This window comes from Pieris rapae, chromosome 5 (assembly GCF_905147795.1).
Source record: "Pieris rapae chromosome 5, ilPieRapa1.1, whole genome shotgun sequence".
Classification (NCBI taxonomy): Eukaryota; Metazoa; Arthropoda; class Insecta; order Lepidoptera; family Pieridae; genus Pieris; species Pieris rapae.
Window position 1 is genome coordinate 10,183,546 of NC_059513.1, and position 70,888 is coordinate 10,254,433.

At 33.0% G+C, this 70,888-nt stretch overlaps 8 protein-coding genes and 1 non-coding gene across 10 annotated transcripts; 5 read left to right on the forward strand and 4 right to left on the reverse strand.

Annotated features, from left to right (window-relative positions):
* Positions 1-8,782: 8,782 nt before the first annotated feature.
* On the forward strand, positions 8,783-12,588 carry LOC111003548 (phenoloxidase-activating enzyme 1-like). The gene is made up of 4 exons (XM_045628337.1): positions 8,783-8,791; positions 8,885-9,013; positions 10,695-10,864; positions 12,558-12,588. Exons 1-4 carry the CDS (start codon positions 8,783-8,785, stop codon positions 12,586-12,588), a joined length of 339 nt encoding a protein of 112 aa, XP_045484293.1.
* A 633-nt stretch (positions 12,589-13,221) lies between these two features.
* Positions 13,222-19,699, forward strand: LOC111003547 (tryptase-2-like). Its single transcript, XM_022274126.2, has 8 exons — positions 13,222-13,348; positions 14,152-14,361; positions 14,738-14,800; positions 15,409-15,500; positions 16,246-16,416; positions 18,013-18,223; positions 18,650-18,816; positions 19,439-19,699. The coding sequence occupies exons 1-8, from the start codon at positions 13,282-13,284 to the stop codon at positions 19,622-19,624; spliced, it is 1,167 nt and encodes a 388-aa protein (XP_022129818.2). The 5' UTR covers positions 13,222-13,281; the 3' UTR covers positions 19,625-19,699.
* Positions 19,700-20,469: 770 nt separating this feature from the next.
* On the forward strand, positions 20,470-26,861 carry LOC111003592 (putative serine protease 45). 2 transcript variants are annotated; one of them, XM_022274194.2, is made up of 8 exons: positions 20,470-20,579; positions 21,956-22,114; positions 22,648-22,710; positions 23,384-23,442; positions 24,101-24,268; positions 24,925-25,126; positions 26,041-26,198; positions 26,470-26,860. In XM_022274194.2, exons 1-8 carry the CDS (start codon positions 20,525-20,527, stop codon positions 26,665-26,667), a joined length of 1,062 nt encoding a protein of 353 aa, XP_022129886.2. In that variant the 5' UTR covers positions 20,470-20,524; the 3' UTR covers positions 26,668-26,860. The 2 variants fall into 2 exon arrangements, with proteins under 2 accessions (XP_022129886.2, XP_022129884.2); XM_022274192.2 differs by having other exon boundaries at positions 20,476-20,579; positions 21,953-22,114; positions 26,470-26,861.
* Positions 26,862-28,906: 2,045 nt separating this feature from the next.
* Positions 28,907-33,923, forward strand: LOC111003597 (serine protease snake). Its single transcript, XM_022274201.2, has 9 exons — positions 28,907-29,034; positions 30,090-30,151; positions 30,216-30,327; positions 30,812-30,874; positions 31,333-31,451; positions 32,262-32,450; positions 32,787-33,006; positions 33,104-33,261; positions 33,508-33,923. The coding sequence occupies exons 1-9, from the start codon at positions 28,977-28,979 to the stop codon at positions 33,769-33,771; spliced, it is 1,245 nt and encodes a 414-aa protein (XP_022129893.1). The 5' UTR covers positions 28,907-28,976; the 3' UTR covers positions 33,772-33,923.
* Positions 33,924-33,935: 12 nt separating this feature from the next.
* LOC111003598 (serine protease snake-like) lies at positions 33,936-38,787 on the reverse strand. The gene is made up of 9 exons (XM_022274203.2): positions 38,631-38,787; positions 38,515-38,564; positions 37,720-37,822; positions 37,101-37,163; positions 36,813-36,907; positions 35,623-35,802; positions 35,188-35,407; positions 34,874-35,037; positions 33,936-34,121 (listed from the first exon to the last, which is right to left on the reverse strand). The coding sequence occupies exons 1-9, from the start codon at positions 38,665-38,667 to the stop codon at positions 33,936-33,938; spliced, it is 1,098 nt and encodes a 365-aa protein (XP_022129895.2). The 5' UTR covers positions 38,668-38,787.
* A 432-nt stretch (positions 38,788-39,219) lies between these two features.
* On the forward strand, positions 39,220-39,338 carry LOC123689249. The gene has a single exon (XR_006750272.1). It is a non-coding gene; the product is annotated as a 5S ribosomal RNA (ribosomal RNA).
* Positions 39,339-39,702: 364 nt separating this feature from the next.
* Positions 39,703-45,563, reverse strand: LOC111003599 (serine protease snake-like). Its single transcript, XM_022274204.2, has 9 exons — positions 45,431-45,563; positions 45,313-45,365; positions 44,851-44,953; positions 44,243-44,305; positions 43,634-43,728; positions 42,300-42,479; positions 41,846-42,065; positions 41,517-41,680; positions 39,703-40,677 (listed from the first exon to the last, which is right to left on the reverse strand). Exons 1-9 carry the CDS (start codon positions 45,462-45,464, stop codon positions 40,492-40,494), a joined length of 1,098 nt encoding a protein of 365 aa, XP_022129896.2. The 5' UTR covers positions 45,465-45,563; the 3' UTR covers positions 39,703-40,491.
* A 2,069-nt stretch (positions 45,564-47,632) lies between these two features.
* LOC111003544 (serine protease snake) lies at positions 47,633-52,111 on the reverse strand. Its single transcript, XM_022274124.2, has 9 exons — positions 51,968-52,111; positions 51,852-51,901; positions 51,213-51,312; positions 50,777-50,839; positions 50,457-50,530; positions 49,823-50,002; positions 49,371-49,590; positions 49,104-49,267; positions 47,633-48,864 (listed from the first exon to the last, which is right to left on the reverse strand). The coding sequence occupies exons 1-9, from the start codon at positions 51,999-52,001 to the stop codon at positions 48,679-48,681; spliced, it is 1,071 nt and encodes a 356-aa protein (XP_022129816.2). The 5' UTR covers positions 52,002-52,111; the 3' UTR covers positions 47,633-48,678.
* Positions 52,112-60,051: 7,940 nt separating this feature from the next.
* Positions 60,052-65,481, reverse strand: LOC111003585 (serine protease snake). Its single transcript, XM_022274186.2, has 9 exons — positions 65,384-65,481; positions 65,281-65,317; positions 64,342-64,460; positions 63,672-63,734; positions 63,245-63,333; positions 62,780-62,959; positions 62,331-62,550; positions 60,809-60,972; positions 60,052-60,255 (listed from the first exon to the last, which is right to left on the reverse strand). The coding sequence occupies exons 1-9, from the start codon at positions 65,415-65,417 to the stop codon at positions 60,061-60,063; spliced, it is 1,101 nt and encodes a 366-aa protein (XP_022129878.2). The 5' UTR covers positions 65,418-65,481; the 3' UTR covers positions 60,052-60,060.
* Between the last annotated feature and the right edge of the window lie 5,407 nt (positions 65,482-70,888).

Below are 70,888 nucleotides of genomic sequence, written 5' to 3' on the forward strand. Positions count from 1 at the left end.
AGACAGTACGTTTAGAATATAAATCTGAACCATATATATCTTAATCTGACGCGCTCGAGTATTTCAAAATGGCGATTTTTTTTTGCACATTATAATAATGGCTGCGAGTTTGCGTCAGCTCGAAATCGTCAGATTATTGAATGAGAGCTTTTTTTTTGGTGCACTTAACACCCCCTTGACGCGCTCGATTAAATTTTTTTTTTTTTTCATTTTTAACCCTTACGTACAACCACCCCCATCATGCAAATGATCAGATTAACATACGTACATTATTAAAAATACGTAGGACATTGATGCTATCAATATCTGACGCGCTCGAGTATGTCCATGCAACAGTTTTTTTTTACATATTTAAACATCTATAGCCGCTTTCCCCACCGATGAAAAGGTATATATCAAATAACATTTTTTTCTTCTTATCATCTAAGCTTTGCAACCCAATAGGTCTCCACGACGCTCGAGTAAATCCCCATTTAGCATCGTGGGCTCCCCTACCACTAGAAACATATTTTTTTTATAACTAATTATAAATAATGCAATTTCTGTGAATTCAGCCGGTGTAGAACCTAATATATCCGTCTCATGTTGTGTTTGTACGAGCTCAAACCACTGCAAGAAATTGCGACTGCTTAACACGCCGAGTGTGATAAAATGCACATGCAGGCTTCAAAATTTCCGCATTATATATTCTACTTCTAAGGATCTTATAAGAGATACATAGTACAACTACACATAGATCCCAATATGACATATGTTCGTGGCATTTGCTGTAATAAATACCAGTTAATGGTATTTTATATAGAAAAATATGACTAGGTATCAAAAGCCATACATACACAGTGCACGTACAATTCGTCTCAAACCTGAGAAAGGAAAAAAATATGTTTTATATTCCAAAACACGGGCAAACACCTTGCTGGCCCACACGTCTTATTTATTCAATTTTTCTAGCTCGTAGCGTCGGCTTTTTAATATAAGATAAAATTTTATCAAGAGTTTTAGATTTGCCGCCAATTCACAAAAACAAATGACAAATGAATGCAATATACTACATTAGGTTTCCAAAGAGTTCTAAATTTGAAATTCAAAAAATGTTTCATAACCAATGTTTCTAGCTGACCAGTTCTAAAGATTTTCAGTATTACGCATATGGTTCATATAGATCAGCAATTTATAACATAACTCGACACGGTCTCGTCCATAGCAAGTTAATGAAGGGACCCAAATTATGCCTGAACTGATTCCGAACAATAGAGGCAAGTCGTTAATTTACCAAGTTCGTATAATAGCGTACAAGTGTATAAGATTGATGTGCGCTGACCCCAAACTTAATATTCATCAAGTCACATACGGATTGCAAACAATGCTTGTAATAGAGGGATAAGCCTATTTGGTGCGGCAAACAACGGTATATTGAGATGTGACTATAAATCGAAAACTGATTGTCTATGTGCAATGTTGGCCAAGTGGCTTTAGCGTACGACTCTCATCCGTAAAGTTGAAAGTTTGACCCGCGGCTGTGCACCAATTGGACTTTCTTGCTATGCGCACAACAGTTGTTTGAACTGTGAAGAGAGACCTGCCTGCCTTAGACCCAAACAGTCGACGGTGTGTCTCAGTCACTACGTAGCGCCACTGATTGAATAGAGAGAGAGGACGATATTCTATTATTCAGTATGTTATAAATTGGAATTAGTTATGAAACTTGAATATAATTGAGAGAAGCTGGGGTGGCTACCTATTCGACTCAGACGTGACGCTCATATTCTTCAGCTTCTATGTTCAATTCTTTTCAATCCCAAAACCCCTTCTTATCTCAAAAATAATTTCAAATTCTTAGGTCCTTCTAACTATACGCTACGCTCGTCCAATAGATGTCTATTGGAAATTCCATCCCACAGCTCTTCCTTCATAGGCAATTCATTTAGGATTTTCGCCATTAGGCTGTGGAATAAGCTGCCTGAGTCTATACGATTGGCTTCCTCCCTATCGTCTTTTAAAACTCTTCTATATAAATATTTCCTAACCTTATTATATCCTGATCAATCGTGACCTGTGTAATTCTTGTATCTCCTGTTCTTTTTGTAAATGTAATTCACTATTTGCTATTCTTGAATCTGTAAGATTAGCTTTTTAGTTTTAGTTAGTTATTAATATTGTTTTTTTGTTTATTTTCTCTAGATTAAGGTTCTATAGATTAATATAAATATATTTTGTTTTTTATATAACTTCTGGTTATGCACTTCTTTCACTCATCATTTTTTTATTTATTGTTTTCTTTTCTTACTAGGGTTGCCTGGAAGAGATCGCTTGTTAGCGATAAGGCCGCCCGTTGCATCCCTTGTAATTTATATATATATTGTGTTATTTGTGTTTCTTTCTAGCAACGAAGTGTGAATAAATAAATAAATAAATAATTTATATACTTTACGTAGGTTGCTGAAATACGTCATAGCGTTTGACGAAAGCATAATATATACCTTTAACATAAAGACGCGCGAAACGTACTACTTTGCTCGTGTCAGGTTTTTATTCTTGCACGTCAACGTTAAATTCACTAAAAGCAACGACCGGCACAGGACTCTGTGCTTAAAACGGGCATGGTTAGATTGAAACTATTTTAAATTATTATTATATCTCTTAATAGTTAAAGTTTTCCATAATATTTGGTCTTCTTAATATATTCCTTTTGTTTTCTTTTCTTACTGGGGTTGCCTGGAAGAGATCGCTTGATAGCGATAAGGCCGCCCGTTGCATCCCTTGTAATTTTTATGTACTGTGTTATTTGTGATTCTTTTCAACGAAGTGTGAATAAATAAAATAAATATTTTACTAGTTATTTATAATAAATAACATTAAATATTATGTGAGAGAGAAAATTGGAGCAAAAAAGTATTTAACTGATACAAGGCAACCGTAAAATAGGATGACAATTTAGAAGGAAGATAGAACTAAATAAGGAAGCAGTAGGTGCACAGTGAGATAGGAATGGCTGGATTTCAAGGAGGCCTTGGCCACAGAACGGCACACAGATAATTAATAATAAATATTATTATGTTTGGTATTAGTTTACCTTAGCTCAGGATGATAATCGTCGTCAATGATCATCATCCATGATGATGATCAGATTTATAATCCTAGTACACTGTAATACATGGGCCTAACCTTGCTATAATTATTATTATAATAGTGCGAGTATTATTTGCCTATTAAGTTATTTCATATTAATATATGCAAATGTCGTAATTATAGAATAACTTTGTTCTTGTACTCATTGAGAGGCTAGAAGGTAGTTTCACTACAAGTGAAACCTACATTTTTAATGTTGTAATAGGCTAACCTATAGGCAAATATAGTTGTAAGCGCAGGACATAGGACTTAGCATTATATTAACTAGACTGTGATAAAATTATTAAACAAAAATTTAAGAATATTTAAAAACGTTTAAGTGCTTAATCGTAGGGATTATGAATAAAAAGTTTGTTAGTCGCTAAAACTTGTCGGGTTCGCTACGCCTAAAGTTTTCTTGTTAGGTCTGACAACACTTGGAAGTTTTAACAGGGCCCTTCGCGTTTATGTGCGCCTGTTACTTTAGTAAGGGTGTATCTATGTATTGTTTGCCGATATAATTATATTTAGGGGTGACAAGTACACTAGTTACTTTCTTTTATTTTTCAAAAATATAAAGATCAAATTTATTTTATAAAATCTACATATCGTAAAATAGGTACTTAATATATTACTTCAGAATTATTAGCTATTGACGATATACTAAGTACGCGTACTATCAATAATGTACTAAAAATACAGTTTGTATTTCTACACTTATGTTAGAAATAAAACAATACTTTTCACATGTAACACAAGCATGTAAAGTGATTAGACTCAGTATTAATTCAAAATAAAGTAATAATATGCTCACCACTTTGTTATGTAACATTATTGTTGAATTTATTTAAATTAAAACATTCAATATCAAATTTATTTAAAAAAGCGGGTCTAGCTTAAACAAAGTGGTGGCTGAAAATCGACGCATGTGTCAAAATAAAAAATATCTACAGTCATATTATATATAGCTGTTTACATTTAACCATAATGTATTCGTAGATTCATGTGTAAGACGCCAACACTTAACTCGAAGTAGTAGTTTAAAGCTTCACACCGCCTCTGCAGTTTCAAGCTATTTCTCCCTATTAGCCAAAACTGCAACTACCTTTATCTTAAATATACCAACATATAATAGTTTATAAGTACAATATTGTTTATAATAAAGGAATCACTATTAGTTTCACTCTATTTACATCACAAATACAAAAACCCGATGTGCGTATTTTAATTTTACTTACAATTAACTAAGAGCAGTTTTCCAGACAGCAAACATATTAAGGATACTTATGGATAGGGTTTATAATCTAGATATGATAGAGAGACTGGGTCTACTAAAACCTGGGGCGGGAGTCTCAACTTTTGGATGTACCGCGCCCGCTCTTTAACTTCGTTAGCGAAGCCACTCACGCGAACAATACAAATAATAAATATAATTTCTATCGATGTAGATCTATTTATTTGTACAATGCCCAGTTCCCAAGACATGCTTGCTATTTTGTTAGTTATAAGATCTAGGCACATATATACAGATGCAGAACATATTGCGACTGCACCTTATATGTAACGAATTATTGTTTTGCCCTCACGGCCGGTACAGTAGTCGTCAACGAAACAGACGTATATATATAGCCGTTTACTGTATGGAAATTCATATAAGACGTAAATTATTACGCAACGGGTAATATAACAATAACAATGAAAAGTTCTGCAAAAAGTGTAGTTATTATGGCATGCCAATGTTTTTCATTACGTTCTACATATTTCCGTTAAAAGTCAGAAAGCTCCAATTGGCTTTGTTTAATGAGTAAATATGGTTTTATAAAAGTGGGTATACACAGTACTATGTATACATTGAAATTAATTGCATCAAGTTCGTATATAGATAATTTTTAGGTTACGACCGCCACGCATGATTAAACTTTTTGTATACTGAAAGAGTATGTTTATAATCAGAATAACCTTTCCCATTATTCCTGTATTAACTGTTCCCTTTGTAGCCACCAACCCATTCTTTATGGCGCAGAGATAATTATTAAGAGTTGAAATGTATGCTATTTACGGAATGATATTCTATTGTGCTTATACGACATCCTATTTTTGACCTACGTCACGAAACCAGTGATTTCATTCATATTACGATGTAAGCCTAGCACGGTTCGGTAGAAAAACGAACGGCAAAATAGATTGACAATGTACCTTCACTGAATCTGCGCTTTCAGATTACTGCGATGACTTTATATCCAGAAACGGACTAAAGAAATTAGAAATTAAAACCGCTAAAGCCATATGACTTCTCTAACACGCTGCGGCCGTCAGGTCGGCCAGGTTAGGTAGGCCTTAGGTTAAAAGGACAGTACACCATTCTCCCTCCATGATGTTATAAAAGAAATAGCAAGTGAACTCCAAACACTTCCTTCCCTGTAGATAAAAAGGGGATTCCCCGAAAAGACAATAAATATAGATTCGGTGGAAGATCAATATTCGCTACGAAAATCGACACGATAAGAAGCTTGAGCTTCGTTAGTTTAGAGTCAACTCAACATAGCGTTGTAAAAGCTCTTTATCCACATATAGGGGATACAGAGCTTGATTTTCCTTTTAAATATCCTCATACGTCATAAGTTTTCGTTGCTCTCTCGGATAAGGATACTTTGAACAAAATCCTTATATAGCGAGCAAGTTCCTGTGTCGATTTAGTTCCTAACGAACCACCAAAATATACGTTTTCTAATTGTTTTTTAGAAATGAAAGTTATGGGGGATTTTAGTTTGTGCGTTATATGGATTTTATTATTGACTAGTTGTACAGGTGAATCTTGAGTATTTTATACTTTTAAGTTAATAAATAGACAACAAAATTTTGAATAATTAATCTTAACAAAATAATTTAATGTCTTATTGCGTTTATGATATATTTTTTCAATCGTCATATGGTATATCTCAAATTATTAATATTGAATACACCAAAAGCGGGTACACGATTCATGTCCCAGAGAATAAAACGCTAAAGTGTTTAATCAGTTCTACTTATTTACTTTAAAATTTTACTTACTATTTTTAACAAATTACAGGGTCTATTGCTGTCTTTAATAAACACCGGAACTCTACTACTAAATATACCTATAATCCTTTTAAAAATTTTGCAAGTCGATATATGATCCCTTCATTAGATCAAAGCGAAGTTCAGGGACCAGAAAATGATGATCCCTGCGACAGTCTCAACCCGCCACGACCAAGTTGGTATTTTGGTCCACGTATCAGTGATAAGAGTAAGATTGTTTAAAAATCAAATTAAGTATCTATATAGCGATTCTCGATTGGTTCCTAAGATATTTATATATTTTTGTAATCTAGTTTGATTTTACGTTTAACTTATTTTCTTTTTTTATTGTAATGTTCCCCTATAAATGTTGTGCACGTGATGCACATATACTTGCATGTGCATCAATAACAAGCGTGCGTGCGTGCGAGGACGTTTTTTTGTATATCATGTATTTTCTGTTTATGTTCGTATGTGCTTCGTGAGTGCGCCTTTTGTAAAAAATAAATATATATGAAACTAATTAAATATTATTGGAAACATACTCTCTTATAAGTCCAGTTGGTAATCCCCCTTTTAATAATGTTCTTAGATAAGTCACATTAGGATATTAGTCATATTAGGATATTTGGATGACCCAAACATCATAGTTATCTTAATATATATATTTCTTGTGTGCGTGTGTATGTGACTGAACTCCTCCTAAACGACTGGACCAATTTTGATGAAATTTTTTGTGTGTGTTCGTGGAGATTCGAGAATGGTTTAGATTCACAATTTTGTCCGCTGGACAATGTTTTTTTTAATTAATTAGTAGTTGTTGATTTTGGAATGTTTTACATTGGATCCGACAGACGGCGCTACCATCGCACTGTCAAATTTTAAATAATATTCGAATTTTAATTTTAGTCTGTCCCGACAGTTAGCGCTGCGATCAAATTAAAAAAAAGTTTTGTTATCATTGTGTTATTGTAGACCATGTGCTGGATCGTTAGATATTGTCATAACATTTGAATAATAATTTTCATCAAAATGGTCCAGAATGTTTTAGCTAATTAAAAATGTTTGAAATTTTCAAATTAAAGACGTATAGACAGGACAACGTCTGTCGGATCCGCTAGTAGTCATATATTATTTATGTTAGGTGTAGCATGACGAAATAAATAAATGAATCTTGGTTAGATTCTCTCAATTTTATTATTTTATTAGTAAATAGTTAAATAACTTGTTAATCAAAAAAGCTTAGTTATTCTAAGAATTTTATATTTATTTTGTGATAAGGCTTAATTAATTAATAATTAACATAGATGATAGACTTTTTTACCCATCTGCAATCAGCTCTTGCCCATTATAAGATTTTTTTATGAATATGATATTTTTATGATATTCATAAAAAATTCATCGTTGTTATGTTTACTTTTTTAATTTTATTTTTTTAACTTACAGAATGCACTGAATACATGATTGACATGATATACCGAAATAAAATAAAAGAAAGGAAAGTGGAGTGTAAGTTCCGTATGAAAAATGTATTTATAACAAATAAATTCTTCTTCTTATTCGGTACGCTCTTGACAGAGCGGTCGTGATCGCTATGTAGTAGAAGTAGAAGGCGCAGATGTAATGCGTTTCACGACGTTCCGCCATCGTTGCCTATTGGAGGTCATCCTGCTGCACTGATTCAGTGATTCTCCTACGACAGATTTAATCTGAACAGTCCAACGTGTAGGTGACCTACAACACCAACAAATAAATAATTGCAACATTTCAATTAAAGTACTTAAATCTCTTTTCATCACTGTTATACATACCTTACCTTACTTAACACTGCAATTAGACCTAAAAATAATCGGGAAAGGTTCTGGACTATGAGAATATATATTATAGTTGGTTTATGACATCCGTTTTATTACAGGTCTGAAAAAACATGGCAAGATACCTGGACAAACATACATACAAAAAAAGAACAAAGATTCAACCAAAGTAAGAGAATATCCGCACATGGTAAGAACAAAGAATTGTACTCGCATTTCCAATGTTTTGAAATTTAGTCCTAGTTAAAATTGTATTATGAATTACTAATATAATACAAACACATTTGCAATATTGCCGTTTATTTAGTAGATATACAAAATGTAAATGTAGACGCCCAATTTTAAGTTAGCCAAATATGTTATAAAATTTTACTTCTGAAGTTTTCTTCTGGTTGAAGGAATTGTTTTAAAGGAGTTTGATCTATTTAATACATCAAACTACTTTCAAACCAACAACAACTTAAAACATTAAATCAAAAACTTTATAAATAATAATATAATCCTTCACAATCACCTTATGTTTTGTAATATAGGCAGCCTTTGGTTGGGGGCTACGAAGGCTAAGAAACAGCTGGGCATTTCTCTGCGGAGGCAGTCTCATCAGCCCGTACTTCGTCCTGACAGCTTCCCATTGTGGCTCAGTAGTAAATAGGAAATACTTGTGGAAAGCAAATCCAGACATCGTCCGATTAGGATCTAGATATATCGAGGTCAGTAGAAAGATATTTACATAACAACTTCAATTATTACAAAATATATATTATGTATGTTAGCAAGAAATAAAAAAATATAAAGGAACCTATGAAAATATTTTTTATACTATGAATCTAGTTAGTTAGTTTGTAGTTTTCTTTCCACTGATTTTAAAGATCGGTAGATAGGTTTTGTCGTACATGTTGTTTTGACTTTTGATTGTATTACAGAGTCGTTATAATCCAAACACTGATATAAAAATCAAAAAGTTCATACAACATCCAGATTGGGATCCGCCCGAACGTTATAACGACATAGCGCTGGTGGAGTTGGCCAAACCAGTGTCATTTTCAAGAACTGTTCGACCAGCATGTCTGCCAGGATTATTTGCATCGAAATATGCCTATATTACTGGTTGGGGTGTTACTGATGGTACGTAGTATATTGAAGTCATATAATCATAAGAGAATGAGTTATTAATTTTCTTATTAACAGACTACTTATAAACATAATAAATAATTTCAATATGAAATCGTTATAATCATCTGATACTACATGTATAAGTTAGAAGTAAATTAATCAAGAGAGCTTTTTATAAATTTGACGAATATTTAAATGATCCAATCCTTGGGATTGATTTGCTCAATTACGTAATACCTTGTATGACACAAAACTAAGCGATTAAAAAGAGTGGCAGAGGGTTTATTCCCAATTCTTCTTGCCCACTCCACGCCCTTGTGTAAATTGAGAATTAATTTAACTTCTTATCTGACGTTCATAAGTGTACTTGTTTACCTATAACTAAACCACCATGCCTCCTGCTGATAGAGGACAAATCTTTGTTTTTAATTTAATTTATTATTATTTATTACTCAAATTGTCATATGGAACATGTTGTAATGGTTGCAGCTCCTTACAAACATTGTGTAAAAAAATTTGGCGATTAAAAAGAGTGGCAGAGAATTTATTGCCAGTTCTACGCCCTTGATTTGAGAACTGGCAGTAAATGTAAAATTAGATTCATTTAATATTTATTTTTTCGACGTTCATAAGTGATCATTATGTTACCTATATGAATAAATGAATTTTGACTTTTACTTTGACTTTAAGTTATTTTGACTTTGACTTTATATTACATTTTAGAAACAGCTAGAAACCTATCATTAGTACTTCGAGACGCTCAAGTCGACATAATAGATTCAAGTAAATGCAACACACTGCTTCATCCATTTTTCAATAGAAATTGGTGGGGTGTAAAGCACCAGATATGCGCCGGGAAACTCGAAGGCGGCGTTGATACTTGCCAAGTAAGCATAATCTGTAAATGGCAGGGTACTAAAGATAAGCAAATTTATAGGTGGCGATTAAATAGAGTAGCGGAGAGTTTATTGCCAGTTCTTCTTTTCCGTTTTACGCTCTTTTTTAGGCTATGAGGAAATTCTATTTCCACATTCCTTGCAATTCAAAAAACTAGACTCACACAAGGCACTCTGCTTTTCTTGGATGCATTCCGCCTTACCGCAAATGGATTTCCCCTTGAGCCTCTACCAGAGTCTGTTGGCGTAAACCAAAACATCTTCCTTTAAATCCTCTGTCCTTTTTGTGAGAGGAATTCCCAAGAGAATATTCACTTGGGATTGGACCAGAGTAGCAAGTCGAGATTTGTTTTACATTCTTAACCCTGGGCGAACTTTATAAAGAATACGAGGCAAAATACGAAATTCCACCCGTATCACCTAGACGTCCACCGTTCCACAACTGCGCGTTTTCTAGGCAGTTTTTGCCGCGCACCACCACTTTGTGGAACCAGCTACCGACTGAAGTATTTCCGAACCAATTCGACTTAGGGTCCTAGAAAAGAGCGTACCAATTCTTAAAAGGCCGGCAACGCACTCGCGAGCCCTCTGGCATTGAGAGTGTCCATGGGCGGCGGTATCACTTAACATCAGGTGGGCCTCCTGCACGTTTGCCCCCTGTTCTATAAAAAAAAATGCGACGGTATCAAAAAAAAACACAAAGCTAATTTATTCAAATTTTTAGGGAGATTCTGGTGGACCTTTACAACTGAAGCTTCACGATACGAAGTATGAAGGAAGTATGCACAGGGTGATTGGGGTGACAGCATTCGGGTTCAAATGTGGAGCCAAAGATCAGCCCGGCATATACACTAGGGTTTTTAGCTATATGGATTGGATAGAAAGTATAGTTTGGCCACTAGACCACGACCACGACCACCTAGACGACCACTTTTTTTATATGTATAATATCATCCATTAAATAGTGGAAAAGTACTGTTATTTTTAAGGTTTCTAATGTGATGTCGTAAATAATTAAATTTTTTCCGCTTACATTGCAAACGCAGGCTGAACCCTACGAGTTTTATCAAAATAATGTGCTAAGTGTTGTACACATTGAAAAGGTCTACAGAAAAGTCCATGTTGGTATATGTCTATCTCTTATGGATAACCCACATTTTTATATACAACGTTCACAGGTTTTCTGTAGTGTATTTAGTATCAGCATTGCACCCGTGCGAAGCCGGGGCGGGTCGCTAGTGATAAAGTAAAATGAAGTTACTGGTTAGTTTACACTCAATAAGCTGAGCACTTGACACTTTGTTTATTGATCGTGAATTGATCCCTAAGTGAAGCGAGGTCATTAGATTTTTTGCTGCCCTTTTTCCGAATATGGTCACGATTTTTTGGAACATGTAGTACAAACACTCAGTGTGGTAATGTTACCGCTTTCCGCTAAAATAAACAGACTTTGTCGCTAGTCCTCTTTTCGAAAACACTCTTCTTAAAGCCACAGCCAGCATTGAAATACTTGGCGTTGAAATTCTTCAAACGCTGGCAACGCACTAGCGAGCCGTCTTTCTTTGAGAGTGTCCATGGGCGGCGGTATCACTTAACATCAGGTGAACCTCCTGACCGTTTGCCCCATGTTCTATAAAAAAAAATTGTCATTAGTCTTAAGGTAATATTAAAAGTATATTATGTAAATAGTTTTTTTCATGTAAATAAACCAAACAAATATATAGTATTTACATGTTGTTTTAACCTACATAGTAATAATAAAAATAATTAAAAATTAATACAAATCTAAAAAGTAAAAATTTATTAAAATATTTATATTCTCAATTACTTATATAAAATATAAGTAATTGAGAATTTTCAGTAAATGTAAAATTAGAAGCATTTAATGTATATTTCTATTTTTTTGACGTTCATATGAGTACACTAAGTTACCTACATGAATAAATGATTTTGAATTGAATTGAATATCATCATTCCATACATCTCTTAATTGTCGTGAATATGTAACCAGTCGCTACAACTTTCCGTGAGACTAAGACTGTATTCTAGTAATGTTGTAATTGTTTAATGTTTGTTTGATCTCTTCGTGTATGTCATGTTTACCTATAAGTGATTGTCACATTTAAAATTGTATTTTGTGATTATTTTATTTTATTATGTAACAGTGTGCCAAGCGTTGGCAAGCTTTTATCAATAAAAAATATTCTAGACCAATTCTCAAAATTCGTGTTTTTTTCACCTGTCAGTTATTTATATGCCCACTATATTTACCACTACTAATAATGTCCACAAATACAAATTGATATGGATGGTATTTTATATTCTGCCTAAGTAAATAAGATATCACGTATGACATCTGAGATAGATTTTTAATACTAGAATATAATTGATAAACAATTCGATCGATCGAATCATATACAGTTTTGGATCAGTTATAAATGTTATTGTTGAGTTCAGGACTTACAACCTTAATATATAATAAACTAGCTGCCCCCGCGAACTTTGTTTCTCCTTCGTTTCACAAAATAAATTTCATTTTTATACTTTAGCCGCAATAACACGTGGTAATCATGATATTGAATTTTAGCTTATATGACACGTTTGTCGGCTTACCATAGCAGTGCCATCTATTGATTACTTACTCAATCCAGTTGAAAAGTATCGACATCTGTTAGAATCTTTTGGAGTTAACAGATAATTGTGACTGTCAATTAATTGTAGACAAATAATAATTTGCAATAAAATAAATTTGCGACTATAATTAAACATCTAAGCTATCCTATCTCTGAAGTTGGACCAGACTGCTCACGGTGTGCCAATTAATTTAAAATCAGTTAAGTAGTTAGGAGAATATCGTGACAGGAGGAAGAATATTATATTATATTATTTAAATAAATTTTCCCAAACATTATATGGTACTTGAAATGGGAATGTTCCGAATTTTATTCGCAAACTCGTATATTTACCATATTACTTCTGTAATTCTAAACTATTAATAATACATAAAATTATCAAAAGAATTGAGGTAGGTATCATGAATAATTAAATTTACTTATATTTATTTATTCTTAACTTTCTGTTTGATATGTGGCTGACAAATTGAAATTATCAAATTTAGAAATAGCATCATAAATCCAACTATACCTTCACTAAAGAATGGAGATATGGAAATACGGAACTAAGAGGTCAAACGAGTATTATTATAATTAGTCAGGCGTTTATTACTAAAATGTCAGAAGAGATTCTGATGTTCAAACGACATTACGTATTAGAGCCATTTTCCTTAAACGGATCGATTTTTTGTAAACGGAATGTTTTCGTGTTTTAGTTTAAATATCATTTTTTGGATTTTGGTGGGTGTTATAATATATAGTAGTGGTAAGCATTGGATACATAACTTACTTACAAATTATGTTTTTATATATTTTTAATTATTGTTTCTTTGTTATGTATTTGTACATGTTAACGGTTAGTCTTAGACGCGCGCATTTAAAGTGCTAAAATGTTTACTATTTTTTTATAGCAGCATGAGGCTCACCTAATCTTAAGTGATACCGCCGCTCATGGGCACACTAAATTGCCAGAGGGCTCGCGAGTGCGTTGCCGGCCTTTTAAGAATTGGTACGCTCTTTCTTGGAGCAGTAACATTTTGTCAATGTTATTAATAAAAGCATGCAGTTGGTATTTATATCATAATTTGTATTAGAATACTTATTAATGCAAACTCAAATAAGACTCATAATAACCGGATTCTATAATATTGACACAGTTGAACTGTCGTTTTTATACAAAGGTATAAAAATGCACATACACTGATCCGACCTACCATGGATTGCTTGTATCGACAGATGGCTATCCGTCAATTGATTATTGGCACACTTTTATCAATATTTGGATTAAGATGTCTATCTCAGCTGATGGTCAAAAATGAAATGAGATAGGTTATTGGGTTCGGGCGTAATGGAACTTATTATTGTAAAATTATTGTAAAAATATTAAAAAATAATATTGCTTTTTTATTTAAAGTGCAGTAAAGCCGCGTAGCTAATAAGGTCAGGTATATAGTTCTTATGTTATTAAAATTCCTGGTAAAACAGAAATCGTTATGGCCCAAACACACAAGAGGGTTATGAAACATAAATACTCTGGCATCCAAATTTTAATATATTTTACCTACACAGAATCATTTGCCGTTCTCCACGAATACAAGCCATTTCGGAAGAGATATTCAAATGGTACATTATCCGAGGAAGTTCCAATTACCTTCAGAGTGAATACAACTGATACCACTGATAGAAATATCAGTAAACCAGTTAATATAGACCCATGTACCAGTTTCACCCCGACTAAACCACGGTTCTCAATCAATGGTGCCAGAATCAGTGATTTGAGTAGGTTTGCAATATTTAAATATATGTAAGAAAATAATAGATTCATATTAAGCACAAGTATGAACTATTGCTATAAAAGATGCATTATTGTATTGAGGCATGGTACAGATATTCTGTTGATATTATAGAAGTCACTTTTCTGTACTAAAAAAACACTTACTACCGGGAATCAAACCAAGGCACCCTTAGGTCGGTTCATTGGTCCGAGTGAAACTAGGACTAAGATAATATAATAACACACTACATTAGTATACATGCATATACACTGTCTAATAGAGATAATTAGATTTCAGTTAAAACTGCTTAAACTGATGTAGATTGCATTTTTTCTTTAACTTTTTAGATGATCTATTTACAATTTAAAATTATTTAACAGAATGCGCACAATACATGGTGGATTTGGTTAATCGTGAAACGATTAGGGACCGAGAAGAAAGATGTAAGTATATCAAACATTTTTGTTTTACCCAATATCTGCATTGTTTATTGATCACATTTGTGCTGATTACTATTAACTTTTTATTACCTTTTTTTTAAGAGGTAATCATTTTGCCCTGTATCACATTTAGTTGTTTGAATATATATTTGAGTACAACCTTTCTCATCAACCTAGCGTGTTTTACATTTCGTCAGTGTTATTAAATAAGTTTTTCCACAAATTTCTAGGAAGGTAGCTTTATAACGTGTATCCGGTATAGCATTCTAGGTACTGAAAGGTTGGATTTAGATAATCACACGTAAACACGTCCATCTCGTATGATATCTCGTGTACTTACATCTTAATAATTGGAGTACATTTCTCTTATAGACTAAATCGTTACTTATACATACGTATGTTATAGTTATCTTATTCTATACTTACACCATAGTAGCTGTTTAATTTTATAAATTAAAAGTTATTGATGAAACCATTATCATAGTAAAAGTAGTCAAAATAGTGAATTCATTCATGGCAATCCAAATAAATTGCTATATTCTTTGAGCTGATGAACGAAGTTTTCCCTCTCACAATTTTTATTTTGTACGAAATATCTTGTCTCACTCCAGGCAAGAAGAAGCGAGGTCAGAAACCTTCCGAAGTACCAACTCGAGTAATAATAAGCAAGTATTCAACCAAGCAGGGTGATTATCCACATATGGTACGTACTATTCTCTTAACTGGAAACATTTAGTTAACTATAATAATTGACACGATATTTGTTTTTTTTAATTCAGCACTTCAAAGGGTAACAAAACCACTTTGAAGTGTAGCCAACTATAATAATAATAATAATAAGTCTTTATTCATTTAAGTTGGTACATCTTTCTTTTCATAGTGTAAGATTTGAGAACCCTTTTAAGTAAATATACCTGTGTTAGGGTTCCCAGCTCTTCCATAACAAACTTAATTACTTAAAATAATTGTAGCCAGGGATTCGGTTCCGTACTGAAATATAAATATAGATGATGGTTCTCGACCTCTGTGGGCTACGAGGAACCGATCCTCTCACATGTTACAGTACAGTTACTGTGAAACTGTACATTTTAGTAGAAGACAAACATATGTCTGAGGGGCCCACGCCCCGCAGGGGGTCATTTGGGTTGCTATTCGAAAATGTATTATTTTAATACCAGTTTTTCATTATGTTTTAAAATCATACTTCCTGTGCTTCGCTAACAATTTCCAAGTACATAATTTCATCCTAATACCTATCATTACAGTTTCTTTAGTGAACAATTAAATTTTAGATAAAAAAATTTATGTATGTTACATAGGGGCACAACATGATATGTTAGGAAACACTGCTTTAGATTGAATAAAAAAAATAACATGTAGATGGTTGAAGCAACAGAACTTATACCAGAAAATGTCATCATCTAAACCGACAATTGATGGTTTTTCAGGCAGCAATTGGGTGGAAAATAAAACAGATGAACAAATGGTCTTTCCTCTGTGGAGGCTCGTTGATAAGCCCTAGTTTTGTATTAACTGCCGCACATTGCTCTATAGCTATCAACAGGGAACTGGAGAGACCAAGACCAGTCATGGTTAGACTGGGTACAAGGGATGTAGAGGTAGTGTAAGTTATTTTTGAATAGTTGATTTTTTTTCTAAAACGCACATAAAAAAACATATGTGCTATTCACACGTGGTAGAAGTGAAACCGTCGAAAACAAAGTTTTTATAATTAATCATATATAAATTAAACATTTTTTACTATCTAAATGTATTAATTAAACTTTTCTTTAAAAACAGTATATTTTATTGATAAATTTTAATTTATAAGTTAAGTTTAAGTAATAATAATTATTAATATAATAAATAATTAATAATAATATTTAAGTAATATAAATGTTTAATTTGGCAAAGTAAAACAACGTAAGTTTGAAATTCGTTAAAATGAAAAAGCGGCTGTAAGAGACTTATAATGCCTCTAAATCTCATTTTCTCCCACGTCAAATCTTATGAATGTACGTTTCTGTCTCTTTTTACTGTCGCTTTTTCCGTTGCATACAGTTTGAAATCACAACGATTCTAAAGATGTTTCCCTTCAATAAATATCTAATGGTAAATACATTAATACTTATTGTATTTGCCACAATCCTAAATGCCTGAGATATCGCAGGATATTCTAAAGTTTTTTATCAATTTTGTTGAGGGTAGTACATATTTAGACGTGACCAACTCTTGCTTTGTCGTATCGCTTAACTTAACATTTGTAATTGTTACCATATAAGGCAATGTAAATTACATTATTAATAACGCCCTGAATATTTTATTATCGTGAGTGTTTTGAGCAGGCTGTGAACTGTATGTTTCTGTTGTACTAAAAGTGAACATATAATCAGTATAACTTTAACCAATGCTCCTGTATTAATCTTATCCCTACTGACAATTTTTTTGCTCTTTTTCTACAATTATAAGGACTAATATTAAATGATTTAAATGATTAACACAAATTGTGTCACTAATAATAATAAAACATTTATGTTCTATATAAATCTTGACCTTGATGATCATGAGGGGTCTATGCCCTCACGGTCTCTTCCACTTCGCATGGTACTGAATGTGCAATTAACTGGCCCGGGATTTCTTTCCCGGCTTATTTGAAAGAAAAAGAAATTTTCTATGCAACAAAACGCGTTTTCAACCCTCTCTACCCTTCATGGATTTCATTTTGTGTGATTTATTTGTTTAACGGTTTAAACGCATAGTTCTAAATTACTCAGATCACTGTTGAATGGTTCAGCTAGCACCTCTCAATCAGATCTAGTGAATAGGCTATCTCGCTCTTACAACTTTATTACAAACGCTGATGAAAATATTGATGTGTTTTACAACAGTCTACCAACATTCCGTAACTTTGTTTTGCAGGCTCTTAAATCTTAATGTGATTTAAGTTTTGAATTTTTGTTTGTTTATTTTGTGGCCGTTTCTTTAGTCTTTCTTTTGATTTGTTTAAGTTTTAATGTAATTGATGTGTATGTGTAAGTGTGTTAAATTTGTGATGTCATATTTCCTTGTATTTTTTAGTCATACACATTGTTTTAGAATGTATATATAAATAAATAAAGATGTCAATTATTTATAATTTAGAGTTCTTCGTGTAGCCTAAATTGTTTTATTCTAGCACTTGTCTCCAATGTTGCTACGTGACAGTATTTTTTCAGAATTCAAAATTCGAATCACCCGTGGATATAAATATCAAGGAATTTATTACACACCCTTATTGGAAGCCTCCTGCGAAATATTTTGATATAGCATTAGTGCAGCTCGTTGCTGAAGTGGAGTTCTCTAAACTCATCCAACCTGCCTGTCTTGAGGGAAAATACTTTACGTCGCGGCATCAAGTTACCGTTTCCGGTTGGGGTATTACGAACGGTGAGGAAAATGGTTCATTGATAAAAATATTGTTTAGACTCTATCTACCATGTCCGGAAAGATTAAATACTGATTTATATATTATTTAATAATTTTGTTTTCACTAAAGTATTCCATCTCCTTTGAACAAAGCACTCTATCTCACAATTTGTGAGAAAGAGCGTTTAAATATTTCAGGAAATTCAAGAATAGTTACAGATGAACCGAACTAAATTAATTTATCATATTTGAATAACTCAAAGCGGGAGGTTAAATTAACTTTCTTATTTTTCATGAATTTGAAAACTACAACGCTAATTAATGAAGTGACTATCATTGGTCCGAAACGATTGAGAGCTAATCAAAGTCAATTAAAATCATCAAATTTTGGGACTAACTTAAATTGAGTAAACAATCTTTATTCATTCATATTTAATTTAATTTCAGAAAACATCTTAAAACCATCTTCAGAAGTACAGGCCGGCAATGTAGATATCATAGAGTCAAAGTACTGTGATTTCCTACTGCTGATGTATCGGGATAGAAACTGGGGTGGTCTGGCGAGCAACCAGATATGTGCAGGAAATATTAATGGAGGTGTTGACACATGCCAAGTGAGAATTTAAAAATAATGTTTTAGTAATTACAGCCTTGAGGCCCCGATAGCATGCGAGAGCGATCCGGAGCCTCTGAAGTGTGGCTTTGTAGAAACTGCAAGGAACTGCAAATTCAGCCCCACATGGAGAACTGTTCTCACTTCGGCGGGGGCTCCCCAGTACCAGCTCCTTCTACTTGACCGTATTCAACGAAGAATCGTTCGATTCGTCGGCAACCAATCCCTCTCCGAGCGGCTTGATCCTTTGGCGTTGCGTGGAGATGTGGGGTCACTCTGCATCTTCTACCGCATTTAACATGGAGAGTGTTCAGAGAAGTTGTTGTAATTAATACCTGCAGCTGAGTTTCACCATCGGACGTCGAGACAGAATACGAAATTCCGCCCGTATCACCTCCACGTCCGCCGTTCCACAACTAAGCGTATTTCAAGGCATTTTTTATTTTTCATTAAAGTATTTCCGAACTTGATATTGCTTACTCAGTATTCCAGTATTCTCGTGTGGGTTAAGTCCTATATACACCTTTCGAGCCATAGACTACAGGCGTTTTATAAAAGTAGATGATGAGATTTTAGAAAAGTAGTGAATATTTCATAGAGTGAATATAAAATATTTATTACAGGGAGATTCGGGCGGACCGCTCCAAGTAAAAATAAAAGATACTAAATACGAAGGCTCTATGCATATGATAATTGGTGTGACGTCATTTGGGCATAAGTGTGGAAGGAAAGACCTACCTGGAGTATATACGAAAATCTCTCCGTTCCTTGATTGGATTGAAAGTGTTGTATGGCCAATGGTGCAATGATTGTTCGTGTTATAATTACCATGTCTTATAATGGATATGTTTACAGCTCGCATCTATAATTATCCAACTGTGTGATAAAATACTATGTTGTATAATGTATGGTGTTGCATTAATATTTTTTGCTAATAAAAATTGTATGAATAATGATTTTTTAAATATCACGAATTCATATCCACGAGAATAATGATAAAAACTTATATTCCCTGTTTAAAAAAAACATTGTCGCTACAGTCTTTTTAGATCTAGGCCTCAGATTTCTGTATGTGTTTTATTATCGTTAGTCAATCTTATAGGCAAGTAGACATTTTGTTATTGCATGAAACAAAATTATGTCACTCAAGGAATTCAAATAATCTATAATTAATATTCGGTTATGTTACAATTTCAAAATATTTCATAATAGTGCAGCTATATTTAAACTAATACCTATAGGCAAAACGCAATAGAAGGAAACAATTGAAATGTAATTTTGTTTTAGTGTTAAGGTTTTCCTTAATTTATGCCTTTTATTTTGTACTAATTGTTTTTATTTAACATTTTATTTCTTCACAGTAAGTTTTAATAAAAGAAACAAAACGAATGCCTATAACACGAATGAGATTTAAAAACCGAATAGATTTTTGCTCTCTAGAAAACTCTAGACTAAATATATGTTTATCTTGTTATATAGTGTTCTATCAAGTGTGTGTAAAAAAATCAGATACTCGTGTCAATTATTGTGTTAAATAATTTTGTTATTATTATTATTAGTGTGTTATTTTTTATCGAGATGTAAAAATATCCAATCATCGTACAACTATTTTCGTTAAAATAGGTCGTATAACAAGTAATGACTCAGTAATCATCCGAAACTATAACAATTGGACGTGCTGTGAAAATTAACTTTGGATTATAATAAAGATGAAGATTTTGTTACAATTGTCTTTGCTGACTTTAATACTGTGTAAATGTTCAGGTAAATATGAAACCAAATTCTAACATTTTGTATTCTCTTTGTATTACAATTATTTTTATGTTTCGGCTGTGTTTTAAATTTAATTTAGTTATTTAATATTTATTCTACTTCGGTATGTGGGGATCACCTATATAAAATGCTACAATGTAATTAACAATGAATTAATTTCGTATCTCATAACTAAATAAATCAAATTGAAGTTATAGCAGAGCTGAAATTCAGGTGTCAATAATTCATTTAATATAATATAATAAGTCTGTAAAACTTAAATACTTAATTTGTCTTCAGATTTCTGTATTTGTATCATGATCATTAGTCAATCAAGACAAGTAGGTGATAAGCCTTCTAGTCTAAGATCCGACATACATGTAACTAACATGAGAAAGTAAAAATTAAAAGTAAATTAGTTGTTAGTTAATTAATTACTATTAATTGGAGCAGGCTTATGATGGCGAAGGTTGGTTTTATGAGTTCATGATATTGAAATCAGCTTATAAAAAATTGTTTCATCTAAATAACAGATGAGGGTATATTTTTCTAATCCCGGATCTTAGACTATTCTGTGCCTGCCACACACCGTCCACTTCTGAGACTCAAGAAGAGTCGGTTTCTTCACGGTGTTTTCCTTCATCATATTCGTGAGTGTAAGCGCACATAGACAAAAAGTCCATTGAAATCGAACCTACGACCCAGGGTTATTTAAACTTAGGCAGTGTTTGCCGCGCACCATTATGTAGAACCAGCTACCCGCTGAAGTATTTCCTTACCAATTCGAGTTAGGGTCCTTCAAGAAAAGAGCATACCAATTCTTGTAAGACCAGCAACGCACTTGCGAGCCTTCTGGCAATGTAAGTGTCTATGGGCGGCGGTATCAATTAACATCAGGTGAGCCTCCGTTTGCCTCCTATTTCATAAAAACAAGGGCTGAATGTCGCACGCTCTAGCCACTAGTCCAACGCTGCCTTTTTGTATTTAAAAACCTTTTTTTTATACCACGTACGTGATATATTCATACTAAATTACAATGAATTAATTACAAGTACCTGGATGTCCGAGCCTTGCTCGGTATTTTTTTTTTAAATAAATTGTGTCTTTTGGAAATTATATTTAAGTACGAATTGCATCCTAATAAAATGATGAAATATGAATAATAATATTTTTCGATAATCCGATAGAATAATAAAAAATAAAATGACTCTAGAAATGATTCCTAGTTAGATCGATTTATCGCCCCCGAAACCCCCCGTATACTAAATTTCATGAAAATCGTTGGAGCCGATTCCGAGATTCCAATTATATATAAGCATTGCTCGTTTAAAATAAAAGATATACATTATTTATTAAATGGATTATTTGTTTTATTCACTGAAAAGCAGATGTCAAGGAGCCTAAATGGAACGTACCCAGTAGTTCTGAATCTGTGGAATACAATGAAGAAATATCTGATGAAATGTTTAATAAAATGGATATATGCAAATATGGAATTCCATCAAAAATAAATTTTATCGACCACAACCATTCAATAAGTATTCTAAGTAAGTATCATCTAATTTCAAATTCTCATCTTTATAATTAATAAAACTACAGTATCGGTTCGCGTGCCTGGGCGTCGGAGTATCCATTTAAATATCACTTCACATCAGGTACGGCCGATTGCTTCTGGTAGATCATGACCAAAATTTAATAATTTTGAAACCGTAACATTAGTTATACTAATGTATAATCTGCCTGTAAAAAAAACAGTGGCGCTACCTCTTTAGGTCTTGGCCTCATATTTCTGAATATGTTACATGATCATTTTTAAATCTAATAGCCAAGTAGGTGATCAGCCTCCAGTGCCTGACACACGTCATCGACTTTTTGACTCTAAGACATGTCGGTTTCCTCACGCTGTTGTCCTTCACCGTTCGAGCAAATGTTAAATGCGCACATAGAAAGAAAATCCATTGGTGAACAATCGGGGATCGAACCTACGACCTCAGGTAAGAGAGCCGCACGGTGAAGCCACTAGGCCAACACTGCTCCTGCCTGTAAAGCCGCTTTTATTGTGGATTACATTTATTTGTAGAGTGTGGAGAATATTTAGCAGAGATTGAGCTGCGTGAGCGACGCCGAGAATTCAATGAGAAATGTAAGTGTTTTCAAAATGAAGTTTATATGTCAGTGAAATATCGTCACTCCATCGATATGTACATCGTCATTAGCAAGAACAAGAAACGAAGAATTATTGTACAATATTTAATTGAGAATTCCTTCTAACACTTCAAATAACAATTTCATCATCAATCATGGTTATACATTCCCTTGTGGGCCTTGGCCTCCTCCGATGATGCGTCTACTGATCTCTCGGCTGGGATTGTTATCACTAGTCACCATTGAGCCCAAGTATACAAACTCCTCACACAAAAAATAACAATTTAGCTTAAATTATATCGAGAAGCAGGCAGTCATTTTTATTCCCAATATCTTAGACCCAACTCGGTCCAACCTCTCATTATCACCCACAATGCTACATTGAATACTCAATCAGAACTAGCCTGCGTTTCCTGAACGCACCCGCCAAAGTAAAGATGGCTCGAACCCAATCGGCAGGCCTTTATGCTCTGCTCTGATTGATCGTAACAATAATCGTACTTTTATTCGTTTCCAAACAGCGAAACAAGTAAATAATAACAAACAAATTGAATCTAATCAAATTATGATCCTTAAAAGTGATAGAAAGAATCCAATGATTAACTGAAGTAATAATAAGCATTCCCTGACATATATTTGATACTTATATATGTTTCATTATTTATTTAAAGGTCACAACAATGTTAAAAAACAGTCGACAATTGAATCTACGCCGGAATATTCTCATATGGTAAGTCTAGTTTATTTTCAATTATATTCTTTAGCTGTTTATAACAGGGGTGAGTGAATGAGTGAGTGTGTGGGTGGATGTAAGTGAGAGTCAGTGTAATATGTAACTGGACCTCCCACTATCTCAATCTGAAACTCAAATCTTAATTGCATTTCTTATGTTTATATTTTACACGTTTATTACAATAAGGACCCTGATTAGGCACAATCAAAGTTGTAAAAGTCCCCACATACATACAACATTTCTTATATAATAATTTCTTTTAAGCTTTGGTAAACTTTAAGTTATTTGCTTCGCTCTTTAAACTTTTCGGTAATTTGTTATATATTTTTATTGAGGAGGTGGTCAATAAAAATATATATAATCAATGGTCCTGATTGATGCAATCCCAATCTGATCATTGGTAGAATCGGTTGGACTTTACGAGAAGGTCTCAGGGAGTAAAGGGCTTTTGTATCTTCTCTTTTTTTGAATCTCTTCTATTGATGTTTTTTTTGGGCAGTGGTATCAAACTTCTATACCGTCACCACTAATTTTTTCGTATAATACATTCATCACTCGTTACAAACATACCATCCACTTGCACACAGTCTGATTAAGAAAACCTACCTACCTAGCAAACACTTCTTTTTTACTTTAGTATATAAAATTATTACAGGCAGCAGTTGGTTCAGAAATTAAGAGCGGCAAGTTCATATTGCAATGTGCTGGAGCCCTTATCAGCCCCAATTTTGTATTGACAGCTTACACCTGCTACATCCACCCAAACAAAAATCTAACTAATGTCTCAGCAAATATTGTCAGACTTGGGACTGCTAATATTATGGTAATATACGTACTCAACTAGTATACGGGTGAAATTATTATATATTCACTATAATTAAAATTGTTATGCTAAAAATATAAGTAGAATAACTTCATAGGAATTATGAAACATCGATATAATTTCTAATTTAATTTTGCTACTTTAATCTAAAATAGCTATCCGTGAGCCTTTTGTTCACCTGGTGCTAAGTGACACCGCCGCCCACGGACACTGTCATTGCCAGAAGGTTCGCAAGTATGTTGCCCGCCTTTCAAAAATTGGTACACTCTTTTCTTGAAGGACCTTAAGCCTTTACTGAATTGATTCAAGAATACTTGAATAGCTTCTATACTTTTTCAGTTTCATAGTTATTAGTAATTCCAAAAATAATATTCGTTTGGGATTGGTAGGCAAAGATCCTTTTTTATAGGGATATAGTTATACTGCCGCCCATAGACGCTCTTAAAGCCAGAAGGCTCGTGAGTGCGTTTACGGCCTTTGAATCACTGGTAAGAATGCTGATTACCTATTAATCACCTTTGAAATAATCGAAATGGGTCTGTTTGATGTTCATTTTTGCAAATTAATGTAAGTTGATATCCTCATACCAAATGCATAAATGGGATAATAAAACAATTTAGTCTATATATTACGTCATGTATATGTAAACATTTCAGAACCGATACAAACCCGCTGTAAATATAGGAATTAAACGCATTATAAAACATCCAAAGCAGAATGGCATTTATAATAATCTGGCTCTTGTTGAACTGAACAATGCTGTGGAATTCTCAAAGTACATCCAACCGGTATGCTTATCAACTGTTGGGTTGAATTTCAACCGACCTATAACTGTAACAGGGTGGCATTTTAGGAATAGTAAGTTATTATAAATAATTGTTACAAATCACTGTGGCGTGGGATAGTTAGTGTAAATATTTTGTATGTGCTCTAAATGAATGTCATGTTTGCCTCTAATTGCTCATCACATTCAAAATTGTATTTTGTGTTTGTTTTTACCAATATATTAGTGTGCCGAGCGTTGGCAATCTTTATCAATAAAAAAAAAAATCCAAAGACAACACAGAATCCACTAAAATATGTTTTTTTTTTAATTATAGAACAGGGAAACGGGCAGGAGGCTCATCTGATGTTAAGTGATACCGCCGCCCATGGACACTCAATGCCAGAGGGCTCGCAAGTACGTTGCCGACCTTTTAAGAATTGGTGCGCTCTTTTCTTGAAGGACCCTAAGACGAATTGGTTTAATGTTCAGCTTTTAAGCAATATGTTGTTGTTTGCTGAATAAAATATAAACAAAAGCACACGCTTTTTATTATATAACATTGTTGCGCTCTGTATGTCTGTTTTGATGAGAATGTAAAACAAAAAACCAATCGGGAATGGCTTTGTGTGGATTTGACAGTGATACAATAAAACGAAACACGTGTGGCAAATTGTTTCTCCTTCTAATTAGGACATTATCAATGTGTATAATATACAAGAAATACATAAGAAATATGAATATGTATCTGCCCCATAGCTGGCCTAATACTGAATCGTGTTGTGAGTTATATCTGTGATCACATTCAAAACTCGAAGTATAAATTTAACCGTTATTAGTTAAGCTTAGTTTAAAGCCCATTCTAAATGTTGTATAATTATATTCAAGCCTAGATATTTACTTTCATTCGAAAGAAGTAGAACTAGGTAATTGAACATTGAAGTTTTAAAGATGATTGTCGTAATTTAATTCAAGATATTAAGAAAGGTATCTTTTTTTTAATTTTCAGGTAAACATATAGACAAAGCACTTGTCCACACATTGCAGTCGGGCAACATGAGTATGAGTAAAATTTGTTCCACAAATAAAATGCATTCTAAAAGTTACTTTAATCGGCAAATGTTTTGCTCTGAAAATATAAATATACATGGGATCGCATCTTGTCCGGTAAGTGATCAATTTAACAATATCCAATAGTATTGATTATAATTAGTAGCTATCATCTGTCTGATGTTAAATTCTTTTTTTTTTAAATTTATTTATTAGCCGGATACAAAGTCCATTGGCAATGTCAAATTCAGAATTCCATTTGTTGCCCGTACAATAAGTTTTATAAAGTATTGTACGCTGTAAATCCGTGTTAATTATTTTTTTAAGAAATATTAGTTTTGTGTAAAACAAACAGTAATTTTTGATACAAATATCTTATTTTTTACAGAGCAAAAGCGGCGGTACTGTACAAATGATTTTAAATGTTAGTAAAAATGAGGGTTCTTTTTATAAACTATTGGCGATTATGTCTCGACCAAGTCAAAATTTACCAAATTTATGTGAATCTAATAAGGTCAACTATATTGACATAAAGCCTTATATAAAATGGATTGAAAGATACGTGTGGCCCGAACACTTTAAGTGAAACATTAGACCATCGCATTGTTAATTTCTTCCCCAATGTACGTAGTAATAAACGAAGAACGTGACTGTTATAAAAGACCATTAATAAATAATATAAAAGTACAAAATCTATGTAATGGTTCTGAACAAGTGTTTGAACAAATCAATATATCTGACTCTAAAATAAATATATTGAAGATGATAAAATATATTTATCGTAGTTTTTAATACATTATAGTAACAACTAATCCGAAACTATTTAAGTAATAATTAGTAAATGATGTGTATAAACTTTAAATACTAGCTGTAATTGTAAATATTGACGTAGGTACCTTTAGAATATATTTTTATTCTACATTATATTGTATTTTATTTAAATAAATATCGAAATCACCGAGAAAGTCCAAAACAAAAAAAATCCAGCGCAAAACACCTGCCTTATGAGCATTCATTCCATCTCTGGCTATATTTTTAGTGAAATTGTTTGTTATTATAACTTTTACTAGCTGTGGGATCACGAAATAAATAAATTAATTAATTGTTTTAGCTTTCTAGAAATGTGTGGCAGTATACCTTAGCATCTGGTGGGCCTATGGCATACCGTTGTATATAGCCGTTAAAAAATAAAATAAAATGTGTTTTTTTTAAGATAAGATACAAGTATCGCTTATTCATTAAATTTGAATCGGTAGGCACCCTTCGTCCTAGACACTGATACTAGTGATATCACATATTATGTACCAATTCGATACTGAGGAATATAAAGCTTGCTTGAGCAAATCTAATGCATAATATGTGAATTGTAACCTGTTTACAAGGTCAACGTAAAACGTTAAGACGATTCTAATTGCTCAAAGAATAATACAACTAACGCCAATAATATTGTAATAAAATAATATGAATACTTTAAATACGTGTATATTTGTGCTTATTAAGTATACATTGTAAAGTATCTGTAATTAACATTTAACAGTATAAATATATATGTTTTATTGGCGACCTTAGCTTCAAACCACTAAAGAACACTCTGTCTGGTTTTGTTTATTAACTTAACATTACGAGACTAAATGAAAACGTAATAGTCCATTTAAAAAATTCAACTTCAAAATCATCCTGGAATGGAGGCCTAGTACCAGTCAGCGTACGATTGGATGGCTTTTTGGACAGATCTGGTTGGGTGGAAGGCGTTGGATGCGCGGGAACCAGTCATTCCGGAGATTTAGCGGACAGGCCTGTATACAAAAGTGGACGACAACAGACTGAAACTACGATATCTATGAAAGTTATGTTATGTTAAATACATATTTACGACGCTCATAACATTACACACAAACAGGAAATGTCCTTTATTAATTGGGATAATATTTGTAGAATAGTGTCATCCATATAAGGAAGAACGCAATTTATGAGCTAATAATTATGAGCTACTAGATAATATAATATACAACGCAAAAATGTGTTATTTTTATTATATTTTAATATATCAATACTATAGCCCCCGAGAACTTCGTTTCTCTTTAATCCGATTTTACTTAATCTACTTTTTTAGTACATACCAACATGGAACGCTTCATAAGGTGTTGATTTTTGTCTATATAAAACTCAGAGTTCAAATTATAAGTTCTTCACTAACAAATAAAGTAGTAAGTAGTAGATGAAAATTATGGGTGGTATGTATTTGTATGCTGTATCATAATTTTTTTTTTGTGTGGACATTCCTATTCACGTTTTGTTCACGGTCACGGTTTGAAAGATATAGTAGCTAGTAGATTCTCAGACTTAATGAATATGAATAAAAATTGTCATAAGAATCGGTCGAGCCGTTTTGGAGGAGTATGAGACGGACATTGAGACACGATAATTTTATATGTGCATTTAGATATTATATTTGCATAAACGTTGAGCGCCTTTGTACTTCTGTATGTGTTTGACGGATCGCGCCTTTCGTTGAGGTGTGATTGGTTAAGCGATAATAGCTTGTGTTGCGATTGTGTCATTGGACTAGATAATCATAACGTATTTGATATAGTTTAATGTTTGTTAATTTAACTCATTCGTTTACCAGCAAAATAATAATAAGTATTGGTAATCAAAGATTGCTGATTATCTACCGGTCTAAAAAATATAACCTTCGTATTTGAAGATCACAGTCGTAAAAATATATTGTTTAAAAAATTAACAAAGCTAACATGGATCTCTAAATAAAAACTCTTTATTTATTAGCTACTTAAGTATCTAAGTAAACTTAAGATTTTCCTTATAACAAATGTGCGGTCACCGACAATGGCCGCTTGTGGTTAATTAAATTAAATAAATAATAAGTATTCAATCATGTTTTATAAACTGTTTTTACTTTGTTTAGTATGTTTAATTAGTGTGTGTAATGGAGGTAGGTTATCATAATAAATTACAGTTTAGATTCCATTTTTCTCAAAATATGTATAAAAAATAGCCTTTATTCGTGTAATACTTACTACATAATCAGGACTACATAACAGTCCATGTCATTATCTTTCAAAGTCAAGTCAAAATAACTTTATTAATATAGGTAAACAAGTAACGTCAGAAAATTAGTTTATTAGTTAATTTTACAAGTTCGCAAGTCAAAGGCGTAGAGTGGGCAACAAGAACTGGCAAGGAACTTTCCGCCACGCTTTTAAATCACTAAGTTTAGAGTCATACACATTGTTTAAAGTGGAGTAAATCAATCCAAAGGATTAGGACCATTTAAATATTCGTCAAATTTATAAAAAGCTTTATTGATTTATTTACTTTTATCGAGAGCTGTAAATTTATTTAGTGCTAATTCTCTACTTTCGCTTGGGAAATTGTTGTAAAAACGAATACAATTTCCATATAAGGAGTGGTTTATCTTCTGGAGCCTGGTTGGTATTACGCTTAAATTAGTTCTTTCTCGAGCACTATACTGGTGAAAGTCACCATTTGTTCTTTTAAGTCTCCTCCTAATTCGTCAATTTGTCTCTCATCCTCGCGCCATTTTGCAATCCTCCCCTGCATAATCCATCTCCTCAGGTTTGTAGCGTTTCCTTCTTTTTTTAATTATACATGCACAAAATACTGCCTTTCCTAGTGCAAACTCTCTTGTTTCGGAGGCCAAAATACAAAGTGTATTTTGGCCTCCGAAACAAGAGAACATTATCAAGCTATCTTGGTATCTTCCGATAGATACAGCAACACAAATCTCTACATTTTTCTATGCAGTTTTAGGGCTCTATTAGTCAATTGAATTTTTTATGTATTTTTTTGTAAAACATGCTTCATAGCCCCGGGGTTTTAGAATGTACATCTTTAACTGTTTTGCTATAATTCATATCTGATAAACCATAATTTAGAAATATCGTACAGACGTATATATCTGCTTACTTATATATGTCTAATTTATGTCTAATCTAGTTTAATACTACCAACATGTTTCTTTTTCAGAAGTTGATACCCTTGATTTTTCAAATAGTGATTTGGAGAGTATCATTTTGGAAGCATTAAAGGTAATAGTTTTATTAGACCCTATATTTGTTATTTGTATAATATATTTTATTATTTTATAATCAGAACAATGCAACTGTATCATCGGACTTTTCAAACGCAACAGATGAAGTATGCAAGCCTTTGGTGTCCGTCAAGCCTGATTTCGATAAGCCAGGGCAAAGCATAAGTGAAACGAGTATGTATTTGTTTGGATAGCGTATTACCTATTTCTGTCTTATTTGCCTTTTATTGAGAGTTTACATAGCTTTTACCAATTCGGCTTAAGGTCCTTCAAGAAAAGAGCTTACAAATTCTTAAAAGGCCGGCAACGCACTCGCGAGCCCTCTGGCATTGAGAGTGTCCATGGGCGTATCACTTAACATCAGGTGGGCCTCCTGCCAGTTTGCCCCCTGTACTATAAAAAAAAGTGTTAATTACTAACAAAGAACGTCATTTAAACACACGATCCATGACCCCTATGCCAGGGAAACGCATCTAAAGCTAGTGGAGACTAAATATTTTTAACATTCATTTTAGAAACAAATGTATATTTTAATGGTTACTAAGGAACTATGTTGTTGCATGTTTAATAACTTAGTTATGTCAATGGCAAGCAGTGGGCAGGAGGGAATAGACTCCATTCTTATGATGCTTTAATAAATATTGTATTATCATTTCAGAATGCTTGCAATATATGTGGGAAGTGAAAAACTTGAAAGAACAAGACAAAGCAGACGAGGATTGTAAGTTTATTGTTTCTATATTAACGTAAATTGTGCTTCTATGAAGTTACCAAGTCTACTGTCTTCGTAGTTCAGTTTGCACGTCGTTTTTTTTTATCGCCAATGCTAAAGCAAAATACCGTAAATAATATGCTTAATAGTAATTGAAGTTATATTTTGACTTTAGTTTAGTACACACTAATGAGAAGTGTTTGTAATAGTTAATTGAAATGATTTCTAATTGAAAATCGTTTGCACTTTCTTTATTATTTCAGTTTTTAGTTTAATTGATCTTAAGTATAACGTGATAATAAAACGTAATTATTTATTTTTTATAATTAAGGAACGTGATTCGTAAGTTTTAGTATTTTCAACTCGTTATTTAGCTAAAGTTTTTTAAGTTTTTAATACGTGACAAAACTGTTTTATACTAAATCAAACATTTTATCAAAAATTTTATCAACATATTATTTTTTTAGGCCGTGTTTATCTCATATCACAAATAAAGCGAGGTATAATTCCTGAAATATTAATATTTGTTCCTCCATCAGTCATATTTGGTGGTAGAGATGCTAAACCAGCTGAATTCCCTCATATGGTACGTACTTAATGTGGAGTAATTAATTTTTAAGACAAGAAACAAATCTTACGGCGATTTTTGTATTTTAAACGAAAATCACGTCTGCTATAACTAGATCTGGATTCATACTTCTGTATGTGTTCCGTGGTCATTTATTTATCTTAATACACAAGGTAATCAGCCTTATGTGCCTGACACACGCCGTACACTTTTACGGCCTGCCGGTTTCCTCACGATGTTTTCCTTCACCGTATGAGTGAGTATTGAATTAGACGGGACTTGAACCTACGACTTCAAGTTCTCGCATTGAGTACTAATAGTACTCATAGAGCACTAGTGTTGACCTAGACTTAGGCGTGAGAAACTCAACGTTAAGATCATGTGTTCTAATCACGCCTGTGTACCAATAGTTATTATTTGCCCATTTGGTAAATATAAACATTGTGTCAGGCACAAGGATAATCACCTACTAACCTATAATATTCTATCGACGAAACTATGGAAGATATCCCTTACGATGGGACGCTAGTAACCTGTTCATATAGTCTTATTATAGGCACTAGCTTCTCATGAAAGCCAGGTATTAAGTTGTTATAAGGAAAATAAATAAATTGTATTATAATTATTAATGAGCATATGAATTGATGGTCTTTGAGGCCAATACTTTTGTAGCGCCACTTAATCATCATTGATATTAGTAAGTCTCCCTTTACGTGATGATTAGCCATAACTGCGCTTAAATTTATTAATTCACATAATAAGTGCCGACTTTACTGAGAAAGAGGCTAAAGTACTATATGTTGTCTGTCTAAAATTTTTTGTTACCAGGGAGCCATAGGTTGGCGAGCGAAAGATGAACCCAAGTGGCATTTTAAATGTGGAGGATCATTGATAAGTGAAAGATTTGTTGTGACAGCTGCTCATTGCACTTGGCTGTCATTGTATCATCATTATGACGTCAGTAATAATACACCGGAAGTGGTGCGATTTGGTGTAGAAAATATAAAGGATGATGAGGTTGTATTAAGGCTATTAGTACATTGTCAAAGAATATATAGTAATGTGTATTATTAATGACACAGCAGATGTTTTCTAATACTAGTAATACTAATAATAGTCTACTACTAAAATATATTTTCTCACTTAAGACTTATCTATGAAACTTTAGTATTCATACAGGCATATGGAAAATAATTACTGAATCGAAACGGTGCGAAACAAATCAATTACATAACCTACATCAAAAGTCTTCTTTAGCACTTTGAATTCCTTAAAACAATGAGTCAAATGAAATTAATAATATCAATTTTGATTGATTTTTTATAACAAACAATTAACGTTTCTAATTTTCAGTTTAATTTATACGGAACCCCAACTGACGTGATAATTAAAAATATAATTAGACACCCACGGTATAGGCCCCCTCGGAAGTATTTTGATATAGCGTTATTGGAGTTAGAGAGTAATATCAAGTTCAGCCTTCAAGTACATCCCGCCTGCTTGTGGACGAAACCATCAACGCGTGAACTTGGTACAAGAAGTATTCTCACTGGATGGGGTGTCACAGAACATGGTTAGAGTTCAAAGTGTATAAGATCAGTCTAATTATATAATAGGCTTTGAAATTGTGCACAGTTTACACAGTTGTCGTCTTAATATTTTTATTACAGGAAAACCTTCAACTGTCCTTCAGGTCGCTGCGGTGGATGTGTTGAATACTAAAAAGTGTAACTCCCTCTTGCACAGCTCCTGGAATAGAAACTGGCACGGTTTTGCTAAGCATCAGTTATGTGCTGGCAATTTAACTGGAAATGTCGACACATGTCAGGTATTTTAGTAGTTTTTTTTTAAATCAGGCTTTGCGTGGCATGAAAATCATGGAACAATACTGGTGCGAGCTTTGTATGTTGCAGTATGGATTTTAAGTATTTTTTTTATTTAAACTTTACTCAATTTTAATATAAAAATAAATTTTGCAAAAAGTGATAGAATTATAGGGAATTTAAGACACAAATATAAATCTCTATTTAACATAATTATTCGACTGTGAAATCACGAGTAAATTAAATTCCAGGGTGATTCAGGAGGTCCCATACAAGTGAAGATAGAATCTGGATCCAATTCGTCCATAAATATGGTAGTTGGCGTGACGTCATTTGGGATCAACTGTGGACAAAAGAATCGACCGGGAATTTATACAAAAGTTTCAAATTTCATTAAATGGATAGAAAATAACGTTTGGAATAATAATAATGTTGAAACCAAGGAAACTAAAGTCATGCCATCGCTTTTTAAGAGGAAGAATGTGACTTTGAGTGGTGGTTTGGTGACATTTTAACCAAATAATCTATGCCATAAGAGAAAGAGAAAGAAAGAAGAAATTTTATTTTATTTCAGAATAAAGATACCGCTGCTTAATATATTCTTGGCTAGTTTATAGACATAACACATAATTACATTCAAATCGCTTTTATTAAAGACACACCGCAATTGTATTTTTAATCATAACCCTCTCCAGACCACATCTTCTATCCAGTCAATGAAGCTGGCGACCCTTGTATATATTCCAGGAATGTTTTTCTGTGCACAGCCAGCACCAAAGGATGTAATTCCAATGATGTAGTGCATTGATCCTTGTGACGTTACTGGTAAAGGTATCTTTACCTGCAGAGGTCCACCTGAGTCCCCCTGAAATAAAAATTATAAGGTTTTTTCATGTCCACTTGAAAAATATATATAGCAACTACCTGACCCGGCAAACTTTGTTTTGCCATGTTTTTGTGCCAAAAAATTAAAGTTTATAAATAACAATAAAAACATAAGGGATGATTGTAGAGGGGTGAAAATGTAGGGTTGCATGTATTTTTGTATGGTGTATCGTAAAATTTTGTCTAAAAAATAAATAAAAAAATTTAGGGGTGGACCAGACCACCCTTAACATTTAGGGGGATGAAAAATAGATGTTGTTTGATTCTCAGACCTACCCAATACGCACACAAAATTTCATGAGAATCGGTCGAACCGTTTCGGAGGAGTTCGATTACTAACCCCGTGACACAAGAATTTTATATATTAGATAAAAAATAAACATAAATCGCTCTTAAATATAATAAATAAAAATAATATTTTATAGACAATTACCAATAATACGTACTTTGTATATTCAAGAATCTATAAGTTCATTTAAGGTTAAATCATTGTAGCTTTAATACAAAAACAAATGGCCAGGGCTGTAGTACGTGGGTAACACTGAAAATGTTTTAGAACTGGCCGGTTAGAAACAATGCTAATGAAAACTTTTTTTATTTTCAATTTTAGAACTCTTTGGTAACCGAATGTAGTATTATGCATTCATTTGTTTTTTGAATTGGCGGCAAATCTAAAACTCTTGTTACACGTGAAAATTAACCTAACGTTGCAAAAAGAGACTCACTCCATACCTGACATGCGTCAACACCTCCTGCTAATTTTCCAGCACAAAGCTGATGCAAGTCTACCCCCCTCCAGAGGCGATTAAAATAGAGTCGAAGTAAACTTTGACATTCATCTGAATCAATAATGTCAACGTCCGCTGCTAGTAACTCTGGGGATGTCTTTCTTCCACCTGGAATTAAAAACAGAAAATAAACGGAAGAATATCCTTTTGACCATCTATCGTGGTCTGAATCTCCTTTCCTTTTATTTAAATTATCTACTTAAAACATTTTAAATAATTTCATGCAGTTTTAGTAATTCCTGGATGTCTTTGACTTACCTGATTCTATGACACCCCATCCTGTAAGAGTCGCCTTTGTTCCAAGTTGGCTTGTATCGTAGTTGGTCCATAGGCAAGCTGGTTGAACTAATTTTGTGAACATAAGCTCAGACGTTATTTCAATTATCGCAATATCGAAGTATTTCTTGGGCGCGCTGAAGTTCGGATGTTTTACAATTCTTTTGATTTTCACATCTTGTGGGTAGACGCCATTTGAAAACTGAATAATTATATTGAATTTACATTAGCGAGTACTACTATTAATATATATTTTATGTCAAAATTCTTTTAAGCTATCTACAGCAATCTTGTTTTGCAAGAAAGTTCAGTAGTTGTTATTTTTTTAATTGGTAGATTTAAAAATACATTTATTTATTAAAAATTTTGTGTTGACAATTAAACTTAAAATGATAATAGTCACATCGTGTTACTTACAACATCAGCAATATTCTTATCTCCTAGTCTTACGATCTCCGGTTCAGGGTTTGCCACACTGGTGTCACGTGAGGATAGTTTAGAGCAGTGAGCAGCAGTGAGCAGGAATTTCGGACTGATTAAGGAACTGCCGCACTTGAATATCCAGGTACCAACAGCAGCTTTCCATCCTACAGCACCCTAAAAATCAGTATTACACTGATATAATTGTAGTTTCACTCAAAGTCTATCTCTTAAAAACAAGGATTAACGAAAAAATGAATTCCATTTATTTTATTTATTAAAAAGCAAATAAAAATTGATTTAATGAGTTTTTTTTATATAACAGGGGGCAAACGGGCAGGAGGCTCACCTGATGTTAAGTGATACCGCCGCCCATGGACACTCTGAATGCCAGAGGGCTCGCGAGCGCGTTGCTGGCCTTTTAAGAATTAAAGGCCGGTAACGCACTTTAAATTCTTAAAAAGAATTAATAGTTTTTTTTAGTTTCTGAAGCTCTAATAATATTTTCACAAACGTATAGTAACCAATCAGAGAGACCATGTTATTTGTTCTCTGTACAATGTACAAACAATATATATATTTTGCACGTACGGTTCTTTTTTTATTAAATTTTATTTATTGAGGGGGCGAATCAGCATCACCTGATGTTAAGTGATACCGCCCATGGACTCGCAAATGCGTTGCCGGCCTTTTAAGAATTAGTACGTTCTTTTTTTAAGAACCCTAGATCAAATTGTTTCGGAAATACTTCAGTGGGCAGCTGGTTCCACAAAGCGTGGTGCGTGGCAAAAAATGTCTTGAAAAACGCTCAGTTGTGGAACGGCAGTCGTCGAGGTGGTACGGGGTTTTATAATTTCCCATAAGTAATTTATTTTTTCAACTGACTGGAAGTTACATATAACTTAGAATATATATAAAACGTTTATGTTTTGTTAACGAGTAGTTTTAAAAATCAAATTTATAAATATTTATTTTAAACCTGTGACCATAATTGTCATCAAATAGGTGGAAGGAGTTCGTATCTATTTGCTACTACTAAAGTAAGGTTACAACTAGAGTTACCAGTTAGTACGCTTACGCTCAGAGTTATATGTGGTCAAAAAATCATATTATCAAAATGTAAAAAGTTATCAGTGTTGTTAAGCAACTTTATATCAAATAATTTAATGCATGTAAAAATGACATACCATGTGGGGAAATTCACCTGGTGTGGTTGGCCGACCAGCAATCACATAAGGTACGGAAGGTATACCACGTTGATTCTTTTTTATCCACTCTGAACCTTTAAATTATGTATTAATTGCTTTAATTATACTAAAAAGATCAATCAGGTATCAATAAATCAAGCTAATTGCACTCTTTTATCTAAAGTTTGTTAGTTCGTCTCTTTCGATTAAACTGTATTTACGTTGTAATGAAAAGAGACAGTTAAAACGCTGAACATTTCTTTTTAAATAATAAGTTGTTTCACTTACATTTATTGGTTCTTATTAAGTCGTCCTGTCTTTTCTTTGTCTCCCAAATGTATTCATAACACTCTGAAATGAATTTAAATATTGATAAATTCAATATTAATTCTAAAAATAAACTCGGACATGGAAAGTTCCTCATATAAATGTTATAGACTTCGAAGCGATGTCGCATTATAAGGATAACGTAAAGTAACCAACCTTACATTATCCTTCTTAAAATGGTAAAAGTACAAAATATGTAAATCTTAAATTACTGACTAAAAACCTGAAATACTGTTTTTTTTCATAGAAAAGGGGGCAAACGGGCAGGAGGCTCATCTGATGTTAAGTGATACCGCCGCCCATGGACACTCTCAATGCCAGAGGGCTCGCGAGTGCGTTGCTGGCCTTTTAAGAATTGGTACGCTCTTTTCTTGAAGGACCCTAAGTCTATTTAAGGAGGATCGATCGATCTCAAAGTTTTTTGAGTTTAACAATAAGCCATTAGGCGATATGTGTATGTGATGGGAGATATATTCGTGATGCATCTAGTCTTCTTGTTCTATTAGAAAAGGCATGTAAAAATAAATAGATAAATGTGCAGAAATATATTTAATCAAAGAGGAGTGCCACAGAAACTTACTTGCTTCACTAATCCTTCGACCAGGCGCTGAGAAGTCAGGCCTAGGTGGTGCGGTGTTTTTACACGGATTTTCGGATTCATCGGCCCGTGCTTTTCTTGTAATCTGAAAGTATATATTTATCTATAAAACGTTTATACATTTTTAAGGAACTAAAAGAAATTGCGTTTTTATCTGTATTTTTAAGGATTATTGTTTATTAAAACATCTAAGCAATTATTTGCAAATAGTCATGTTGATCTCCTTTATTCTATAAGGTTTTCGAACTAAAAGTTATAATTTATATTAAATATTTTAATTAATTTTTATTTTATTTATAAAAGCTAAAGCTCGGCACACTGATATATCCGAGGCAAACATGAAATATACGAAGAGAAATTTATTAAACAAAACTATAATGTATCACATTTCAAACAACTACAATGACTCCACAAAACAATTAAAATTAGTAAAACAAAATATAAAGTTAAAATTTTAATTATTTTTATTTTTCCTTAAATCCCGTGTACAGTATAATATTATAGAACAACAGATAGAGAGAAAGGGTATACAAATTTCTTAATTTTCATTAATTAATTAAATTGAAATACACTTATAATAAATTAAGGAGAATTTTATTAAGCTTTGAATTTTGATTTATAAAGAAATGAAATTTTCCTCACAAAATACTTAACATCTAAAAGAAATTATGCTATTTTATGAATTAGATATCTCATACTACATGTCAAAAATATAGCTTAAAGAGTCAAATCTAACACATAGTAATGTGCACTGTACAGTATTAAATAGATACATACTTGTCCCGAAATTGTATTTAATATGTTGGAGCCGGTCACGACATATATTACTGGAAATAAATCATTAATCGGAATACTGTTCTCACATTATTACACTTCTTATAAAATAAACAAACCTTCAAACATCGTTAATACTACTACCATTACTTTCATTTTCACAATATTAATTAAACAATTTTATTTGCCAGGATGTCACTATACAATAGCTATGCTACCGTACACTGGCATGAACTAAAAGTACTGTATACATAGACATACACAAGTAAAATAGCATTGGGTTGTAACTACAATAACAATCTACATCGGTGATGCCCCGAACGATGGAATACTTTATGAAAACCTGTTTTATTGATAATAAAAGTACATGCTGACCTCAGAGAATTTATAAATAAAGGTCTAAAAGAGGCTTAAGGCCACTTGTAATTTAAAAACGCATACCAATAAATTATAATTTCTCTAGTTTTGGAAACAATAATGGCAAAGGCAGGAATTTTGAGCATTGTGTTAATAAAGTGACCCTTTTCAGAATCTCTATTTAATGCCTCAAAACTTCTTATACAGGTTCAGCTTTCGGTAGAGTATTTTTTGGAACGAATTTCCTTATCGCGCGTTGCGGAAGGGGGCTAAACGAAAAAAATTAAAATTAATTTGTGACGACACTTTTTTGCTATAGTTGTTCGGTTTTATATTTTCGTGCTAGCTTTCACCAACGTCCATACCACGTTGAATACACCGGTTCTCGTCCGATCACCGAAGTTAAGCAACGTCGGGCGAGGTCAATACTTGGATGGGTGACCGCCTGGGAACACCTCGTGATGTTGGCTTTTTTACTTTGAGTAGGATAAGAAATGAAAATTATTTCTGAAATCAGGGAACTAAATTAGTCTTGTTTTTGTTTCGGGAGATCAAACGTACACCTAAATCCCTGTACAATAATTGCGAGGTCCCTAGGTTTCCTTGCAAAATACAGATACATCATCAACTACCTTTACAAGATATTCATTATATTAACTAAAAAATAATGTTTCAGGAATATGTAATGAGATTCTGCGAATTCAAAACTTGAATTCGCAGATCTTACCCCTAGTGGCGTTTGATCCACGACTTTTTGGCCATCTGTATTTTCATCAACATCCTCTAGCGCCTGAGCACTTTCTCTCTGTACTAATACTATACTATACTAATCTCTGTCGTCAGTTAACCGACTTCACAGACGATTTTTTTTGCTTTCCAGTATATATTGGATATGAAAAATTGACTATTCAGAAACAAAGCAAGTTTTTTTGGAAGAATTTGAGTCTAGTTTTGGTACCTCAGACTATAACATAGGCAAGAGCAGCAATTGCATGCCGTTTCATTTCAAGTGCCGATCTGCGACAAATACCATGATCACTTTTTTCCAAAAGTTGGTGCCAAAGTATCGGCCACCAGGCACTGACAAAGGTCTCCTCTATGTCTAAAGAAACCATCGTTATGTGTTTTTTCTTCTTCATTTTGTCTCCTATTGGCTAAATAATGTCGTAGTTGGTTAATACTAATAATACATATTTGACGCAATACTGTACTGTACAAGTTGTTACTCACAATGGACCGGTTTCTTTAAGGAAAATTGTTTTTAAATGTTGGATACAAATTCACATTGATCATTCAAAACAGTGCAAATATTACGAAATATTTGAGGGTTAGGTAGGTCGTTACAACAAATAAACTGAAATTTGTACTCTTGTACTAGTTTATCGTACCCGGAATTTATACAAATGTTTGAAATACATAATATGTATAGAAAATAACGTATAGAACAGTAATGTTACGGAAACCACGGTAGCTAAAGAGATACCATCACTTTTTAAGAGGGAGATTGTGATTTTATTAGTGGTAGTCGGGTTACAAGAGAAAGAGAAGGAAAGAAAAAATAATTTAACTAACTAACAAATATAACTGATTCAAAACGTTTTTATTATATAAATGTAGTTTTAATCATAACCCTCTCCAGACCACATCTTCTATCCAGTCAATGAAGCTGGCGACCCTTGTGTATATTCCAGGAATGTTTTTCTGTGCACAGCCAGCACCAAAGGATGTAATTCCAATGATGTAATGCATTGATCCTTGTGACGTTACTGGTAAAGGTATCTTTACCTGCAGAGGTCCACCTGAGTCCCCCTGAAATAAAATAAATATATATATTTTTTGTAAATCACTCTTAACTAATTTTAACAGAGAATTGTAAATGTGCGTATTCAAGAATAAAGCAATTTCAACTATAAGTTTGTAAGTTTGGACGGATGTTTGTTACTTCTCCGCGTAAAAACGACTGAATAGTTTTTAATGAAGCTTTACAATAATACAGCTTATACATCAGAATAACACAGGCTACAATGGTTTAAATATATCGTATGAAATGTCCAAAAAAATTTAATATTAAAATTATACTGGCGTGCGCTGCCAAACCGCTGGTTACACATATGAAATGTATGATCCAAGTGTTTATCTTACTACAAAAAAGCGACCGGCGTCCGACGCATCGTTGGTTAGGTTTGGGAAGAAATCGCTGATTGCGCGACCCGTACACCGGCAGACGCGTGAGAGCAGACAGTTCATAGGAGCATACAGTAGTAGCTCCCAATAGGCCTATGACTAGGGCTCTGCAGTGCTTAGTTACTGTATTTCTAATGTTGACAATAGTGTTACGTTACTATAGTAGTAATAGTGCGACTGTAACAACTTAATATTGTCAGGCTTTGCATTGCGACTCAAAAATTATTTATGTGATAATTTTAATGTCATAAGGTTAGTTCTTTTCTACGTAACGCTAAGATAAGCTATTCGAGATACTAATTCCAGGCAAAGACAAAGTCTCGGGCACCATCTACTTTCAAGCGAATCAAACCGTCGCGTTGGTTCCTTTTTAAAGTGCCTTATGACTAATCACCACTTCATAAAACACAGGTTCATAGCACACTTAATTTATCAGACGTTGCAAAAAGAGACTCACTCCATACCTGACATGCGTCAACACCTCCTGCTAATTTTCCAGCACAAAGCTGATGCAAGTCTACCCCCCTCCAGAGGCGATTAAAATAGAGTCGAAGTAAACTTTGACATTCATCTGAATCAATAATGTCAACATCCGCTGCTTGTAACTCTGGGGATGTCTTTCTTCCACCTGGAATTAAAAACAGAATATAAACAGAAGAATCTCCTTATTCACAACAATTGTGATTCATCTATCATGGTCTGAATGTCCTTTTAATTGATTTAAATTATCTACTTAAAACATTTTAAATAATTTCATACAGTTAGTAATTCCTGTAAGATGTCTTTTACTTACCTGATTCTATGACACCCCATCCTGTAAGTGTCGCCTTTGTTCCAAGTTGGCTTGTATCGTAGTTGGTCCATAGACAAGCTGGTTGAACTAGCTTTGTGAATATAACCTCAGTCGTTACCTCAATAATTGCAATATCAAAGTATTTCTTGGGCGGACTGAAGTTCGGGTGTGTTACAATTCTTTTGATTTTCACATCTTGTGGGTAGACGCCATTTGAAAACTGAATAATAACATTGAATTTACATTGGCGTGTACTTAGTACAATTTAAAAATACTACACAATTATAGTCAATGTTTAATATTAAACAGTACATCCGTGATTTTTTTATTATTTACAAAACGTTCTATGTCATCTTCAGCAATCTTGGATAGTTGTAATTTTTAATTCTGTCGGATCAAATTTCGTGTTAAAATATTCAACTAAAATTGAATATATTTATATCGTGTTACTTACAACATCAGCAATATTCTTATCACCTAGTCTTACGATTTCCGGTTCAGGGTTCGCAACACTGGTGTCACGTGGAGATACTTTAGAGCAGTGAGCAGCAGTGAGCAGGAATTTCGAACTGATTAAGGAACTGCCGCATTTAAATATCCAGGTTCCGACCGCAGCTTTCCATCCTACAGCACCCTTAAAAAATCAGTATTAACCTGATGTTATTGTTTTTTTTATAGAACAGGGGGCAAACGGGCAGGAGGGTCACCTGATGTTTAGTGATGGGCGGCGGCCCATGGACGCTCTCGATGCTAGAGGGCTCCGCAGTTGCATACCCATCCACTCCTTACCGTTCTCATGATAAACATTACCATGAAGCTATGATATTTTCCTTCTTTTTAGATTAGATTCGCTTAGATTTTACTCATAATTTTTATTGAAGGAGGTGATCATGATGACACAACAATAATTTTCTGTTGTTTGATGTCTTGCATAAGTTTTTTCGTAATTCCGACTAGCTCAAGAACCTTCTGGATCTACCCAAAACATTTCATGGTGGTGTTATCGTCGTATGCTTCATACGACGATAACACCACATCTGAAATGTTTCTAAGCACTGGCGGATATCTACTTTTATTGACTATCACAGCTGTACTATTGTATTTAATAAAGGAGAACTCGGACGCGGAGTCTAATGTTCAAGTCACAGCACATTACATTCTTCATTTTGTGCAAAGGGTCTCACGAAATTTTAATTCAAGAACTAATTTCCTTATCAGGATTTCATTCGTTTTTAACGTAAATTCCCAACTACATGTATTGCCGCACTTGTGTCAAGGATTTTCCAACCGGCTATGTTTTAAAGTGTCGTTTCGAGATGACCATCACCTGTTGCACAATTAATAGTAAGACTGTCGCTCATTAATAGTTTCTCAAACTAGCTATATTTTCATAAACGTATAGTAACCAATTTGAGATATCCTGTCTTTTGTTCTCTGTAATTCAATTCATGTATTTTCCATGTGTGTCATATTTTCAGATTATATTCATAATTTCCCATAATAAATTTTATTTTAACTGACTCGAAGTTAAATAATATTGCATTTTTTGTATTATACTAATTTCAAAAAATAAATTTGCACCTCTTGTAAGTTATAAAGATATTAATTTTTAACCTGTAATAATTATGGTTATTGTCAAAGAGCCAGAAAATGTGGTAGGTATACCGGCACCGGCAGACAGTTAATAAAATCATATTGTCTGTCATGTTATCTGTGGTGACAGCTAAACCTTATATCTCATTAATACTAATATATTCAAACTAAATAATGCGAGTAAAAATAACATACCATATGGGGAAATTCACCTGGCGTTGTGGGTCGACCACCAACAGCATAATGAACGGTAGGTCTACCATGTTGATGCGTTCTTATCCACTCGAAACCTTTAAATTAATTATTAATTGTTTTAATTTTACTAAAAAGATGTAAGGAAATATTATTCCCTGAACTATATTCATACGTGTTGGCGTGTTAAATTTTTATTTACATCAAAATGGCAATTTTCATCGTACATGTATGCTCTGCAGAGAGAAAGAGAAGAGTTCTGGTCTAAGGTTTAACTGTTTTGCTAAGATAGGCTTTAGGTTTTAGGTTATATAAATCGTGGACTTCCCATCTCAGTACAATATGGTTTAATGTTTATTAATTTAGTAAAAAGTTAGAAAAATGCTTATTATTTCTTTTTTTTCACTTTTGGATTTTTTTTATATTGCAATTTAAATGAAAGGGTCTATAAACATTCTAAAAACTTAATTATTTATTATTATTACATTCTTTTATCTAAATACCTTTTCGACTCTTTCGGTTGAATTATGTTGACGTCGTGACGAAAGAAACAGATAATTATTTTAGTTAAAAAGATTTCTTTAAATAAGGGATTTAGTTCATTACACTTACATTTAGTAGTTCGCGTTATGTCGTCCTGTCTTTTCTTTATCTCCCACATGTATTCGTAACATTCTGAAATTTGAAATTATTTAAATAATAATTCCTTATATAAATTATAATCCTCTATGGAAACGAGTATTTCCTCAATTTTATCTAAATACGCAACGCCTGATTCATAAAATGGCATGGAAAGTCCCTTGTAAATAGTATAGACAATAGAAGTGATATCATATCATGAGGATGACGTAAGGCTGATTTCTTTAAACGGTACAAAACTACTAAATAAATCTAAAATATCTTCATGCTTTTACAAATAAGCCATAAGTTAAATTTAAGTCAGTTTAAAAGAATTACATGTAAGAAGTAATGGGAAATATATTCGAGATGTATCTAGTCATCTTGTTCTATTAGAAAAGGCAAGGAAAAATAAATTAATAAATGTGCAGACATATATTTAATCGAAGTTTGTTTGTTTGTTTGTTCCCTTTAAATCTTTTTGTTATATAATGTATCATGTATTCCATCTGTGGCTATATTCTCAGTATATATAATTTATGTTAGCTGTAGGAGTACAAAATAATTAAATTAAAAAAAAGAGGAGTGCCATAGAAACTTACTTGCTTCGCTAATTCTTCGACCAGGCGCTGAGAAGTCAGGCTTAGGAGGTGTGGTATCGTTACACGGATTTTCCGATTCATCGGCTCGTGCTATTCTTGTTATCTGAAAGTATATTTTTATCTATAAAACATTTATACATTTTTAAGGAACTCCAAAAAGTAACGGTTTATATTATAAAATTATTCGAGAGTTATGGTCTATTGAACCTTTTAAATTTAGGAAGGATTTTTAGTCTTTCCACAACTTTCCTGGACTATAAAAGTAATGTTGATCTACATTATTCTAATTTAATTTTTCTAACATAGGCTACAGCCTATGGTAAAGTAAATACGGTTAAGTAGGTTTTGAAATACGGCTTCCATCGCACTTGTTTTTTATATATATAATATACGTGAGATATAATAATTTATGGTCTTAACATAACATAGAACATTGGATATTTAATATTAATATACACATACTTGTCCGAAACTCGTATACAATATTTTATTACTGCTACCGGTCACGTATATTACTGAAAATAAATTATAAATCACAACACTGATTTCACATTATTACACTACTTTTAGATAAACAAACCTTCAAATAACGTTAATATAATTAAAACTTTCATTTTCACATTTTTTTATCTCTTATATATATTTGCTAAGTTGTTGCTATGCAATAGTTTTGCTATCTTACACTGGCGCCAACTAAAACTAGTATTGTAACTACGAGTATAAAAACATTGTCTACAGCGGTGATGCCCCGAACGATGGAAACATATAAATACCTTAGGAAAACCTGTTTATTAAATAATAAAAGTCATTCTGACCTCAGATAATTTATAAATAAAATGCTTAAGGTCAATTGTAATTTAAAAGCGCATAGCAATAAATTCTAAAATGTTAGAATTGGTAGGAGTGAAATGAGACCTTTAGGTTTTCAGTCATTTGTAAATTATATTCCCAAAAAATAATTACTTACTTTAGATAGTCTATTGCAACCTGTGAGTCATTAGGTCTTAATAATGGTGGCAATGATGGGTGACAGAAGTTTGATTCCATCGCTGTGGCAAGGACATAGAGTAGATATACATAATTAGTTTGGTTTTTTCTCAACCTTAAATAAAATTATGAGCCGCAACAGCAAATTAAAAAACTCCAAAAATTATTTTTATAAAAAATATTTCTGTATAATTAAATACTGGCATAACGAATTTGGACGCATCGCTGTTTTAATTACAATGTGTTGTTATCATCAGACCGGTTTTTTTAAGGAAAAATATTTTTAAATCTCAAATACTAATTCACATTTCTACAAAACAAAATTCTTCTAAGCTAAACAAAATCTTATTAGCTTAGTAATGTACTAGGCAACTACTGAACGTTATTATTTACAACAAGGATAAGATTAAACGTAATTAATGAGAATACTAGTTTCACATTTTAGTAGCGAATTTTTTCCCACCATTAAAATGATGACACACACTCGTCAGTAAAATCAGAAGCAAATGGTATTTTATAATTGATATTATGTCAAATAATTAAAGTAAGGTTAAAAACTGAAACTGAAACGGCATTTATTATATTATTTTATAATCAGATACAACTGTATCATTAGACTTTTCAAATGAACTATGCCAGTTCAAAGCATAAGTGAAACGAATTTGTTTTTGTTTGGATTGTTTTTTGTACTATTTCTACCTTATTAATAATCCAGTATTGCTCCATGGAATAAGCTACCCACTTGTATGAAGGTCTTAACTAACATAGAAAGTGATTTGACGCATCACCCACGACGCTTGAACTAAAGGCAAAATCTTTTTGTGATTCCGTGATTGATATAAACTATCATGTAAATAATAATTACGGGGTCCGTCGCAAGGCCCACCCGTGGCTCCATGGGTGGATTTCTTTCTCATCTCATTACAGAATGCTTTAAAGACATATAAATCGTCGACATGTCAGGCACAAGGAACACTTTTCTATCCACGATGTTAGACTGGCCACCTGCTGCCACAGGAGTTCTAGAGTCCTATTATAGGCACCAGCCTCTTACGACGAAGCAAAGACGATTAACAAGTGTAAAATTTGGTGTAACAGCTGCTCATTGGTTTTCATTGTATTATCATTACAGCGTTACTGCTAATACACCGAAAGTGGTGTGATTTGGTGTAGAAAAACAAGGGAATAAGGTTGTATTAAAGGTATCTATAAGAATATACGAAAATGTGGTAATGTTATTTATTTATTTAATTATAAGTAATCTTACCGCTTATATACTATAAGACGAAACACTAAGACAATACAGAAAGCCAAAACAGATTACATAGATAAACAATATATATGAAACAGAAAACAAGTAAGTACAATAAAAGACAAAGATAAATAAAAAAAATAAAAAACTGAAATCTTACATTTGAAACAACAAATAATACTTAAAATTTCAAATAACTACTTAAACAAAATGAGAGTCATCCCGCTTCTTCAAGTCCCACATCTTCTTTTTTTGAGGTGGAAAAGATCAATATCCTTATAATTGGTTATTAAAATTCTTTGTTGCTTTTGTCACAGTTTTTTAATGTTTTTATTAAATTATATTGGATCTCGTCGGTGGGCTAAAAAACCAAGTTCTATTATAAAACATTTTTAACATGTTCTATAAGAGTTTTTTATTTAAAGTTACTTTGATTAAAATGAAAGTTATAATTACACAGTATGGCGCACCTTTGGCTTCTTACAAATCTAAATTATATCTAAATTCCTAAGAAACATAAATAAATATTTTTTTTTTTTTTTTATATATAAGAAACATACCATACTTTTACTCAACGGTTTTTATAACATCGAGTAAGCCAAATTTGTCACCATGGAAATTGGTATAAAATAGTAATTTGCTCGTCGTATAAAACAAAACAAGTACTAAAACGAATTTTCACACTTAAAACTAATCTATAACATATAACTGAGTTGAGTTGAAAGCGAAACAACTGAATAATATAAACTTTTTAAAACTAACTTTAGAAATAATATTTTTAAACTAAATTCAAATGCTTTTTTAGTTTATACGGAAACCCAATTTATGTAGTAATTAAAAATATAATTAGCGGCGGTATAGGCCCCTCGGAAGTATTTTGATATAGCGTTATTGGAGTTAGAGAGTAATACTAAGTTCAGTCTACAAGTACAACTCGCCTGCTTGACGAAGCCATCAACGCGTGAACTTGATGCTAGAAGCATCCCCACCAATTAGGGTCTCACAGACCATGGTTAGAATTCAAAGTATACAAGATAAAAAAGCGTAATTATAAGCTTTGGATTTGTATTTCTGCATATTAATTATTTTAGTAATAGAATTGAATCATTTAAATTAAATAAAAGTTTAATTTGACTTTTTGCCTGAAACCCTTCGACTGCCCTCAGGCTGCTGCAGTAATATATATTAAAAAGTGTCACTCCTTCTTACAGAGCTCCTGGAGTAGAAACTGGCATGGTATTGCTAAGCATCAGTTATGTCCTGGCAATCTTGACACAACTGTTACATTTATCACGATACGTTAGCAGGCATGGAAACCATGCAACAACACTTAAACAAGCTACATATAAGTATGTTCTTCAATATTTTTATTAAAACCTTAACTTTTTTTTACCTATGCAACTTGAATAAAATTGTGACTGCGTTGTGGACGGATTTCATTTTAATAAAATAATCTGTGGGGACAGATAAAGAAAGAAAAAAAAGTTACGAAAATAAAGATACCGCTGCCTAATTCCTGGCTAGTTTTTAAGCATAATTAATTCAAAAAGTTTTTATTTAAAAATTCAAAATTAAAATATTTTTTTAAATCATGACCCTCTCCAGACCACATCTTCTATCCAGTCAATAAAGCTGGAAACCCTTGTGTATATCCCAGGAATATTTTTCTGAGCACAGCCAACACCAAAGGATGTGATTCCAATGACGTAGTGAATTGAACCCTGTGACTTTATCGGTACAGGTATCTTTACCTGCAAAGGTCCACCTGAGTCCCCCTGAAATAAAAATTGTATTGTATATAATATGTATATAAATCGCTTTTAAAGAATGAAACAATTTCAAGTATAATCTAACGATGGGCTTTTAATTACATTTATTAGAAAGATACAAACCAAGTGGCCAAGTGGCCAGCTTTATAGAACTTTACATTGATTGTCAATAGTGGATCACCACTCATAAATCACATAATAACATAATATATATAAGTAATTTATCAGATGTCTATGTTCCATACCTGACAAGCGTCAACACCTCCTGCTAATTTTCCAGCACAAAGCTGATGTAAGTCTACACCGCACCAGAGGCGGTTAAAATAGATTCGGAGTAAATTTTGACATTTATCTGAATCGATAATGTCGACATCCGCTGCTTGCAACTCTGGGGATATCTCTCTTCCACCTGGAGTTAGAAAACAGAAAGTGAACGCAAGAATCTTCTTATTATTTACAACAAATATGGTTCCCCTCTTATGAGGTTTTAGTAATTCCTGTCACTGACTCACTTGTTTCTACGACACCCCATCCTGTAAGTGTTGCCTTTGTTCCAAGTTGGCTTGTATCGTAGTTGGTCCATAGACAAGCTGGTTGAACTAGCTTTGTGAATATAACCTCAGTCGTTACTTCAATAATCGCAATATCGAAGTATTTCTTGGGCGCACTGAAGTTCGGATGTTTAACAATTCTTTTGATTTTCACATCTTGTGGGGAGACGCCCTTTGAAAACTGAATAATAACAGTGTATTTGCTTAAGCGAGTATTACAATTTTAATGTACCACACAATTATAGTCAATGTTTAATAATTAACGGTACATCTGTGATTTTTTTATATTATTTACACAACGCTCTGTGTGATCTTCAGCAATCTTGGATAGTTGTAATTTTTAATTCTGTTGGATCAAATTTCGTGTTGAAAATTCAACTTAAAATTGAATATATATATATCGTGGTACTTACAACATCAGCAATATTCTTATCTCCTAGTCTTACGATCTCCGGTTCAGGGTTTGCCACACTGGTGTCACGTGGGGATACTTTAGAGCAGTGAGCAGCAGTGAGCAGGAATTTCGAACTGATTAAGGAACTGCCGCACTTAAATATCCAGGTTCCAACAGCAGCTTTCCATCCTACAGCACCCTAAAAATTAAACTGATGTTCACTGATCTGCATACTAATAAGACGTTAATCTGATCTTATAAGAATACAGACTTAGTCAGACAATTAAATTTTATTCATTTAACTGAAATCGAATCGATTTTTTTCAAAAAAGTTTATATTCTCAAGTTTTTATTTCCAAAAATCAATTTAATTTTTAGCTGACTTAGCATATTTTTATAGTAATTCTATATACTGCCTTTCCATAAATCTTATTATTTTGTTAACGAGTAGATATTAAAATCAAATTTGCAACGCTCCTTAGTTATCAATATATATTATAAAGCTATGACCATAACTAAGTCAAATTCGGGGTATTGTTAGTATTTTCTTAATAGTATCGTAAATCATCAAATTGTAAAAAAAGTTACCAAATTATTATATACACAATTAAGTATCTCAAATAAAAAATAATGAACGCAACTAAAAATCGTACCATGTGGGGAAATTCACCTGGTGATGTGCGTCGACCACCAATTGCATGTCTGCCTGGGTGTTTCTTTTTCCAACCTTTAAATTATTAATTATATCCAATAATTTTACCTCAAATATCCAAAGAAATATTATTCTTTAAACTATTTTACCTCTGGATCACTAGAAAATACAAGCAACGGGGAAAATTGTTTCTTTCTTACAATAACATATTGATTATTTAGAACAACATTTATTCTAAATCATTCTAACTGCCTCTTTATAATTCTTTTTCTCTAATACTTAAAATGATTTATATTCTTGTTTTTAAAGGGGTTGACTTACAATTAGTAATTCTGGTTGAGTCGTCCTCTCGTTTCTTCATCTCCCACATGTATTCATAACACTCTAAAATTTAAATTTATATAAAATCTCCATAAATTAAATATTAATTATATAGATGAAAAAAATGCGGTGTTTTGATTTCTTAATGTTATCGACGCACGCGACATCTGATTCATAAAATGGACATGGAAAGTCCCTTGTAAATGTTATAGACATAATGAGTGATGTCATATCATGAGGATAACGTAAGGTTTGTCACTTCTTTAAACGGTACAAAAAAGAAAAAAACTAACTAAACCTATTATTCTGAATCTGGATTTTGTGCGAGGTGGGAGATATTCAAAATGTATCATATTTGAAAAGGCATGATAACATAAATAAATAAAATAAATCTACAGACATATACTATTCAAAGAGGAGTGCCACAGAAACTTACTTGCTTCACTAATCCTTCGACCAGGCGCTGAGAAGTCAGGCTTAGGTGGTGCGGTATAGTTACACGGATTTTCGGACGCGACCACTCCTTTCTTTGTAATCTGAATAAATATTTTTGTTTATGAAACGTATATATCAAACTGTGAGGATTTTACTTGACATATATATAGGTATGAGATATTATTGAACATTATACAAGATGAAGGAACATTGTTATGAAACTAGGTTACCTTAGACCCAAGAAGTCGACGATGTGTTTCACTACTTGCCCAATTAGAAGATCACGGAACAGATGCAGATATCTGAGGCCCAGACTTAATATAATTTAATTTTTTATTTAATTTTTTTTTATTTTTATTTTATTTATTTTTCGCAAGTGTTTGTTGCATTTTTTCACAGATTTCTTCAAAATCAAAAGTCAAAGAACCTTTGTAATGTTTAGTTATATTCAAACTAAAGCAGTCTACGGTTAAATAAAATCAGGTTTTTTAGATTTTACGATATAAGTAGCATAGCACTTTGGTACTTAGATAATATAGATATGGTTTTTTTTCGTGAGTGAAAATTGAGTGTATTATTTTTCTATGCGTGTTGTAAGATATAGTATAGTAGATATTAAAATGTAATACAAAACACATACTTGTCTTAATCTTGTATTTGATACGTTGGAGCCAGTCACGACATATATTACTGGAAAGAAATCATTAATCAGAATCCCGATCACACATTATTACACTTCTTATAAAATAAACAAACCTTCAAACAATGTTAATACTACTATTACATTCATTTTCACAATATTAAACTCGGATATTTATTTGCTTAGATTTCGCGTTGCATGTGTTACCGTATACTGGAGTCAACTGAGAACAATTTAGTCTTAACTATATTAACAGTATACAGCGGTAGTGCCCCGAATGATGGAAGCATGACAATTATCTTCCGAAAACCCGTTTTATTGTTAACAAGCTGACCCGGCGAACTTTGTTCCGCCTTAATGGCAATAAATAAGCAGTTCTTTTTTAATGGAACAAAATACAAAAAAATTAAATACCTACATTAATCATTCATTATTATTTCTGTATTTTAGTACATAGGTTACTCTTCACTTAACAAACAACGCAGATGGTCTTCCGACCCGTGAACATGCCACGTATAATTGACCATGGGAAAAACATGAATGTTCTAGATTTAAACCACAAACTTTTAAGGATTGGCCTTGTGATTTGTTGATGGTCATGGCAAATGCAAGACGTATCGGAAATTGAAGTCTTTTAAATTCAAACGGCATATCGGTTGGGATCATCGGGATCCTCGGAATAAGAACTTCCTCACCATTACCGATAGTCAGCAATTGCTCCGAGAAATCTTCAGCAGATGTATCATTAAGCAATGTAACTCTCATGTTTCTTGTCAGCTGCAGTTTCTTCACATAGCGCCATAGAATTGTCGATTTGAGGCAAGCGTTTATTTCGTCGGCAGTCGTAGATCTTGGAATTACTGGCAGTATTTAGCAGAAATCGCCAGACAGTAAAATCATTGCTCCTCCAAAACATCTCGAGTCATTGCGTAAATCTGTTAATGTTTTGTTAAGTGCTTCTAATGCACGTTTATGCGCCATTGTGCATTCATCCCAGATGATGATTTTCGATGCCGCTAAAACTTTGGCCATTGCTGAGTGTTTTGCAATATTACACGTTGGTTCTTCAATAGTTTGAAGATTTAACGGTAACTTTAATTCTGAATGAGCCGTACGGCATCCTTCTAACAATGTGGCTGCTATTTCAGAAGAAGCAACTGCAACCGCTATGTTGGATCTCGCCCGAACAGTTGCTAAAACTAATGACATGAGGAATGTCTTGCCAGTTCCACCAAGGGCATCTAGGAAATATAAACCACCATTTTCATCATCGTTTGCCTTCATTAAAGTATCATAAACTTCCTTTTGTTGGTAATTCAACAGGGTTACATTCGTTTGAACTACTAAATCTAATTCCTGGTGATCATATTCACGTTCCCGTTCCAATACTCGATTAAATGCGTCTTTCGACAACAACAACAAATAGAAACATTCATCATTCTTTGGACGAACTGTATACATACGACCATATCGAGTTTTATAGTTCTCTTCACTGTTTATACGAATGGGCAATGGCACTATCATTACATTTAATTATTTATTTAATAGAAATATTTTGAATATTGATTTCTTACAAATATCAAATTGTCATATATACGTCATTACATAGCTGTCATTATACGTCAATTACATAGCTATCATTTGCGTTTTATTATTCTTTTTTGTTATACCACGTTTTATAGTGACTGACGTTTCATGTCAAGTCCTTCGGGAACGCTGTCGAACGGGATAAAAAGTATCCTATGTCCGTCTCCTGGCTCTAAGCTACCTCCATTCCAATTTTCACCCAAATCTGTTCTTCCGTTCTTGAGTTATAAGTGGTGTAACTAACACGACTTTCTTTTATATATATAGATAAATAACGTTCGACCTTTTGAATTTACTTTTTTTCATATTCCTACGCTATCATAAATTATACTTCTAAAACTATTATACAAACACATACACATTTAACCAAAGATGAAATACATAATATATAAAACTTAAACGGTTAATGAATACGAAAGGAAAAAGAACAATAAAACGTATTAAATACGTAATATCTAATTCAGCTGTGCTGTTAGTTTTTTTATAGACCAGGGAGCAAATATATAGATAGGAGGCTCACCTGATGCTAAGTGACACCGCTGCAAATAGAATCTGAATGCCAGCGGGCTGGAAGTGCATTGCCGGCCTTTTAATAATTCGTTCTTTTCTTGAAGGACCCTAAGTGTGTGTGTGAATGTTGATGGTGTGAAAGTGAGCGTAATCATGATACAGGTGATTAAGGGCTATGCATGTTCATAATACTCCTTGAAAGCTTATTCCGAGATAGCTTAAACAACTTAAGGCTGAAATTGATATGCCCGGGCTGTTCAAGTAAGTTTTATTTGGATGTTATTTATGCTATATGTAAATAGTTTTTTGTATTAAAATTATATATTAATTTGAATCCCGATGTTGCTATTATTTTCATAGTTTTTAAAATTTTAGTTTAGAATAACCATTCTATCGTAACAATTTTTTTTGTAGGCTTCATAAATTTCCTTTTCTGTGAGTTCCATAGTCATTAAGAATGTATGATTGCCCTTTGAACCGGCAGATATTTAGATACGAAATACAGTTTGACCGTATACTTTCATCATTTAAAGTATGAATATAAATTCTAGAGGGATACTTTTATAATTCTGACTTTATAAAATCGATGTAATAATAATAATAAACTACTATTTACCAAATTCAAAACGTCAAAGTAAGAGGTAATTCTACGTTTACTGCAACTTTACTTTTGAAAATTATAAAATAATAAATAAAGAATATTAAATCATATAATTTTGTTTTAAAATCTTCCGTCTAACTATAGCTAAATCTTCCGGTATATACTTCAACACTGCCACAGATTATTATTACAAACTTCACCCAAAGCACAGCTTTAAGTTATCAGACCAACGCTAAGAAATAGTCGCTTATATTTATTTTAGGTAATTAAGAAAAACGGAGTTGGAGGTTGGGGGTAGACGTGAAACAACTCGTATCGTGTCCCCAATTCTTTGTATTTTTAAAATCAAACAAGAAATAATATCGTTTCAAAAGTAGAAAAAGTGGTGTAATATTTCGAGATAAAAAAGTGTAAATGTTATTCCGCCGAGAAACATTGTAAAAGCATAAATAATTCGCCAAAATCACAACGCTTCAAACGAGTGACTTTTGTAGATAACTTATGTTGAAAAGCCTAATATAATAATAACCTAAAATGCAGGAATTGTGCACAATGAACAACATTAAAGTGGAATAGTGTAGTGATGTGAAGTGAACTAATTTTTGCAAAAAATTACGGCACAAGTGTCAAGACTTGGTATAACACTGACTCATTTAGTGTCTGTGACGCGTGTAACTTGTACGATATTTTCAAGCATATGCAGTAAAGACACTTAGTCAAATCGCTTGCGGTGCCGGTGACGTTTTCATTGGGTTCGAGTTCCAATCCACTCTAGAGAACCATAACTTTCAAAAATTTATTTTTCAATAAATATTGAACACTTAATTTTAATATAAGAATATCACAAATAGAATATAAAAAATATATATACATCTTTCATAGAGGGCACTAAGTGCATCATAACAGGCGATGGAGGAAATAAAAAATATGTTAGTTATCATGCAGCAAGATATAAAGCAACAAAAACAAGACATGCTAGATATGAAAGAAGATATTAAATGTACAATAATCAACAGCCTCAACGAGAAGTTTAATCACTTAGAACTAAAAAACGAGCTTTTGGAGAAAAACCTAGAAGAACAAACAAAAAAAATAAACAACCTAGAAAGACAGTTTAGACGCAAAAATCTAATCTTGTTTGGCGTAGAAGAGAGCGAAAAGTCATACGATGGACTCGAAGAAATGGTCATAAACATAATAAATACATACATCAAAATTCCATGCGAAACTCACAATATAGAAGCTGTTAGAAGACTGGGGAAAAAAGGCAAAAAAGTTAGACCTATAGTAATAACATTCAACACATTGGGATTCAAATTAAAAATCCAAAAAAATAAACATTACCTCCAAAATACTTCATATTACCTAAAAGAAGACTACCCAATTGAAATTTTAAATAAGCGTAGAGAACTTCAAGTCCAAGTTCAAAAAGAAAAAGATGCAGGCAATACTGCCTTTATAAAGTACGACAAAATTATTATATTGAACAACAAACAACCGTTGTATAAACAGTCAAACAAAAGAAATCTCTCTGAATCCCCGGAGACACTTCACCCCGGCAGCCAAGATGTTCAACAAACTAAAAAGCAACAACCTAAGAAAAACAAAGGAAGCATGAAGAACTATTTTATACAAAAGCCCAAACTAATCCTCACTCAAGCAGAAACAACTCAACGCCAAACGAATACATCACAACACAACACTGAATAGCAATCTCTCCCAACCTCAAATCTCCCAATACGGCCGGTCACCGCGGGAGAGTACGACCAAAACCCTCCAAAAAAAAAAAGCCACACAGACGGTGATCAGACAATACAAAAACACAACCAAATTAAAAATCGCAGCTTACAACGTCAGGACCCTATCTTCACATGAACGCTGTTTGGAGTTAAATGAAGCAACAAAAAAAAATCAATTATGACGTAATCGGTATCTCAGAGATCAGACGACTTGGTAATAAAATAGAGGAATATGATAACTTAATATTCTGCTACATTGGTAGTACACCAGGTAAATTTGGAGTGGGCTTCATTATTAAGAAGTCTCTTAAAAACAACATCGAAAGCTTCATCGGCCTAACAGAACGAGTAGCAATGCTAAATTTAATATTTCACGAATTTAAGATATCCATTATACAGGTATATGCACCCACAGAATCCGCAAAAGAAGAAGAAATAGAGGAGTTTTATAAAACTATCGACAAAGCTATGGAAATAACACATAAGAACATTATACTAATGGGCGACTTTAATGCGAAGGTAGGGGCTCCTAAAGAAGGTGAATACTTAATACTGCATCAACATGGGGACGGTGAAAGAAACGATAGAGGACAGAACTTGTCGACTACGCACTTGAACACAATTTAACTATCATCAATACATGCTTCAAGAAAAACCGTAGCCGGAGATGGACGTGGCGATCCCCAAATGGACAACACAAAAATGAGATCGACTATATATTATCCAACCAACCAAAACTATTCAATAACTTTGAAGCCCTGAATTTAAACTATCCGTCAGACCACCGATTAATTAGATCAACATTAAAAATAGCCAAACAAAAGCAAAGTAAGACAGAGACAAATGGGCATCTTTGGAGGAGGCCTTCACCCAATAATGGGGTTCCTACAAATTATATTATTTAAGTATACTAAAATCTAACCAAGCTAGCAAATAATACAAAAAATAATGTAATAGTAAATATAATCTAGTAGTAAATATGATATATATAGTAGATGGTATTAATTTTAATTAGATAAGTAAGCGTATATTTGTAGGAAATAAAAAGGCTTTTTATTTATTTATTAATTAAGAAAAACATTAAGTCTAATCAAATGAATATAGGAACACATCCTGTATTCGAATGAGAATTCTCGTCAAGAACAGGTTTCTTGCATCGGCTATCTATGGAGCGTCAATGTTTGAATTGGTTTATTTCGTAGTTCGTGCTATTTCAATGGTAAAAATGTTATAGTGTATATGTCACTGACCTTAGTATGTATATATGATAATTATTTAAATATGATCGATGTCCAGAAAGAAACGGTGTCCAGTTTGTGTTTCCACCACACCTTCTTTCTATTAAAAACAAGCTGACCCGGCGAACTTTGTTCCGCCTTAATGGCAATAAATAAGCAGTTTTTTTTTATTGGAACAAAATACAAAAAAATTAAATACCTACATTAATCATTCATTATTATTTCTGTATTTTAGTACATAGGTTACTCTTCACTTAAGTACCTTGTGATACACAACATTTTTTGTTTTATTATCAGGCGCAAAAACAAACAACGCAGATGGTCTTCCGACCCGTGAACATGCCACTTATAATTGACCATGGGAAAAACATGAATGTTCTAGATTTAAACCACAAACTTTTAAGGATTGGCCTTGTGATTTGTTGATGGTCATGGCAAATGCAAGACGTATCAGAAATTGAGGTCTTTTAAATTCAAACGGCAAATCGGTTGGGATCATCGGGATCCTCGGAATAAGAACTTCCTCACCTTTGAATTTTTCTATCATTATCGTAGCGTAAATTACATTGTTCATCAATTTTCTAACCACCAAACGCGTACCGTTGCACAGTTTTGGTTGGTTTATGTTTCGAAACATGATTACTACGCCTTTAGGCGTAAATTGTGCGGTGGTAAGTCAGGCACGTCCAAGAGTTTAAAAATTCAATTGGATAGTTGGTGGCTTCATCTTCATTTGTGACGCAGTCAATAGATTTGAATGAATGCATTGTTCCAATGATCTTATTTTGAATTATGTAGTTCAGGTCATCTACATCTTTATTCTTAGCCGCTAAAATTGCTCGCTCATTCAACCATTCATTATTTTTGTAGCTAGAAATAATGTTTAGAAATACATTGTTGATAAGTTCGTCTTTTGATGAGACAAAATTACAGAAATTATTTGAAAATGATATTAATCCGCTCGATCCATCGACAGGTACTTGACCGTTACCAATAGTCAGCAATTGCTCCGAGAAATCTTCAGCAGATGTATCAGTAAGCAATGTAACTCTCATGTTTGTTGTCAGCTGCAGTTTCTTCAGATAGCGCCATAGATTTGACCATTTGAGGCAAGCGTTTATTTCGTCGGCAGCCGTAGATCTTGGAATTACTGGCAGTATTTGGCGGAAATCGCCAGACAGTAAAATCATTGCTCCTCCAAAACATCTTGAGTCATTTCGTAAATCTTTTAAGTTCGGTTAAGTGCTTCTAATGCACGTTTATGCGCCATTGTGCATTCGTCCCAGATGATGATTTTCGATGCCGCTAAACATTGGCCATTGCTGAGTGTTTTGCAATATTACACGTTGGTTCTTCAATAGTTTGAAGATTTAACGGTAATTTTAATGCTGAATGAGCCGTACGGCATCCTTCTAACAATGTGACTGCTATTTCAGAAGAAGCAACTGCAACCGCTATGTTGGATCTCGCCCGAACAGTTGCTAAAACTAATGACATGAGGAATGTCTTGCCAGTTCCACCAAGGTCATCTAGGAAATATAAACCACCATTTTCATCATCGTTTGCCTTCATTAAAGTATCATAAACTTCCTTTTGTTGGTAATTCAACAGGGTTACATTCGTTTGAACTACTAAATCTAATTCCTGGTGATCATATTCACGTTCCCGTTCCAATACTCGATTAAATGCGTCTTTCGACAACAACAACAAATAGAAACATTCATCATTCTTTGGACGAACTGTATACATACGACCATATCGAGTTTTATAGTTCTCTTCACTGAATATCTTCACTATACGAATGGGCAATGGCACTATCATTACATTTAATTATTTATTTAATAGAAATATTTTGAATATTGATTTCTTACAAATATCAAATTGTCATATATACGTCATTACATAGCTGTCATTATACGTCAATTACATAGCTATCATTTGCGTTTTATTATTCTTTTTTGTTATACCTCGTTTTATAGTGACTGACGTTTCATGTCAAGTCCTACGGGAACGCTGTCGAACGGGATAAAAAGTATCCTATGTCCGTCTCCTGGCTCTAAGCTACCTCCATTCCAATTTTCACCCAAATCTGTTCTTCCGTTCTTGAGTTATAAGTGGTGTAACTAACACGACTTTCTTTTATATATATAAAGATTATGTATACAATGAATAAATAGTTGAGCATAAAGTTGGACACAAATTTTATGTAAATTTTAGTTAATAATTATTTAGAGTAAAATTGTGCAATATTATTACGTCAATTATTCAGAACACACACATACACAGACACACACATACACATACACCATGTGGTTTCCTTATAATATATATATTCCTTATGTTTATTGTACTAAAACGTATATATTTCTTATATTTCTTATTTACTATTGTAGAAAAACGTATAAACAATAACAATTACTCCAAAGAAGAATGACAATTATTGTATATGTTTTTGTGAGAAATAAAATAAATATATTATTACTATTATTAATGAATAAATAAAATAAATTAAACATGTAATTTTTATTGATTTATTAAAGTCCTCTCCACACTACATCTTCTATCCAGTCAGCAAAACTGGCTATTCTTGTATATACTCCAGGGAGGTTAGCTGCAGCGCAGCGTATTCCGAAAGATGTCACTCCTACTAGATAATGGATACCGTTAGGTATCAAAGGATTCCCCTTCGGTATTTTAAATTTTACTTGTAGTGGTCCACCGGAATCACCCTGTAATTTTAGAATTTTTCATCATACACATTATGTACGTACTAAAATCTTTGTAGTTCTAAACAGTATGTCAATAAAGCTAGCAGTTCTGTAGGAGCCATTGCTTCTTCAAATTATATAATTTATACATAGACGCACAAACACACAAACTGTGGGAATTGCAGCGAGATTATATATCACTGTGGAAACAGTTGTGCACGAGACAGAAATATGTTGGATGTATGTGTACTCGTAAGATTCCCAACAGAAATGTGGGGAGATGGAATGAAGGGGATAGTTGAGAAGGATTGGAAAATGGTGGCGAGGATGAGAAACAAGTGGAAGACCGGTGATCCGCACTCCACCGGATGCTACTCATGTACTAATGTTAAGTTTATGTAATCCTGATGATGTAGTACTCGAATATATTTATTCTCTAAAAAGTTATTTCTCGACGGTTGATTTGTTTTTTCGTCCTAGAAAGATATTGGAGTCGCTCATGGCCATGTGTAATAAAATTAAATTAAATGCGGCAAAACTCCCCACCATGCATAACCAATTAATTATACCGAACCTTGCAAGAATCTGCACCACCAGCAAGTTTCCCAGCACACAGTTGGTGCGAAGCTAGTCCTTTCCATTGTCTGTTTCTGTATTTAGACAAGAGCTGGTTGCAATTATTTGAGTCTATGAAGTCGAGCAACACAGCTTGCAACTCTGGTGACGTTTTTTTTCCAGCTATAAAATTGTATCGAAAATCTAAGTTAAATTACGATTAGTTGATAACTAGTCTGGCCATAAATACTTTTACATAGGTAAAAACTAGTCTTCGTTTTTCAAAATTTAAATTATTTGAATTTGGAACGCGTCTATTATTTTAAAAACTTATTTAGAATTTTCGTAATTTCACATTTCGTGTTCAATTCAACAATATCAAAAGGTGGTGTTAAAGAAAATAGGGTTGCAGTGATTGCCTTGTCAGTCATATTCCAGACAGTTCAAAAGCTTCGTATCAGCCGTATATTCTTAAATCGTACGATTAACAGATACAACATCATTTAGTTTGTCGAATCCCATAAAATATCGGGGAGGCCGCGCGCTGTTAGAACTGCAAAGGCTGTTAATCAAAAACAGATTAAAGGCATGAATACACTGATTTGTTATAAATTTTAAAATTATCATAAATATTACATTACTTCTTTAAAAAATATAACATTTCTTTTATAACAATACTTATGGCTGGAGTAGGTATAATGCTATATATATTTAATTTAGGGATGTGAAAAGTCGATTTTTCTTTATAAAATAATTGATTTTTTCATGAATCGAATTTTTCCTAATTTTTGAATACATTTCAAAATAAACACCTTTTATACTTATTTATCGTGGTTTTATTAATAAAAAATAAACAATAGAAATTATAAACTCAAATTATAGTTTTGAAATAAACAAAATCGAAATTAACCTAATCCGCTTTGATAGATTTTGGTGAAATTTGATAGACGCTGAGTGTATGCCTTATCTACATATTGCAGTAATTTGTTGTCTTTTGGTATACATAACAAAAAAAAAACAACAAAATACTGCTGAATAAATTTATTTTACTTTTAAATTAAATTGTTCAAATCAAAATTGAATATTTGTAAAAATAACTGGTCTTATCATCTTTTCGATGTTTTATAATAAAATATCAATGCATCGAGTATATCAATACATCTTCTAAGCATCGGATGTATTCCCTAACAAAATTTTTAATATGTTTTTTTTAAATACTTAGACGAAAACCTCGCAGCGAAAATCACTTGGAGGTGTTCCAATTCATCAAGGTCCCCCGACACACCTACATAATCAGTATCATCAAATTCGTGTATGTGATTTATAAGTCGTTACCCAGACTGTGTATCAATGATTACTGTATATAAGATTTAAACTAAAAAACATTTTATTTATATAGAACATATTTATATATACCAAACGGGCCCGCCTTATGTTAACTGATACCACCGCCCATGGACACTCTCAATGCCAGAGAGATTGCGAGTGCGTTGCCGGCCTTTTAAGAATTTAAAAATTCACACAATACAACATATACTAACCGGTTTCAGTAACACCCCACCCAGTGATAGTGGCTTCTTTACCAAGCGTTAGAAGATCAAAAGATGTCCACAAGCACGCAGGTTGTATCAGTTTCGAAAACTTTACTTCATCCATTAACTCTATGATAGCAATATCAAAATATTTCTGCGGCGGTCTAAAGTTCGGGTGATTAACAATCCTTTTAATTTTCACGTCATATGGATCAATTCCATTAGTATACTGTAAACAAACAGAAGCTTAAATTTTGTTTATGTCGATGGCTTTGCGTAGTTTAATATCTGTATAGTAGTAGTAGCTATAAGTAAAGCCTACTTATTCACCTTACGAAGAAACACATACGATTATTGTGATTGGATAAACTTAATGGATAAAGGGCGATGATGTACCAGGATAGCATAAAACATTGGTTATAAATTCTCAATACTAATTTTAATAAGTAACAACTTACCACATCGGCTATATTTTTATCCCCAAGTCTTACGATTTCGGGGACAGGATTGGAAACACTAGTGTCTCGAGCAGGTACTCTTGAGCAATGAGCAGCGGTCAGCAGGAATTTATAGCTAATCAAGGAACTTCCGCACTTGAATATCCACGTTCCGACAGTAGCTCTCCAACCTACAGCACCCTGTGTACAAACATATCCATTAAACAAGCAATACTTACACTCCTCTGACGCAATAGCATTATAAAAGGAAATGAACAGACATCGATAGCTTTGATCGGATACGTCATATTATCGGATCATATCAGATTAGTAATAAGACAAAAATATTTTAGTTTTAGACAAATATTGATCGGGCCCATTCAATGGGCTTAGTCAAGTTCAATAGTTTTAATAATTAAATTAAATTAATATAAACATATTTTGTTTTTTTTTGAATAGATAATTAATTTAGGCTTAAAAGCGTACCATATGTGGAAACTCTCCAGGCTTAGTGTTACGTCCTCCAATACCACCTCCATAAGTAACTTCGTCGTTTCTGTGTTCCCAGTTATAGCCTAAAAAATAATTATTATTCCAGCTATAACGCATCTTCGTCTACTTAAAGTATTATCCAAAGTACTGAATCAATAAAATACATATGATAATTTTAGTAACAAAAGAAATAAAAAATACTTTATTATTTAACCTAATGAAAGTCTATCCGTGTTAAGATGTACCTCGATTGTTAATAATAAAATTTAAACAGTTACGAACGTCAATAAAATAGTCAGAAGTTTGAGGTGAAATGATAATATTTAGATCAAAAAATAACTGAATTTTAGTGAGCACAAACAAAAAATTGTCAACAAGGCTAATAAAATTTTTTTTTGAGGCAAAATTATGTGATACTTACAGTGAAGGTGTTGTAATTGGTTCTGCTCTTGGCGCTTCATATCCCAGAAATGTTCTATACATTCTGAAATAAATTATTATACTAGATGAAAATGTGTTATAGCATGTTCTCCCACTTATTTTATAGAAATATGTATATATATTTTGGTCAAAATATCTCTACTTCTTTCGCGGACGTCCTCAACCTCTTATCCCTAATATGTTATGTATTATCGATAATATTTAAAAAATAATAATTTTACTCTACTGCCATCGTGTCCATTTTTTTCAAAAAATAAGAAATACATTTCACATTTAATAATATTAAGTTTACTATGAGCTCATTTCATTTAAAAAGACATTTTGTGCCAGATAATCACGCGATGGTACCAACTATTGTACATATTAGTATGTACAGACAAAAATTATTTGAAGATCTTCGTTCGATCTTTGAAGACTTTCTCTTAATATATCCTATGTTTGTGATGCATTAAGTTCCCTTCATAAATTATTAATGAAATAAGCTAAATACAGTCGTATATAGTATTAAATATAAAAACTAGAGGATTTATATGAAAAACTAAACAAACAAAAAAATATGAAAAATATCGATATCATTTATACTTCTCCTAAGGCCCGGAATGTATTATATATTTAATAGATACATAACATAAACTGATTATAATACTCACTAACTGAGCTTAGTCTTACACCGGGGCTGGAAAAGTCGGGCTTTGGCGATGGGGTGTAGTTACATGGATTTTCATGGTACTCTGGAGATCCGAATACTATTTCTCGTTTCTCTCTTCCACTGTAAACAAATAAAGTTAGTGTGAACAGGGGCCTAGACCAATACGGTGGTTAGCTTCACTAAACGGCGCTGTTAAATTGATATAATCAGCGGGAGCGTTTCTAACATTTAAAAAACTGGCTAACTAATAAAAGAGATGAAACATATGACTTAAAAAATATTGCTTTTAAAATTAAATTACTTCAGTCAAATTACATTATATGGTCAGTACACTCTTCCATTGGACTTGTTACTTTCATAAAACTTTGGAACATCATAATTGTGGTTTGCCAAAGAGTTTCGTTTCAAGTTCGACAGTGGAAGTAAGTGTTTTTAAATTTAAATTAACCGTCAACAGGCTAGGCAAGTAATTATTGTCAATGATCCAAGTCATTTGCCTAGCTGTTTGATCAACTCGCTGAACATCTTTCAGGCCGTCAGTTAAACGGCGCGGTTTAGCTAAAGGGCTAGGCTATTAATTGAACTAATAATTAAACTAGTTGTAGATCTAAAATGTTGTAACTACTGCCTCGGGATCATACCTCCATGGACAAATAAAAAATACAGCTTATTTCTAGCATTATTAAGAGCAGCCAAAGCATTTTTTCTCAATGAAATTTTAAATATTTGATAGCACTCAAGATGAGATATGAATTAGAATATGGAATAGTTTCACGAAGAGCCGGGGGCCACAGATCAAAACATAAAGACAACTACAACACTATACTTAATTACAATTTAAATTATGAGAAGCGTTCCGTTACAATTGTAATTCATATTTTTATTTTATGTAAAATGTATTTTTTACTAAACAATCAAAATGTAGATATTTTTAACTTACTTTAATGTATTGTCTAAACCTTCTGCCAAGCCCGCAACTGTAAATAATGTACAACTTTAACACAACTCATAACATTAATTTAATAATAACAAACTTATATCACCTAGAAGTAAAATCCACGATAGCCTAGGTTTCATTATTTATCATGTGTATAGACAAATAATAGTACGAACGATGAGCTAATGCTGAGCCGATTTAAATACTGGCTAACGTATATTTGACGAGTTATTACCAGTCGATGATAACAATAGACCGGTTTCTTTGAGGAAAAATATTGTTAAATATTATACAGAGCTGTTTAGATTATTACCTGCAGTTGAGTTTCATCATCGGATGTCAAGGATCATCGAAACTCCACCCGTATCACCTCGACGGCCGTCGTTCCAAAACTCAGCGTTTTTCAGGCAGTTTTACAGCACAGCTCCATGTGGAACCAGCTGCCGATTGAAGTATTTTCCAACCAATTCGACTTAGGTTCCTTCAAGAAAAGAGCCTACCAATTCTTAAAAGGCTGGCAACGCACTCGCGAGCCCTCTTGCATTGAGTAACCATGCGCGCTGGTATCACTTACAACAGATGAGCCTCCTACCCGTATAATAATACGAGCAGGAGGCTCTCTTAATACGCCTCTTAATACATAAAAAAACACTTCTTCACTCCACAATAAATAATAGGGTTCACTTCGGTGTTCAATTCACTATTAGATATCATTAGGTATATTCGGGTATCATAAAAAAATAAAACAGGAAATACCTCAAGTAATACATGAGTTAAAAAGATTAATCTTTAATTTTATTCTATATATATAAAATAAACCGTTTTAAAATATGAATAACAAATAGTATATTTTTTAAAACAACAGAGGACAATCGAGCTGGTGGCTCATCTGTGCCAAAATAATCATAATTAAGATATTTTTATTGTATATATATATTGTTCCCTGTTGTATAAAAAATATTAAATATAAAGTAAAATAAGTTATTCATAGTTTAAAACGGTGAAAATATTACGAAGTACTTATAGTAATGTACTCTGAACCGAAATATTTGAATTGTTATACTTATAACATAACATTGTTTATTTACAATCTCTAAATTAAATTTAAATAATAAGATCATAATGCGCATCATATAGTTTCATCTTATAATAGCGAAAATATTTTGCCACAATTAAAATGATGTTACACGAGTGTCAGAAAAATCAAAAGCAAATAAATGGACATGTATAATTGACATTGATATCCTGTCAAAAAATTGAAGCAAAACTGACATCTTTGACAGTTGACATATAGCGCCTGGAGCTAATTTTTTTGATAAATATTATCTCTTTTTAATTGAATACATTTATTTAACAAGCTATATGATTATGTAATAAACATAGAAGTATCGGCTATTATCTGATATAATATATTTTAATTATTCTCTCTAAGCAACAAATCCAATGCAAACTTCAACCGTATAGAAAATCTAGATGCAGTCTTAGAACAAAAATCCTTTTAAAATAACAAACGTAGTTCCTTAGTGGAAAATAATTGAGTGCATTTGTCACTTTCGTCGACGTACAAGCAGCCATTTAAAACCACGACAGTTTAAATTGTTGTAAATAAATTAAGGAGAGTAGGAGCACTCCTACGTGATTGGAAAGATGATGTGTGCTCTGACTGCAAGTTATCGCAACTATGAGATGAATTTTTCATTTCTTTATCATCGTTACGGAACCGATGTAGTTATTAGTAGTTGTTTGTTTGTTAGTAGTAATTGAATCACCATTTCTTTGGTGGTAATAAAATGGTACATAATGTATATGGCCATAATAAACGATATATCTTATTTCCTGAGAATAGCGTATTAACCAAACAAACAACTAGTTACGCAATTGTAATTCGAGTATAGTATAATCCATCTTTTATACATAAGTATATAAGATGGATTATACTATAAGTGTTTATAAAAACATAGTAATAATGATAATAATTAAAAATGAATAAATAGAAAATTAAAACAAACTTATAGAGCTTGGTACCTTTGACGCTGGCAGCATTTTCGCTGTATTGCTTCATTGAGTGAGTCATCTGGGGTCACAGGTACTATCTACCAGGCACTGAAATCACCCAAAAAGGCCTCTACTCCAAGGGATCAAAATCGAAGTTGGAGGAAAGGCTTTAATATTCGAGCCGTTTATTATTTTCCGACTGCTCTGTTAGCTCTGATAGCTCTGCCAGCTATTTTTCTTGTCCGAGGGAGGTGAGACGGTGATACTAATTAAATTTAAGAATGTATATATCTGTAGATTTGTAACGTATTACCTCAATCCTTTTAATGTTCAAAAAACAAGTTTAAACAAGTCTTCCGTTTTGTATAAAAGACAAAAAATTTCTCTAAAATTTAAAATAGAGTATAGTACTACAGTTTTCGTAGATACTAGAATATTCTCAAAGCTACGTGACTTTTAAAAACATAGAGTTCGCTGTAGAGCTTAAGGTAATCTTCTATTTGAGGAAGCTATATGGTTCGGAGACAGTTCGAAGTGGGGCTGATTCGGCCAATTCGTTTGAGCATGTAGAAAGAATATTATCTAAGTTGCCTGCGATTATATTATTATATAAATGGTTTTGCCATTTAACATTATCATTGATACTCACTCGTGCAATCCCATGTCCCATATCCCATAGCCGTCAGAAGCTATAGAGTATCGGCACTCACTATGTTTTAAATTTTTATTTTCTCTTCAGTTTCTAAGACACAGAGTTTCAATTTTCCGAGTAACATAATATGTATAAGAATATTAACTATGATTAATGAATTTAGGAACCTTATTAAGGTGATTGAGCTATTTTTATTATACAACAGGGAGGAAACAGGAAGCTCATCTGATGTTAAGTGATACGACCGCTATAGACAATGCCAGAGGGCTCGCGGTTGCGTTGTCGGCCTTAAAACATTTACCTATAGGTAAACATTATTAAAAGTATGTCTTTCATAAGTTTTTTTGGAGGTTTGTCTCCATTTCTAGCTGCTTGCCAACCCAAAAATATTTTGACAATCTGCATATATACGAAATAATAGTATATTAGACATAAACACAGCCACGAAGTAAAATTCTTTTTAAATTTCTAAAGAACCATATTATTTACATACTTGACAAAAAGGCTCGAAAAGTGAAGTTAGTATGTAAATTTAGTCATCAACATGCGTTTCGTGGAAAAATGCAAATCAAAAGGGAATTTCGGTTACCCTTTTATGTTTGAACTTGATTTTGGGATGTTAATGTTGGTATTTATTTAAAGCGATTCAAGCACTAGAGCGTGATGGTGTCCTGGCCGAAGAATAAACATTTCACTGGCAATACAAAATATAAATAAACAAACATTATGTGAATTTTATGTTATATAATATTACTGAAACTTACATACTTACTTACTATAACTATAAAAATAAAATGAATCAGTGGCGATACAACCTTTGCATCTGAGATTTGTGTAGAGCTCAGATTTCTGTATAAGATTCATGATCGTTTGTCAATCTAATAGGCAAGTAGGATATCATGAAACGCATGCTGACATATGCCATATGACATATAACTTTACCCGTCGCGTGAATGTTTGCCAGAAATCGAACTTAGCCTCTGAGATGAGAGTCGCACGCTAAATCCACTAGGCCAACATTACTCTCATAACTATGCTGTGTAACATTTTTACGCAACTTATTATTACTTTTCATCACACATCAATATATGAAAATCAAAATATGTCAGACACAGAGCTGATCTCCTGTTTGTGTAAAAATTGTTGGAGCGTTCGAATGTTATAATTACTAATTATTTATGTCAGGATAACAATCTGTATTGTAATTACACAGAAATGAAAAACAAGAGAATGAAGAAAAACCAATGTTATCTGTGTTTTTTTTATTTATCGACATTCTATTATAATACAGACATTAGAGTTACAGCTCAAGGTTACTCAATGCGGAAATTTATATTCAATTCGATTTCCTCAACTTTCCCATAAAAGCATCAAACCAAAACTTCAGAGGGACAAATGTGTTCGTTGCCATGAGGTTAAGTAAAAAGTTTTTAATGCTGTAAATAGGCAGGGTAGGAATGAAAAGACAAGACGCAACGTTCGGTTTAATTGTGATGTGTCAAACGGACACTTTTCTTGTCGAATTTCTTTGAAAATACTTCAGTGGGCAGTTGGGAGGTTGTGGAACGGCGGATGTCGAGGTGTGTAATCTTTACATTCTCATAGACTGGACGATTTAATTTATTTATGTAATTACTCTGTTCGTTAAACAGTTGTATGTTTCCTTCACTATATAAGCCGCAACAGTCGTGACATCCTAAATTGGTAAAAGTTATAACCTAACTGCTATACATCTATTTAGAAAAATCGAACGAAAACATTAGACTTTTATCTCAAAAATAGAAACTTCGTTGGAAAGCGCAACTTTGTTGGCGCCACGAAAATTCTGTTAAAATTGCTGCTATCGCTCCCAACGTCAAAGGGCATAAACCACAGAGCACGTACTGCCGGCGTTTTTCCATTTTGGCGGCAAATTGCACTGTACGTGACCCGACCGGACGAAACTGAACATTGTTCTACTCTTACGAATTACTTTATGGGCTAGTAAAGTAAATTATCGAATGGCTGCTGCTTAACTTTACTTCTTTTTTATGAACAGTGCACGCTGTAAAGGTCTTTATTGCCAAATAAGTTGCAATGAAAATGCTTGTCATATTTGGAAGTAAATTTGGTAATTCAAACGAACTTAGAATATTATAATACAAGCGACCCGCCCCGGCTTCGCACCGGTGCAATGCTGATACTAAATACACTACAGAAAATCTGTGAACGTTGTATATAAAAATGTGGGTTATGCATAAGAGATAGACATATACCATCAGGAACTTTTCTATAGACCTTTTCAATGTGTACAATACTTAGTACATTATTTTGATAAAACTCGTAGGGTTCAGCCTGCGTTTGCAATGTAAGCGGAAAAAATGTAATTATTTACGACATCACATTAGAAACCTCAAAATTAACAGTACTTCTCCACTATTTAATGGATGTTATTATACACATAAACCTTCCTCTTGAATCATTCTATCTATTAAATAAAACTGCATCAAAAACCGTTGCGTAGTTTCAAAGATTTAAGCATACAAAGGGACATAGGGACAGAGAAAGCGACTTTGTTTTATACTATGTAGTGATGTAATATTTATAAATATATTTTAATTTATTTCTTTTATCTGTCTTCCTGTATGGAACGTGGACTATATGCGGCTTGAGAAAGGAAAAAGATCGCTGCTTTGGATATGTGGTGCTGGCAACGAATTCTCAAAATACCGTGGATACCGGATAACTTCACCAATACATCGATTCCGAACCAACTCCGCATCCATATGCTTACAGCGAATTGTATCTTATTTCTGCTAAACAATGCGCAATGAGAACTTGGAGAAAGTGATCATGTTTGGAATCAAAGATGGCAAAACATCACGTAGCCATTTGCCAACCAGATTGACGATCAAGTGAAAGAATCATCGTCCTCAAAACTGTACACTATCATAAAAGAGAGCTGGCTAGAAACCGATGGAAACA

What these genes read in the sequence shown, in the direction of transcription:
- LOC111003548 (XM_045628337.1), top strand. An exon ending in CAGTGTCATTTTCAAGAACT is followed by an intron (nt 9,014 to 10,694) that starts GTTCGACCAGCA and finishes TCAAATTTTTAG; the next exon opens with GGAGATTCTGGTGGACCTTT. An exon ending in TGGATAGAAAGTATAGTTTG is followed by an intron (nt 10,865 to 12,557) that starts GCCACTAGACCA and finishes ATTGAATTTTAG; the next exon opens with CTTATATGACACGTTTGTCG.
- LOC111003547 (XM_022274126.2), top strand. Translation starts at nt 13,282, where the DNA reads ATGTTTTCGTGTTTTAGTTTAAATATCATTTTTTGGATTTTGGTGGGT. An exon ending in TGTTATAATATATAGTAGTG is followed by an intron (nt 13,349 to 14,151) that starts GTAAGCATTGGA and finishes TTACCTACACAG; the next exon opens with AATCATTTGCCGTTCTCCAC. An exon ending in CGGTTGGGGTATTACGAACG is followed by an intron (nt 18,224 to 18,649) that starts GTGAGGAAAATG and finishes ATTTAATTTCAG; the next exon opens with AAAACATCTTAAAACCATCT.
- LOC111003592 (XM_022274192.2), top strand. Translation starts at nt 20,525, where the DNA reads ATGAAGATTTTGTTACAATTGTCTTTGCTGACTTTAATACTGTGTAAA. An exon ending in AATACTGTGTAAATGTTCAG is followed by an intron (nt 20,580 to 21,952) that starts GTAAATATGAAA and finishes TTCACTGAAAAG; the next exon opens with CAGATGTCAAGGAGCCTAAA. An exon ending in TTGGGACTGCTAATATTATG is followed by an intron (nt 24,269 to 24,924) that starts GTAATATACGTA and finishes TAAACATTTCAG; the next exon opens with AACCGATACAAACCCGCTGT.
- LOC111003597 (XM_022274201.2), top strand. Translation starts at nt 28,977, where the DNA reads ATGTTTTATAAACTGTTTTTACTTTGTTTAGTATGTTTAATTAGTGTG. An exon ending in TCATTTTGGAAGCATTAAAG is followed by an intron (nt 30,152 to 30,215) that starts GTAATAGTTTTA and finishes TTTTATAATCAG; the next exon opens with AACAATGCAACTGTATCATC. An exon ending in ATGGGGTGTCACAGAACATG is followed by an intron (nt 33,007 to 33,103) that starts GTTAGAGTTCAA and finishes TTTTTATTACAG; the next exon opens with GAAAACCTTCAACTGTCCTT.
- LOC111003598 (XM_022274203.2), bottom strand. Translation starts at nt 38,667, where the DNA reads ATGAAAGTAATGGTAGTAGTATTAACGATGTTTGAAG. An exon ending in AGTATTAACGATGTTTGAAG is followed by an intron (nt 38,565 to 38,630) that starts GTTTGTTTATTT and finishes ATTTATTTCCAG; the next exon opens with TAATATATGTCGTGACCGGC. An exon ending in TCGAAGGATTAGTGAAGCAA is followed by an intron (nt 37,164 to 37,719) that starts GTAAGTTTCTGT and finishes AATTCATTTCAG; the next exon opens with AGTGTTATGAATACATTTGG.
- LOC111003599 (XM_022274204.2), bottom strand. Translation starts at nt 45,464, where the DNA reads ATGAAAGTTTTAATTATATTAACGTTATTTGAAG. An exon ending in TGTATACGAGTTTCGGACAA is followed by an intron (nt 44,954 to 45,312) that starts GTATGTGTATAT and finishes ATATACTTTCAG; the next exon opens with ATAACAAGAATAGCACGAGC. An exon ending in CATAACGCGAACTACTAAAT is followed by an intron (nt 43,729 to 44,242) that starts GTAAGTGTAATG and finishes ATTAATTTAAAG; the next exon opens with GTTTCGAGTGGATAAGAACG.
- LOC111003544 (XM_022274124.2), bottom strand. Translation starts at nt 52,001, where the DNA reads ATGAATGTAATAGTAGTATTAACATTGTTTGAAG. An exon ending in TCGAAGGATTAGTGAAGCAA is followed by an intron (nt 50,840 to 51,212) that starts GTAAGTTTCTGT and finishes TTTAAATTTTAG; the next exon opens with AGTGTTATGAATACATGTGG. An exon ending in CTCAACCAGAATTACTAATT is followed by an intron (nt 50,531 to 50,776) that starts GTAAGTCAACCC and finishes AATAATTTAAAG; the next exon opens with GTTGGAAAAAGAAACACCCA.
- LOC111003585 (XM_022274186.2), bottom strand. Translation starts at nt 65,417, where the DNA reads ATGAAACCTAGGCTATCGTGGATTTTACTTCTAG. An exon ending in CTGGAGAGTTTCCACATATG is followed by an intron (nt 62,960 to 63,244) that starts GTACGCTTTTAA and finishes GTTTGTACACAG; the next exon opens with GGTGCTGTAGGTTGGAGAGC. An exon ending in GTGGTGCAGATTCTTGCAAG is followed by an intron (nt 60,256 to 60,808) that starts GTTCGGTATAAT and finishes CTAAAATTACAG; the next exon opens with GGTGATTCCGGTGGACCACT.